Below are 66,328 nucleotides of genomic sequence, written 5' to 3'. Positions count from 1 at the left end.
CCTGAACCCTAAACCCTAAACCCTGAACCCTAAACCCAAACCCTAAACCCTGAACCCTAAACCCTGAACCCTGAACCCTAAACCCTAAACCCTGAACCCTAAACCCTGAACCCTAAACCTTAAGCAATTATTTATTTTACAAAATATTTTATTTTTTTCATTTACAGTTATATAACATTATAATAAATTTCATTTAAATTATTTAAATTTCCAGTACTTTTATATTAAATAAATTTTTAAATTATATTTAAAAATATATTTTTGTAAATTAATTAAAAATTATACTTTTTTTTAATTTTTAATATTATGATTGAATTACATATTTAATTAAAAAATACTTTTTTTTTAAATATTAGCAAATAAAAATTAAAATTATCACAATGATGAACAAATTATAAAATAGAATTTTAAGCATAGTTGAACAGCATTATATAAAAATTAATGTATAAAACTGATATTTTTATAAATTAAGAACTTTATATTATAATGCCTTATGAAATATAAAAGTAATTTATTCCTTTTCATTAACATTCTTATCATTATCCTTTTAATATGGACTTCAAAATATGTCCCCAATGTATGATAATAATAATAATTTTAAAAAAATGTATGTCGTATTCCTGTATATTTATTATAAAATAAAACATTATAAATATTCAAATAATTATATTTGTTTTTATATGATTATATAAATGTTTACCTAAATTTTTAGTCAAATACCTTTGGTAAAAAATGGGAACAGAATATTCATTTAAACAATGTATTAGGATTAAAGAGCAACAGACTGTTAAAGGCCATAACAGAAACCAAGGTTAAACAAAGATATGCACGTACAAAAGAGAAAAAAATAGATTCTTCAGAAAACGATGATGTACTTACAGACCAATTAACAAACTCCGAACGTAATGATAAATATGGAAATGTATATAAAATGTTAATGCATGATGACGATACTGAACAAGAAGACGATGAATTGAAACTGGATGATCCTTTCTCAAAACCATCTAACCTATTTAAATTTGATGCCATAAAACATTTTGACAAATTTAACAAAAGATTTAAAAAATTTTATAACATCGATTATTTAAGAAGACCACTTGATTTATTAAAGTGCAATCGTTATTATAAAGAACTAATTCATTTAATAGAACGGAATGCTGGTTTTAAATTTGGACTGATAAAAAAAAAAATAAAGACATTACCAGAAGCGTTAAAACATAACGATGCGAAAAGTGAACCCTGGATTTTAAAACTAATAAAAAAAATAGACGCTAAGTTTGAGCTAGAATTGTTACTTTTCTTAAAACGAATTACAAGTACTAATGATGATACGAATAAGCCAAAAAATATATGTGAAAAATCATTATACTATACCAAAAAATATAAAATAGTTTTTCCACCTATCATAAATTTCTTAATTTTAATTATAATAATAGCAAATTCTACAAGTTCAGCTCGAATTGTAATGTTATTTAAATTTCTGTGCATATTTGTACTAATGATAATATATTATTACTACAAAATAAAAAAGGTAAAAAAAATTAGAAAATTTTTCAAAACTTTTAAAAACAGTAATACTTTATATAGAAATTTATAATAATAAAAAAAGTTTCATATAAATCTTTAAATATATTGCGCCAACTTGCATGTGTAAAAATTTAACATTTTATGTAACAAAATTTTACATAATTTTTATATTTTTAAAAATATATGAATTAATTGTTTTTTCATTTTTTACAGTAAAAATCGATTTTAATATAATTTCATATTTGTCCTAACATATATATGTGCCTTTTATTTCTTATTTGCCTATTTCATTTTTTAATTTTTTAAATATATGAGATAAAAAAAATTTTTAAGAAAAATCTTTATTTTCATATTACTTTTTTGTAATAGTATTTTCATGAAAATTACCGATGTTAATATGATTTAATTATCTTAATATATATTTAACCCATTTTTAAAATTTATTAATTTCATGTAATTATTGTAAAAATATGTTTTTTTTTAGAGCAAAGTAATCTTTATTTTTTTATATTGTTATTTATTTATATTTGTATTAAAATACTAATAAACTAAAAATTAACACAAAAGAATCTTTACTGTTGTAATTAAAATAACTAACACATTTTTCCTTCAAAAAAGTACAACTTCATTTTATACTTTACACATTAAGATCTTATCACATTTAATAATTAATGTTTATTATTATTTCATTTAAATAGGAATTACTATATATATTATCTACTTTTTATTAAAAACAAACATATTTATTTCTTTTTTTATACATGTCTATGCTTTAGCCCACATTTTTTACCTTCACTGACGAATTCCCAACTATATATGATGTTTTTCTATTTTTTATTTTTAACATGCTTTAGCAAAATATTTTAAACACACCTTGATTAACTGTTATTTCTTCGTTTTTATCATCCTTTAATGCATACATTTACATTTCTATCATAGGATTTACATCTAAATTGTTCTCTTTCTCATAGTTCCATAGCTTCTATATACATGAGTCTCCTTATATTACGTTATTATATTTTTCATTATATATTTTTCTATATTCTTACGATAATAATTCAACGCACTCACATTTTTACCCCTATAAATATAATTCAACTACTTTCTGTCACTTAAGTTTATGATGAAGTTAGAGGTTTTTTTTATCCTTCAACGTTATCCCTCTTACCCCAATTTACTTTATAAACTTTGAAACAATGACCACCAGTCCCTTCGCTCATTATATATGTATAATTTTATATATTATCGTAGTCTTTTATCTAGGATAATATAAGAAGCACCTCAAAAATAGTGGGTTTACTGAAAAAATGAAGAGTTAAAAATATATACGTTATACTTCTATGAAAAAAAATTTTAAATCACAGGTTATCTTCAGAATTAATTTGTAGTATTCATATTCCTAAACGAAATTTTCATTTTTCAATAAATATGAAGAATCAAATGAAAACAAATTCCAAAAGTACAACAAAACTAATGATACAATTTATAAACATGATATAGCAAAAATATAATTCCAATTTCTACAAGATATAAACATAAAATTATAATTCTCCTCATGAACAGTATTTTACATTATTTAAATAAATACACAGCATGATCATATAGCATTCCATATGAATATATTTTTGTATTCATATACATCATAATTATACTGGGGGGACTTTCAATTTTTCTTAGTATGAATTCCAAAAATATTCGATATATGTTCTCTATAAATACATATTAGAAAGAATGAATATCTTATTGAACCCATTGAAAATATCAGATAAAAATATATCTTTACTAATAGATCAATTACTTTCGTTCTTCACATAAATAGATTATTCTAATAAGTTGTAAATGTTTCTTGTTCAAACTATTTTCAACCTAGTGCACATTGGTGCATTTAAATGTTTAATTCATTACTCTCAAATATGTCATGCCCCTATAAATCAGCCTTTTCCATTTTTCTCCTAATATTTTTTGCTTTGCCATTTTAACTCAGTCTATAGTTTTTCAATATAACCTCTCCAATTATAAATTTAATATGTTCCATTATTTCATGTACTATATGATTCTTTATTTTCCATTTTCTACAGTAATTCGCACCTCTTTGATATATTCCATTGTATTCTTTATTATTTATTTTGAAAATAAACTCATAATATGTTAAAATTTGTTTAACATGACTTTTTAACAAAGAAAATTGCGTTATTTTATTTATTCTTGTTTGAATTATATGAATTCAGTGTATCATTAAAGTCATTTGATTTCATTTTAATAATAATTTGTGTATAAAGACAGACAGTTCCCCTTTATATATTTACTAAGAATTTAATAAAATTATGGTATATATATATCTACTTATTTAGAGGACTAATTTTTGTGCTCTATTTAAGGAAGAATATAACATTCAAATTAAATCGTACGAAAAATTATAAAAATATAACCTAAGTATTCTTTTATATTAGCCTTCTTGAGAAATACTTTTATATCTAACGATATACGTGAACTACACAGATTATTAAAAATTTTCATTTTATTCATATTTATACAATATATTTATAGAAACATTTTAGTGCAGAAATTTGCTCAGTTCTTACAGATTATATTTCAAAGGTCCACATATGTATAAATATATTTATATATTAAACACCAAGAAGCACTCCTTAGTTTGATGGAATGCCCTATAAAATATATTTATTATTTTACCTACAAGTACATATATTTAATAAAGAAATATATAATATTAATTTATATTATAACTTCCAAAGACAAATATATAGCATTGTAGATACGAATAAACATTTTCTAACATATTTTTTATCCCATAACCTCAGATTTTTATCTTATAGTTAATTCATTAGAACAAATATATTATATAGAATATACTTCTATGCAAAACATTCCATCTCTCGAAATGTTCACTGTTTTCAATTTCATTTTCTATTTTTTTTTTTTTTTGTTAGAACTTCTTTGTACTTGTTCTTTCAAAATTTTTATTGTATACGTATTTTATTATTATAGAAATTCATATTTATAAAGAAATATACCTGATATTACTAAATCTTATTTAATAAATTTTTGAATATATATTGAATTCTATTTGCTCCCTACATTTTTACATGCAACAAATTAGACTTTCGAAGTTCTAATTTTATAAGAACCATATATTCATAAAGACCAAGATATATTTTCAACATTTTGTAACATTTTTGTGAAGATCACTGATTAAACAAAAAAGATAAGGTTACTATCCTTACTATTAATAATTTAAAAATAGCTAAACAGTTTAAATGTTTACATGCAACAAATTTTCAGTACCTAAAAAAATAACGTAAATACATTTACTTCATCAAATGAATCATACCACTGTGTGAAAATCAAATTTTTATTAATATAATATAAATGTGTGTAAAATCTTCAAATTATTTAGTTATAATTTTTTTTTCTTTTATTAAACCATATAGCTCGTTTAATATATTATATATTACTATCATTTTATCCATATTTCTAAAAAAAAAAAAAAAAATTTTTTAGAATGCATTACTTTTTTTAACACAAATTTATTTATTATACATATATATTTTATCTAAATTTCATAGTATTATTATATTACATATGTTGTTTTATACTTCTATCTCAACTAATATTTATAATAATTTTATTAGCATAATCATTATGTTAAACTATTTTTTCATACTTTATGATAATAAAAAACTTTTACATTTAACTACTTAATTTCTATTACTTGTAGAAGTACAAGATAATTTTAAAATTATGTATTTAATAGTTAATACTTTCTACATTAATCTTACTATACGAAAAATTATAATACTAAAGTTACATTTAATGTGATATGGACTAACAGTATTCAAATATATTTTTAAGATAAACAAATACTACATAATTGTAATATTATTTTATGTTTTATGTATCCTTTATGCATTTTATTAATTTTCTATTCAATATATTTATGAATGGGTCACTATATAACTATTACGCTTTATGTTAACAGATAGGAGCAAAAATGTACTATAATAGCAAGTCATTGCACATAATAAAACAAAAAATTTTACATAACATAATAAATTCATTATATATAATAAAATAAAAAATATCATCGTAAATTCATTTTATTATGTTTATTAGCAAATAACAAAATAAAAATATTGTTTAATGTAAAACAAATATATTATATCATTAATTTTTCAAATAAAATTATATTTTTTTTATCCTATAGTATTTTGAAGATGATACGTATTTAATATTTATAATACTCATCATCTGTTCGTTTATTTTTATTCTCCTATCGAAAAGCGCATATATGATATGAAAGTAAATTAATATATTTTTTGATTTTTTTTTTTTACAAAAAAAATTTCGTAAACATAAAAAGATATTATTGCAATATATGGTGATTTCTAACTTTTTTCTAAGTGTCTTATTTTTATTCTAATAAAAGTAAAAAAAGACATCTTAAATAACTATTTTTCTATATTTTACTACATTTATAGGAGCCATTTTCAACTAGAAATAGCTATATAATAAATAATTTTTTTAAAGAATTGAATTTCTAAATATATTACTTATAATATACTTGAATCTAATATAATTATTATTAATGATTTATAAAATATTATTAAAAAGAACAACCCCCTTATAAATCATGGTATTGTTTTGTCAAATCCGAATAACAAAACTATTCTACTGCAATTTTTCCTCTAATTCTATTGTATAAAAATTTATTTTTTATATTATCATTATATGTTATCTCTATTATCCTGTTCTTAATTAGTTTTTAATGTATTATGTAATATCTAAGAAATTATTCTTTTCCACATAAGTAAATTAATTTTTTTTTACCTATTATTCCTTTTTACCTTACTGCGCATTTTTTCAATATTTGTATATAAACAAACATGCATACCATATCTCTGCCTATAATATTATATTTCCTATTAAAATAAATTTATTATTTCTTTTTAAAAATTATCACTTATTCTCATTCCAAAAAAATAAATTAAAATTTCTTAAAATTACAATACTTATTTTATATTCATAAATATAAAAACCCCTTTTTTTAAAATTTAGACAAGTTATTTACAACAAATAATAATAATTCAAGTAATACAATAATAAAAATATTATAAAAAATAATTCACCCAATATTTTATCCAGTATTCTAAATGTTAAATTCATTTATTATTCCTCCAAAATAGAGAGACATTATTGTTTCCCCCAACAATATTTAATTATTTGTACTTTTATTTTTAAATAGAACATTTATTCATTTAAAAAATAAAGAAATAACCAATAATGTATGAACAATATTTCTTCAAATAACACAGATTATGTTGAAATGAGAGCACTAATAAAAATTTGTTCTACTAATCCTACCTTAAGAAAAAAAATAAATAAATAGCATAATAATCCATAAAAGATTAGCATAATAAAATAAATGATAGACAAAGTAATATAACACAATGAAAGAATAAATTATAATTATATAATATATAAGAAATAAAGTAGTACTAAAAATAACAGAAAAATTTTAACAAATAAAAAAGATTAAAAAATCTCAATAAAAAATATGAAGTTGAAAAATACTATATAAAATAGATAAGAAAAAAAATAATTTTTTTCATCTGTTAAAATTTTTTTTTTTTTTTTTAACCTCATAATATCTCCTTTATATAATTATTATTTAAGTTTATTCTTAGTAAAACTTAAAAGTTTTAAATCTGAATTATTTATTATTTTTTTTCTATAACTTTTTTCATTTGTATAATATAGTCTATTTAATTTAGAAATTTGAACATATGGAAACAACAATATATGCATATAGAAAAGTATATAATATATAAAATTCATAACAATGTAAGGAACATTAATAAAATAATGTTATATATTTATTTTGATGAAAGAATTTTAATTTATATTAATAAAAAATATATAGAACATATTAAAAAATAACGAATAGTTCTACTAATAATGGTAGTGCTCTAAAGTTATTTTTTTTATATATTTAGTTAGTGTTATATTAACCTCTTATTTTTATATTTTAAAAATAAATACTTTAAAAACAAAAAAAGTTTATTATTTATATTATATTAAACTTATTATATGTGATGATTACATAATAAAATATATAATTCCATGTAATGAAATATGAAAAAAATAACTATATAGTAACAATTTCAACGTTTCCAAATGAAAAATTCTAAATGTAATAAAAATTTTAAATCTTGTCTGCCTATATTTTTTCAATTCCAAAACTTTTTTTTATTATTTTTCTTTTAATAATAATTTAAGTATTTTATATAAGAAACTTTTTATTTTTTCGTGCTATCATTTTTATACTTATTCTTTTGTTCTAAATGCTTATTATACAATTGAATATAATTACTTTTATAATAAAATATAAAATAAAATAAAACTACATATTTTTAAAGATGAAACCAATATTCCTTTGTTCATTGGCATCTTTTGCCATGTTTAAATTATCCAGTTCTTGTACACCATGTAATTGCGATGGGGTAAGATAAAATATTTCATATAAATATATTTAAATTTTATAATTCTATTTAAAAATTAAATTAACACAAAAAGTAAATTTTTTTTTTAATATTTAATTTAGATTCTCACTGGAAAAACAGTACCACCACTTTGCAAGTTTTATCAGCATCGTGACGAAATTCCAAAAATATATTTAAAAAAAAAGATAGAAGAATTCCAAGCATCTGAAAATATAGAAAATTATGAATGGAAAAAATGGTTTTCGAAGGAGAAAAAAAACATATTGAATTCCTTTAAAAATAAAGCGAAAGAGTGGAATAAATATATAAATAAGGAATTTGACAATTTTTTGGAAAATTTAGAAAAAAAATGGATGCACTATAATCCTAATATGCATGAAGAATATGGTACTTATGTTCTAGAGGTATCTTCAGACTGGAGCGATGAAAAATGGACAAAATGGTTTAAATTATATGCATCAAATCATTTGAAAGAGCATTATGAAGAATGGTTTAATAAAGTTGTAACCGACTACCATGTAATGATGACGGACAAATTAAATGCATACAGTATGATTAAAAAAAATGAATATGAGTCAAGATATAAAAATTCGAATGAAAGTGCTTATTGGATGCGCTGGTTAGAAAACCAACGAAAATTAGCTGATCCAGATTATTATATAAAGGAGAATAAGTTTAGATTATGGAAACAAAGAAAACAAAAACAATATGAAGAGTGGACCAAATTAATCAACTATGTTAATGGAAAATATGTGTCTTATAATAACCCAGATCTCAAACAATGGTGTGAAGAAAATGACACTTTCTTTAAGGGATGGTTGGTGTCGTTTTTTAAAAGATGGGTAACCAATAAACAATGGACAGTATGGCTTCGTGAAAAGAAAAAATATGAAAAACGTATGAATACTTCTACGTAATTTCTTAAGTACTTAATTTCATACTGAATAAATGAAGACAAAGGAAGACATATCAGTACAATATAAAACACATAAAACATACACTTAATGGCCTTCGTTTACATTACAAAGTGAATTGAATACATAATACAGTTCTTAAACATAAAGGATGCTTATAACAATAAAATAAAAAAATAAGAAGAAATTTATTACTCAAAATTAAAATTGCAATAAATAGTTCCCAAAGTAAAATTCTAATGAACTAAAAATATATAATAGTGATAAAGATAAACTTTTCCCTCCAATATCATAAGTAAGAAATCTCTAATTCTTTGAATTAATATATATTTCGTACATCTGTATTTAAATGGCGTTCCTTCTTTGTATTATTTTATGTCATAGCGTTTAATTAATATTTGAAGAACATGATTTTTTAAGAAGTAATTTTTTTTTTTTTTTTTTGTAGTTTATAAAAATAATTTATTATATATAATTATATTGACCAAAAAATTTCTTTGTTAGAATGTTATTTTTTAGTAAATAGTAATATTTATCTTCATTTATTGTAATAATATTATACTTCCACATGTGGAATGTTTAATATAATTAAACTTTTTTTTTTTAAATTTATGGGGAACCACAAGAACAATTCTTGTCCCAATTTAAATTTCATATAATGTATAAATACCTCATTTGAGTAATTTTTTATTTGTATAATTTTATAAAGTATGTTTAAGTATAAAGTGTACTTTATTTTCACCATAACATTAACAACGTTGTTTTAAGTTATAATAATATAGAAATAAAATTATCCCTAAATGATTTACTTGTTATTTTTCTCATAGTTAATTATTAACCATAATTTTTAACTATAATAAAACTAACATGCTCCCATCTAATAATCTTATATTAAAAAATTTATGTATGTTTGGTATTATTTTATTTGATATAAAATGAGCTTATAATATTCTATATGTTTTACTATTATTGTGATGGATTTAAATTATTAATTCTTTTTTATTTTTTTTTTTATATTAGTTTTATTTTTTATTTCTGCTACTATTACTTTACGTTAAATTGTTTTTTTTCTTAAGAAATTCTACGTAATATATTACATAAAATTTTATTATTCTACTTTTTTTTAATAGTTTTTAGTATTTTTTTTAAAACCTTTTTCATTGTGTTACATTTTTTCATTCAAATTTATATTATTTTAACTTTGTTATTTTTCTTAAATAAAATAAAATATGATAATTTTTTTTATTTTTCCCTATTTTCAATATATATTGTATCATAATACGCCAATTAATGAAAATGAAAAAATATACATTATCATATCTGTAAAGGAATGTATGGGTCGGGATAAAATAAAATTCTAAAACAAACTCATATATATTGGAAATATGAGGAATATAAATAGTATGAAAGCCATCGCCTTATGTGAATAACCGATAATGATACTTCGCATACATTAATACAGGAAAAATTGAAAAAATGAAAAAAAACAATTCTAAAAGAATCGAAACAATGGATTAAAACCATAGAAAACTTACAAAAACCGTACCTAATAAAAAATGTCAACGCGTAAAAAAAATGAAAAACATATGATGAACCCCTTTTATTTTAATGGAAAACCTTCCTTTGTTATAAAAAGGGCAATTACAGTAAACAGTGGAATTTAAGGCTTAAGAAAAACGAAACTGTAAATTAAAGATAAAATAATAATAAAACAAAAAGTTGTTGTAGCTTAAAATAACTATGAAAAGCTTTATAAAATTTTATTTTATTTAAATACTAATGTTAGTAAATTTCACGTTACAGCTGTTGAACAATAATTAAATAGTAGTTATAATAAAAAAAATAACACCGGAAATAGTTAATCCGTTTAGCCTTTAAATAAAATTTAATGAATTAATTTTAAAATTATATGTATTAAGTATATTATTATTTCAATAGTATTTATACTACATATAAGCCTTTTCATAATATGTTTGTTTAACATTTTAAAAATATTTATTCTTTTAAATTTTTATTTTGAAAATTTTTTTTTTATTCCTTAGAGAACATGTACAATTAAAATTATATATTCTTCTATGATCCTTTGTTAACTTGCCATATCATAACTTTTTCAGGTATAGCTATGTTAATATATAGTTGTATTCAGTAAAAGGATATGTTCTACTATAACTACATATTTTTTCCTAGCTTTAATTTTACACGCGAACAATGACAAAAGCACCTCGCTTGGTGAAATTAACTACCAGGTAGATATACTTTATAAGTAACACTTCTGTGTACCTAATTGTTCGTTTTTATTTTTACAAGGTCTGGTATTTTACGATAACAGTTTAATACATATTTCATTCATTTGCATGAGTTGTAACAAATTTTCCATTACATTATTTTTTTCTATCGATATTAAATTCTTAGTTATACACACATTTATAACATCTTCTGACTATTATAATAATTAAGAAGGTTCTATGTCAAATCATTGTTAAACTTTATTCGGTCTTATGTTATTATTTTATTTAATTTTGAATAAATGTACCACATGTTATATGCATATAGTGATGCTATAATGTATTCAATTTTTTTATTTTTTATATTAATTATTGTCCCTCTTCTTATCCCATAGTTACAATTAACATTTTTTTTATTCTGTTATGCTACTTATATATTGCAAGATATTTTACTATTCAAAACTTTTTCACTTTTCTAATCTATATATTATTTTTTTCATATTTTTTCATCGTATTACTGCTGAATGAGAATATGTATAATAATATGTTCTTTATTTCATTTTCCAAAAACTAAAATGTAATTTTGACTTTATTTCTTATTCCCAATACAAAGCATAACATAATATAACACTATTATTTCCATCAGATTGAACTATAAAGATACAATTATAGTTAGTACAATAAACTATTATATATATTTTATTCTAACGTTTAAAATAACTTTTATTATAATGCTATACATATAATTTTAATGGATAAGTTCTTATGTGTTTTTATAAATTTCAACACACGAATTTGTTTTTGTATTATTGTTAAATAATAGATTATTTTAACATGGTTCAATATTTAATATATTTATTAACTAATTTTAATCGTTTATCTTTTTTTACTATGCATTACTTTTTAATGTTTCAGTAATTATTATAATTCCAATAAGACATTATGTAACTACTTTGCATTTTATTTCTTTTTTTCATATTCATCAAACTCGCTTTAGGTCCTAATGGAGCCATCATAATTAAATCAACTTTTATCTTACTTTTTTATACATATGTCTAGAAATTAATATTTAATAGTTATGTAGTTATATTTTTCTTAATATAATTAGATATTAATATTACATTTCTTCTGTGTAATACTAGTTATTATTGCTGTTTTATTTAATTTCACATTTTAATAATAATAATAATAATAATAAAGTAATTATAATGTTCTCTATTTATTGTTATTTATTTAACCTCTTATTTTTATATATATGAGCTTTACTTTAAATTTATGCCTTAGAATTATTATAATTCATGCGTCCAGATTGAATTTTTTCCCATTTAACCAAAATTTTTAATTAATTCGAATTAATTTATAATGTATTACATAATCAAATTGAATTCATATTTAATCTCATTAGACTATTATAATTGTTGTATTATATTTAAACTATTTTGCTGTCAATAAATAAAGGTACTTTAATATTTCTACTTTTAAATATTATCATGATCTTTCCGAATAATATATATTACGAGTTAGTATTTTCTTCCTTACGCAACTAGACCTTAATATGTTGTGATCAAAAAATTTCATCATTTGGGGGAGATAAAGAATTAATTCTATAATTTATTTTAATGTGGTAATATATTTTGTTCATATAAGGAATATATTATACATAATATATATTTTTTATATAATTTGTTTTTTTCTGTTCAGAGTACTTAAACAAATTTATTATTTATCTTTTTTTTATTCTTTTCTTTTTTTTAATGATAGATATAAAATTTACTTCAATACTAAATGATAATGTGAAATATAAAATACGAATGATATTATATCAAAATTATAATACATTTATTTTAAAGTATATTAATCTTTTCTATATTTCCTTCTATACAATATTTCTTAAACTTTTATGAAAAAACGTTTCATATTTTGATATTATTATTATAAAAAGAAAATATACATATAACTTTACTTCTTTTTAAGATAATACATATAAAAGGAATATGCTACCTCCATAGAATATTTATCATCGTATCATAAATTTTTTGGCAATATTTATAACATTTTCTATCTGTTAGGGCAAATATTCGATCAGCTAAAGTATTAGCTATGATTTAAACATTTATATATATATATATATATATATATCAAAAAAAAACGTTTAGTAATCCATTTTTTTTTTTCATAAATATGAAAATTTAATTACAAAATATTATCGTTAGTGCTATATTTATTAGTTAAATTTTTCTATTTTAATGCTTTTTCCTATATTACTACAGAACCGTTCTACATTTTAAAATCTTAAACATTTTTATATAATCTTAACATTATTGCACAATAAAGTATGTAAATTTATGAAAATTTTCTCTTTGAAAACATATAATTAATATCTATACAAATTTTACTTTTTCTACTTTTTAATCGCTAAAAAACAAAATTAATTTTATGATAATTTTACTAAGTATTGTTAAAAAACAAAGTATATAAAAATTACCATATTATTATCTTTGAAATATTCTAAAAAAAAAAGAAAAAAAATATTATGTGTGTTATGGGCTTTACCCACTATGAAAAAATATTCATAACACTTTGTTAACAAGATTTATAATCTATAAAAATTTATTAATTATTAATTGTATATAAAAATGTATATATTTTTATAATACCTATGTATTTATACTTTCTCTTAACTATTTTTTTTTTTTTATTAAAACATTATTTTAAAATTTACATTTTTTTTACTAAATTTAATTTTATTATTCATTTGTTCACGTAATATCATATAGACCTGTAAAGAGTTACGTACTATTTATTATTATTATTTAAACATCTCCTCCATTTAAAGTAATAAAAATTATATAAAAAAGTTATTTATAATTGGTTCTAAACTAATAAATTAATATTTGTTTAATTTATAATTCTTATATAAAATATATGATAAATACGTAAAAAAAAAAATATCCTTTTCAAAACATTTATTTCTAATATAAATTATTAATATAAAAAGAATTATAACAACGAAAAAAAAAATTTATTCTAATGTTATTTTTTGTTATTTATGAATATATACTTTTATATTAATATTCAAGCAAAATTCTGAGGTTGGGGTATTTATAGATAATAATTATTGGGTGCTTCTATTTTCACTTTTACTTTTAAAAACGTATATTAAATAAAAGATAAATTAAAATATAAGAAATGTAAAAAAAATAAAGGAACCATTAAAATATTATTAATATAATATATCTCTTGGAGATTACATTATTTAAAAAAAAAAAAAAAAAAACCAGAATATAAATTTCCTACATACTTAAGCCGGTGAACTAATTATGGGAGATTAATTTTATTCGTAATATTAATTAAAAACATGAAAATAAAAAAAGAAAAAAAAAGACAACAATATAAGAGACTGAGGAGAAAAAAAGAGAACAAATAAATTATATAATTATAAAAGTAAAAGAAATTATTTTCCCCCTTCTTTTTTTATAAGTTTTTATAATAATTTTTTCTTTTTATATATTATTAACATATTTTTATATATTATATTATTTTTAACATATACTACTACTTTTATTATATATTATTCGTTCTTATATCAGTTAACTATAGCCGAACTAAACTGTACATTAAATATTAGAACAATTGTTATTACACATAACAAGTTAAAAAGTTAAAAAAAAGAAGTCTTTGCTTCGAATATAAAAAATGGTACAATATTTTACGTAAAAAATTTTAACTTAAAAGCAAATGAATAAAAATACTATACAGAATAAACTACGAAAACTTAAGAATATATTATTTTTCTAAAACTTTTTTAAATTATAAAAAATTTATAAATTTTTTGGTATAAGGTTTTTTTTATATTTTTACTTTAGAATAAATTTTATTGTTTAAGAAACATTTTTATATAACATATTCTTGTTCTTTTCTCAAAAAATTTTTATTTTTCCTCTTTTAGGGATATAAATTTTTATATTTTTTTGTTTTAAACAAAAAATTTTTTTTTTTTCCATAAAATTAATATTTTTTTCTCTTATAAAATAATTTTTTAATTTTATTATGAAATAATAAAATTTTTATTTTTTCTCTATATCCATAATATACAAATTTGTTTTACTTTATTATATTAAATAATTATATTTTTTCCTAGTTATTAAATTTTTTTTTTTTGTTTTACTTTTTTTAGAATAATTTTTATTTTTCATTTTTAGATTAAAACAATTTTACTTATCTTTTTTAGAATAAATAGTAATTTTATTTTTTCCCGGTTAGAATAATTTTTTTTTAATTTCAATCCTTTTTGTAGAAAATTTCATTATTTCTATCCTTTTACAATTAATTTTTTCTATTTTTTTAGAATAAATTTACTTTTTTAATTCAAAAAACCTCTTATTAATTATATATATTATTAGTGAATTTATATTTTATAATAAAAAATATTAGAGATATTGTAAAAAAAGGGATATAGTTCATAATTATAAAAAAGAATAGCAAAATTACTGCAAAAGATTTAAAATTTTAATGTCGACCTTAAATGAAACTCTGAAAAAAAAAATGTTCTAATCGTTTTAATTTAATCTAATTTTTTAATTATTTTTTATAGTAAATAAATTTTTTTTGTATTGATTTTTTAATGAAAAAATATATGTACAATTAAAATTGTTTTTTATATTTTTATTTTTTTTTATATAATATATATATATATATATATATATATATATATATATATATATATATATATACATATATACATATATATATATATATACATATATAATATATATATATGTATTTATATTATTTGTAATTAACTATGTTTTCTTTTGTTGCAATGAGCATTATTAGAAGTAATGAGATTATCTACAAGAAACTACTTGATCCATTTCTAATTATACCTATATTTGCGCAGAAGAAAGATAAATTACCTTTTAATTTTTAATAAAAAAATTTTTTTTTTATTAAAATAAAGCCAAAGCAGGAAAACATTATTAAGAATATAATATTATTTTAATATTAGAAAGTTAAATAATCTGGAAAATTTAATTATTAAAAATAAAAATCAATTTATTTATAAAATATTAAAACTATGGTTTCATATAAAAATATAAATTTATTTATCTTGTCCTTTGTTTTTCTTATAATTCACGTTTCTTCAGTAAGTACATAAGAATCATTTATAAACAATAAATAAGATTATATGATTTATTTTAAAAATTTATAGTACCATTAACAAAATATATATTGAAATTTTTTTTTCTGTTTGATATAGAATGACTTACAATTAGAGGAAATGCCAAAAAATACTTCCGAATTGAGTGAAGTTCCAAATAATAATGAGAATTCGAAAGATGATGAAAATAATATAAATTTGCAAAATGGTGAAAAATATGAACAGGTTGAAGAAACCCCAAACACTACTTTAAATTCGGTTGTAAATGATGCATTAAATGAATTTTCAGATTTAACAAATAGTCTAACGGAAGATGGCCCAAGCCCAGAAAAATCAAAGGAAGGTTTAAAAGAAAAATTACCTTCAGAAGAAGTTACAGAGGAAAATGCACCTAAACAGATAGCTTTATATGAAGAGTGTGCACCAGAATTTGAAGATTTGATAACTCTTGATAAAAAAGATGAAACAATGTTTAAATTTATTCTAAATAAAAAGCAATCATTTGATAGACTTGCAGAAGAACAACTATTAAAGGGAGATTATGCATTAGAATTAAGACTACCCGAAAATAAAAAAAAGAAATTTGATTATATTTTAAAACCCGATGAAGACAATTTAGATGAACTTCTATCAGATGGAGATTTTAGAACAGAATCAGAAGCATCATTAAGCGAAGCAGAATACGATTCAAAAACTGAAGCTGAAGAAAAAAAAGATAAGAAATCACAAAAAAAAAATTACGATGAATTATTTAGTACGATTTTAGATAAAACGCCTCCTTTAACAGAAGAACAACAAAGAAATTTGAAAAAGTTTGTTATGTCTTCAAAAAAGAAGGAAACTACAGAAATAGATAAACAAGAACTACCTGAAGAATTAGAATCAAAAGAATCTATAACATCTGATAAACAGAAAGATCGTGAAAAAGAACCTGATAAAGATGCAAAAGAAGACGAATCTAAGAAACTGGAAAAAAAAAAATATGATAAATTATTTAATAAAATTGTGGATGGAGGTTTAATATATGAGCATAATAAAGCACTTAATGAGCACTTTGATAATATTGTAAAAACAGAATATGAAGTATTCGATGGTGCATACTCAGATCAAGGACCAAAAAAAACAGAAAAAGTGGTGATAGATGATGATACTTATATGACACCTGAGTATGGTAGAAAGGTAGGTAGTGGATGGTATATTGACAACTGGCATAACTTTATTGTTCAGTTAGAAGGAGAATGGGAAAATTTCATTATTCACTTAAATAATAAAAAAGTTTGGTTCCTTCAAAACAAAGATTCTGAATGGAATCGTCGCTTACACACAATTGAAGGTCAATGGTATAAATATAGTTGTATTATAAACCGTCAGAAAATAAATAATTTGAGATGTTCACCCGAATTCATTGACTCTCAATGGGATCAATGGCTTCAAAATGATATAAACTACCAAATGGAAACATTTTTCAGTATGTGGTTTAATCAAGCAGAATCTCAAATGTATAAATTGTTTGTGAGGGAATTGCTTCAATGGCAAAATGAAAAAACCAAAGATTGGTTAGTGCAACAATGGTTACATTACGAAGGAAGTATTCCTAAAAAATATTTACAGTTACATGTTGACTATTTGACAAAAATAGCAAGAGGTAAAACATGGTTTACTTCCGATAGTTATGCTAATACCCAAAGAAAAGAGTTAATGAAATGGTTCTTGCGTAAGGGAAATGAATATTTATCGAAGCAGTGGGAAACATGGACTCATTGGAAAGAAAGCAAAGCTGAATCTTTTAATGATATGGTAAAACAATATAGTGGAAGATCCATAAATGAAGAACAATGGAATTATCTTCAGCAGATTATGAATATGTAAATTATGAAAAAAAAAATTCTTAAAAAAATAATAATAGGTACTGAAGTAAAATTAAAAAGAAAAATATAATTTTTCTTTTAATTAATTACTAAAGGGAGGAGGAGGGACCAGTTCATATTTTAAGGTAAGAACAAAAAATAAATATAATGTAAAATATATAAAAAAAAAATACCATAATTTTTTTTGTAATATTATTTTAATGCGTTGTATCTTTTTTTTCTAAACAATAGAATAAATATAATAAAAAAAAATAAAAACAAATATAATAGTATAAAAAGATAAAATAATTTTTAAAAACAAAAATTAATAGAAAATATACAGTATGAAAAAGATAATCCATTATATTTTAAAATAGAATTTAACGAATATATTTTAAAATTTATTTGTATTAGTTTTTTGCTGAAAATAGTGTTTGTTCTATTTATTATTTGTTGATATATGTTTGTTTTAATATATTAATATTTTGATTTTTCTAAAAACAATACATTTTCTTTTTTTAATGTATTATAAAATATATTTTTTAAATAATATTATCCCTAATGTTGCAATATTAGAAAGTTATATATATCTTATTTATTATGTGTATGGTTATTTTCTTTATTTTATAGGCAAAATGTTATTCTGACGATAATGTGTTTATCATTATTAATATTTTTTCTCAATTTTTAAATATTATATGCGTGAGCATTAATAAAACCAAGTATGTTCCTTATTAAAATAAATTAACAAATATGTGTACTTTATAAAAATTATTTGTTGTCTTTAGTTTTATAATTATATATATATTATATATATTTATAATCAATATATGTTTACCCTAACTTCTGCTTTATTTCATTTTTAAAAATAGCAGTAAAAAAATTAAACATGAAATTACTGGTTTATGGATATTTAATTTTTTATTATTTATATATACAATATATTTATTGCATCCTTATCAGGTTATAATAATTATTATATCTTCTAATTGAAATATATAATATATATATCATAACATTTCTTTTGTTGTTTTTATTATTTTATTGGTTAACACTTGAAAAAATACAGTATTGGCAGAAGCTTAAATATACCATACGATTATAACTCCTACACTCCTCTATTTCAAAATAATTTTTGTTGCTAATATTATTTTAATCCATATGTAATAAAATACATATATAACTTTTTTTTCTTGCGTATTATTACTTCTTAGCTTCCGATTACCATACATGTCCAATATTTTTTTTTATATCTATGTTCCCAAAAAAAAGATTACATTTTTGATTCATTTTCCTTTTTCAAGTATAACATAGCATAATATTCTATTTTTTCCTTTTGATTAAAATATTAAAATTCTTCCATAGTTACAATGGTAATAATTTTTAAAAATTTTCTTTAAACTTTTAGAATAGTTGCCAATTTAAAATTAATTGTTCTTTTTAGTAAGTTACATTTTATTTTTCTATTATATTATTACTACTAATTTTACAATTTTTTTTTTTCTATTGTTATTGGATAAAAGTTTAACACATTTTGTAATATTATTTTTATTACACTTATAAAGATTTTTTAACTTTACAACATTCAATTAATATATATTTTAATATAATTAATAAAATTTTAGTTTAATTTACATCATTACTGCTTTGCATTAATTTAAATTTTTATTCAATAATTGAACGTTCTTTCATATATTTTTGCACTTTTTATTATTTGATGAATGTGAAAATTCCTTGTCTTTCGCTTTACATAGCTTCGTGTTTAAACAAAAATTGCTTTTACTTTAATTATAATTTGTGTTTATTGAAAATATATTTATACTTTGTTTTACTTTATTTTTGTTTTGTAGATTACTTTATCATATATGTTGCTTGACGCATTTTACTCTGTAAATTTTTTATTATCATATACTTTCACAAATTTTTATTATGGTTTTATTTTATCGTTGTTCATTTTATATACATTCCTTGTAATAATCAACTTAAAGGTGATGTTACATTAATTTTACTAATGTTTTCATGGTTTACATTTATTTTAATGATCATAGTAAATCTTATTAAACTCTATATATTTTTAATAAATATATAGACGAATGGTTATCTCTTCTAAATATTTATTCGTATAATAAAAATATCTAACCCCATATTTTAGATTTAATTAAAATGGTTATATATATAAGTAGTTCTCTTAGTCACATTTAAGACCATTAAACCTAATATTGCAAATTTTGTAATATTTTTATATACCTTATTAAAATCGTTTATCCTTTAGATTCAATTATGGATAAAAATATTAAATTCCTTTAACATAGCAATTATGTTCACAGTCATAAACAATTTTCTTTTTTAGCATAAAAAAAAAAGATAAAATAATGATGTCATATACCCCTGATATACAAATTTACAATAACGCAAATGAGTAAAGATACGGATAGATAATATAGGACAAATAGAAATAATTAGGGGGAAATGAACACATATACACGAAACAAAAATATTATTTATTTAAAAGATTTAAGGAACTACATCAAAGAAAAACTTAAAATATATGAATATTCTAAATAAGAAAAAATTATCCTGTGAAAGTAAAGATTCATTTAAAAAAGAATTAAACACAAAAAAATTATTATATACAAAAATAAAATCTAAAGATAAACAAAAATACTTAAATTAATATTAAAAATGATAAAAGTCAATATATCCAAAAATAGTCGACCTCCCATTCCACATTATTTTCGATAAACTTTAAAGCTTGTATTTATTTTCTAAAACTCATATCACAACACCTACACTTTTTATTCTCAGTCTCTTTCCACAAATTAGTGCAAGGAAAATAACACAAAATCCTTATAATAAATTCTAAAGTGGTATAAAAAGCATACAGCATAAAACAAATTACGGTTGTTCCCCCGCCCTCCAAAAAAAAAAGGATTTCCATTCAATCCTTATATTCTCAAGGATCTTATTATGATATAATGTCATATCTCATAATTGATGCAATAACATTAATTACTTTTATACGTCATATTTTAGCACTAAAATAATTTTTTCAAACCATATGTTTTCAACAATTCTACTTACTCTTTGTTTCTATAACCGACTTAAGTGTTTCGTAATACTTATTCTTATGATAATAGTTCATTTCAAAATACGCTCTCATCAATGTGTCAATTATAATCCCTGATTACCTAATGAATTCTTACCCTTGTGCTTATAATATTCTCAAAATACTACCCTAAAGATTATTCATAATTACACCTTCAATTTAATCGCCTTATCTTTCTTATAAATCTCCTTGGATCTGCATTAATACGTCGAACATCATATAATCGTATGAAATTTCATATATCCTTCAAATCCAAGAATTCCTGTCCTTTTCATACTTTTTTAAAATTCACACCAAAATATACGAGAATTTTCATCGTATATCTTTGAAAGGATAATGCTTTTTACGTTATCATAAAGGAATAGTAGTCTCAAAAAGCCGCTTAATTTCTGAGTAACAACATATAATACATCTCATTCACACAATTTTACTTAAAATGACAATATCTAGCAAAGTCAAATCAAGATATTGCAAAAATTTCAAGAAACAGTAAACGTTATTTGTGACAATTTAAATGGAAGAATACACATTTTACTGCTAACCTTTTTTATATATTCATAATAATTTTCATTAAAATTTAGACCTTTATTAGATGTCCCAAAATGCCCATACGTTATAACTGAATAAACTCATTTTTCAATTCAACCAGTATTACAGGTTCATTCCAATACATTCAAACTAATGTAATACATATACTCATAATAATAAAATATAATTGAAAAAAAAGAAGATAATACAATAGTGAACTTTAACCTTTCCTTCTCATGTTCTTCTCATTCTAACATCATTTAAGTTCGCCTTTCAAAAATTAAACTAACTATTATGATGTAAAACTACTAAAATATTAATCTCCTAAATTTAGCTAAGTTTTTCGTTTGTAAAACACTCAGCTACCCAAAAAAAAAAAAACAATTAAAAAAATATTGAAGATAATAATTTATAGCTAATTTAAAAATGCCTTAAGATATTCCATCTAAATATACTACATTTACATATACTATTCTTTTTAACAAATCAACACAAAAATTCATTTAATTCAAACAGAAAAAATGAAAATATAAAAATAGATGTATAATTAATTAACGTTATTACTTTTTAGTATTCCTAAAACTTTTTTAACACATTTAAAAACGATTAATACATGATAAAAAAATATTCAAGATACATCCATATAAGGACATTTCTTACTTATTAGAAGTTTAATATTCTCCCTAAATTGTTAAGTATATATCATATTGTTCAAATGTTGCAAATACTTCTGTCCAAAGTTTACATTGATCGTGTTAATAAAAGTGGATATTTAGACCTCAAAATTATGCCTATTGTACAATAACGCTTACTTCACATTTGTTCAATTTTCTCATTTTTAATTATATGATCAATAATAATATATTTAAATCCATTATACATAAATTATTAAAACTGCTATTATTATTTTTTCTTTTATTTGTTATAAAGTATCATAACATTCCAAATATAAGTAAATAAACTAGATATAACGGAAATTTGAAAATACATTAAAAAATAATTTTTTCTGAACACTAGTAAATAACAAAAAAAAAAAAAATAATGCCTCTTAATATTGTTTTTTTTTTTTGGCCAATTTTAAATAAATTATATATATATTAGTATAAAATCTGATAATTGTAAATATATAATATTGATACATATTTTCCATTTTATTTTTTTTATTTATTATATACTTACATGATCCATCATTCTGATTTGCGAATGATTTACATTATATATTTTTATTCCTCCATATGTTATTTAGAAAAACAATAGTAAAAAAAATTGGGGGAAAAAATATAAGGTACACAATTCAAATTTTGTAAAAAATCCATTTTCATAAAATAGAAACAAGAACTCTTTACATTGAACCGTCTAATATTTATAACAATGCTCGAGATTACTAATAATACAAAATCAAAAAAAAAAATTTTGTATGCTCTTTTTTTTTTTGGCATAATCAACTATAAAACAAAATATAAAAAATATATTTCATACTTAAATATTTTTTGCTGCGAACTTCATAACATTTTAAAGTATATTATAATTCTTTAAAACAAATTACAAAAACCTCAATACATTCAAATATATTTCTGTAAATATGAATGGAAAAAATGAAAAGAGTTTAATTAATTTAGGCAATTTATAGCTTGAATCTTTTGACAGTTGAACCATTGGACCAAGTACTCAATAATTAAATATTTTAATGTACTTTTGTTGCTTATGTAGACAAGGAAAAAACAATTAACACAAATTTTCAGAATAATAAAATGATCATTTTAAAAATATTTTTATTGTTTTTATCTCATTAATTATAAACATATTTATTTTTTAAAAAGGTATAAAATTTAAAGGATTAAAAAAAAAAAAAATTAAAAAAAAAAAATTTCAAATAGTGTAATGATTTTAAACATAGAAAAATGACTTTTAACTTCCCTTTGAAAAAAGATATCATTCAAAACATGTATGCTCAAATAAGTTCATAAATTCGTACATTTATAATAGAGCAATATTTTTTAACCCTTATAAATTTTTTCTATAATATAAAAATATTTCTTTTTATAATTGATTTTAAAAAGATTAATTCATGGATCAGAAGATGATAATATCCAAGTTATGTAATGTTTCGATCTTTAACATATACATACATATATAATAATAATGATAATAATATTCAATTTATTTTCAGTATTATAACCTACACATCCATATACATTTAATAATATAAAATCTTTTTATTCTAAATTTTTTTTCACAATATTATATGCTACAAAATTCATTGGAATAATTTAATTTTTAAAACATGCAATCTTGTTCATATACTTATACACACAGCTAATTAATACTTTTTTTCATTTTTCAGAAAAAATATGAATGCCCTCCTTTATTCCACTGTAATAACAATTTTTCTTAATTCCCATTTGAATTGGTGATTTTTTATTTTGAAAGTGTAATATTTTATGGTAAAAGCAATTTAAAGAAAAAAAATATTTGATAGTAAATTTTCATTTTTAAAAATAACTATGCGTTTTTTTTTTTTGGAGAGTAACTTCTTGTTATAATTTGTTCCACTTGAAAATTAAATGAATTAACAAAACTCAATTTAAGGAATAAATAAAATGAAAGATGATAAAGAGGATATTCTATCGAAAAATTTCTTAAAACAAAGAATAAAACATGTGAAAAATCTACTAATTAGGGAAAATGAAATGCCTAAAATTGATCAGGTCTTTAAATATGAATTAAAAACAAACATCACAGGAATAAATGATTTACTACATTATATAAATGGAATTATTTATAAAAATATAGATACCTTTCAGAAATTAATCCTGTTGTACTCCTACGATGATAACAATGATTATGATAATTCAAATATTAAACAAAACACTTTTGTTTTCTTATTGAAGCAAAAAACGAAATTCAGAGAGAAATATAAAAATGAAAATTATATAGATTATTTAAAAACAAATCCTATAATTTTTATTGATACTCTTAACAAATTATTAATTATACCAGGTATAAGCTTCGAGTTCAAGACTTATAATTTTGATGAAAAAATCAATAAATTCTTTGTAGAAAAACCAGATATAAAAATAAATAGTCTATATAATCCATGTTTCATTAGACTAAAAAGTAAAAATTTTAAAAACGTCATTAAAATCAGTAAGAAAGTAGAAAAAAATCAAAAGAAAAATGATAAAAAAAAGGATAAAAGAATTGAACACCATATTGAACATTATTTTGTAAAAAGAAACTTCACAAGCATCACAAAAAAGTCGAAAGCGGATTTCATTTCAAAACAAGACAGTAATTATAAAAATGAATTAAATATCAAGACTGAGGAAGTTAACAGCGATGAAATAAAATGTAAAACGGAATATGATGACATAAATAATAACTATAAAGAAAAATACAATTATGAAATTAATGAAAAGAGTAAACTAAATGATGATAATGATAACATTGATAGAAATGATAATTATAATAATGATAAAAATGATAATGATAACAATGGTAGTAATGATGATAATAATAATAATAATAAGGATATTAAACATGAATATAAGAAAGAAAGAAGAAAAAGAAGGAACCATTATATGTGCACCATTTCAGAAGGTTTTAGTAACACTAATTATAACAAAAAACCTAAAAAAAGTAGTAGTAACAATTTGAAAAAGAAGTGTAACAAGTATGCTCATACTAAAGTTTTAAAAGATGAAGAGGAATATGAAAGTAGCGTAAATTATGATAGTACTACACATAGTAAAAGTGTACACTTATTTTATAACTTAATTAGAGAATACGATGTATACATAAACAATGTTAAGTGTTACATTGTTTTTGATTTAAAGAGTTATTATAAAAACTTAGATATAATGAAGAAATTAAAAAAAAATTTAGAAGAGTTAAAAAAACCAAATAACGTTTTCAAAGAATTAATAGACAAAAAATCTTTTAAGTCTTCTCGGGATAAAATTGAATTTATAAAAAGGTTTAAAAAAATGATTATTCCAAGTTTTAGAATAGAAAAGATAAGAAAACAAAGGAATCATTTAATTATTGTTGAATTAATGTCTAAGATACAAAATAGTTTAATAATAAAAAGATTATATCAAGAATTAACTGACAAAGTCAATTTAAATGATTTAATAAATGATATATTGCACATGTTTTCTAAATCAGTAGAAAATATGAAAGATGAAAATGTTAAGAAATTTTATATAGAAATGATGAACACACATTTTCGTAATAAAAATTTATCTGTAATAGATTTTAAAAATCTAGTGCAATTATTTAAGAAAAAAGAAGAACATCGTAAAAATCAGGAATTTTTAAATCTATTTCTGAAAGATTTGAACTATTTAGAAAAAAATAAAAAACAATGTGATGAAATAGATGAAAAAATTCACTCCTTAAAATATTTAATATTAGAATCAATATTAAAAGAAAAGCAATTAGAAAGATCAGTAAATAGATTATTGCTTAATCATGAACAATCAAAATATGGTTACTTTTATAAAATTGAACAGAGCGATGATAATACTTTAGACACCACCGAATATGGTAAGTTACTAGAAAATTTTTCCAAAGAACCCATAAATTTTTATTCCATTTTAAATAAAAGAAATCTAGACAAACATGCATATCATGATATAAGAAATTTCAACTATAAAAAGAAAAATTGTGAAACATTAAAAGCAGATATCACCTCTTCAAGTCATGATCAAGTAAATGATGTAAAAAGTTCTTGTGATAATAGTAAGCCTAAGTATCAAGGAAACGAAGAAAACCAAACATCTGATAATAGTATAAAAAAAGAAAATATAAGTTCCATTGTTAATCAAGAAAATAACAATGATAGTAATGATAATGATAACAATGGTAGTAATGATAATTATAATAATAATAAAAATGATAATGATAACAATGATAGAAATGATAATTATAATATTGATAAAAATGATAATGATAACAATGATAGAAATGATAATTATAATAATGATAAAAATGATAATGATAGAAATGATAATTATAATAATGATAAAAATGATAATGATAACAATGGTAGTAATGATAATTATAATAATAATAAAAATGATAATGATAACAATGACAGAAATGATAATTATAATAATGATAAAAATGATAATGATAGTAATGATAATGATAACAATGGTAGTAATGATAATTATAATAATGATAGTAATGATAATGATAACAATGATAAAAATGATAATGATAACAATGATAGAAATGATAATTATAATAATGATAAAAATGATAATGATAACAATGGTAGTAATAATAATGATAACAATGATAAAAATGATAATGATAACAATGGTAGTAATAACAATGATAAAAATGATAATGATAACAATGATAGAAATAATAATAATAATAATAATGATGATGATGATGATGACAATAATAATAATAATAGTAGTACATCGTATAATATAAATACTTCTTTAAAACAATTAAGTGCAAACAAAAACAAAGAAAGTAACAACGGATGTGCAGAATATTTCCAGAATAACATAATTAACCTAAAAGATGGGGAAGAAGAACCGGATAATTACAAAAATAAAATAGGTAGTTATAATAAATGTAAAATTAAAAAAATATATTATAATGGTGATGATAAAAAACAAGAAAAGAAGAAAGAAGATAATGATGATATGTTTGAAAAACAAGAAGATCAAAATGATACAAAAATGAATTATTGCAAAATCATTGAAAACGATAATGCATTAAATTCGTGTACAAAAAATAATATCGAAAAAAAAAAAGAATCATATAAGGAAGAGGACAGCAAACAAAAAAAAAAAGATTCTATCAAGTGTTACATAAATAAATACACAAAAGAATCAACATTCAGAAAATCGAATGGTTCGGAAGGTACAAGACAAATGAACTGTAAAGAAAAAGATAAATTTGACGAAGAAGAAATTTTAAGTGAATGGGAATGTGAACATGAAAGAGACATAATTAGATCTATATGTGAAAAAAAAAATTTTTCTTTTGCTAATGAAAAACAGGAAAAAATAAATAATGAAATATTTTATAAAGTGTTTGAACAATATCCATATAGCTTTTTTTCTAAATCAGTTAAAAATTACAATATAATTTTAAATGAAAATGAGGAAGAATCTGAATTATCATGGTTAACAATGTTAAAAAAAAAAGGTCATAACAGATCTATTTTACCTCCAAGCAGAGATACATTTAGAGACGGTACACATTTTTCTAATTGCCGTGCCACTGAACACACTTTGAAATTTTTTTTGTCTCTTTTATCATTATTAACAAAAGGTCAAGTTGACATAAATTTAAAAGAATACCTGAAGAAAAATATTCAATTTTTAAACACAGAATTATTTAGTATGAAACTCAATTTAGATAAAAAAAGAGCTATACTTGAAAAGAGATTAGATCATTTTAACTTTCAAGAAAACTCAGAATTTTCTTTTTATAATCCATTAAAAATGAATATACGTATGATGAATTTAATAGGAAGAGGAGGTTTTGCTGAAGTGTGGGAAGTTTTTGATTCCATAAATTTAGAAATGTATGCAGCGAAAATACATAAAATTGAACCGAGCATGACAAATGAAATTAAAAATAAAATAATTCAAAGAGCAGAAAATGAAATAAATATTCATATACACTGTCATAGACACATTTTTATTGTAAAATTAGAATTTTTTTTCGTTTTTGGTTCAGCAACAAATTTATTAGTTGGAATGGAATTATGTGATATAGATTTAGATAAGTACATAAAATATCATGGTCCAATTAATGAACATTTGGCCTTATGCTGGATTAAACAAGTATTACTTGGTTTACTATATATGAAAAATTTACCTACAGGAAAAGTACATCACTGTGATTTAAAACCAGCTAATCTATTAATAAAAGATGGCATAATAAAAATATCTGACTTTGGTTTGGCCAAATTGATTTTACCGGACACATATCAATACTATAATGGAGGTGGAACATTATATTATCAACCTCCTGAGTGTTTAAAAAATAAGAAGAATTTGATTATCACAGATAAAATTGATATATGGTCTTTAGGATGTATTTTTTATGAAATGCTTTTCTGTGAAAGACCTTTTCAATTTAATTATCTTGAAAAATGTTCAAAAGAATTATTAGTTAATAAAATGAAAAGAGGTTTAAGCTATCCAAAAATTAATCAACACATTTCAGACGTGACCTTAAGTTATATACAGTACCTACTAAATTTTGATCATGAATTTAGACCATCCATAGAAGAAGCTTTAAGCTATCCAATTTTTAATTATTTTAATATACCTTAAAATGTTCATACGAAAAAACAATAATTAAAACCTTATGACTTTTTTTAATTTTTTAAACAATTTTTTTCAGTTTAGGTTTTACGTACATATATAAAATTCCCTTTTTACTCCAATGAGAACATTTTATTATTATTAACAAAGTGACATATGTATGCACATATATAAGCATGAACATAAATATTCTATGCACTTTAAAGTAAACACATATCATGTAACTCACATTTTGAACTTCTTTTAATTTTAATCTCAATTTTTTATTTTTGTATTATAATTTAAAGCTAATTATTGAACCTTACACAACATATTACTAATGTTGGTACGATAAAACACTTTATCTAAAATGATATTTTGCTTTACAGCTCAATCATTTTTATATATTTTATATAATTTTTTTATTTTGTATGTTACCCCTTTACCATTTTTGCTATTTTTAATGCTTACAAAAAATGAGCCGTATTAATTAAAATGTTATGAAGCGCAAAAAAAGGTAGTACTCTTTTTTTCAGTAAAAAATGTAAAATAAATGAATAAATAAATTAATAAAAATGTATTTTGTATACGATTTTTAAAATACTTTCATGTATATTTTCTATCGAAAATGTATATTTACTTGTGTATGGTATTAATATACCTTTAATAAAATTTAATGGAATTTTGCGAATAAATGTCACTATACATTAAATTATCCATATAACAGAAATAAATTGAAATTATTTTTAACTTTTTTTGAAGTTTCATTTTTTGTAAAAAGTGTAAAAAGAACACAAAATAAAACAAATAAAATTTTTAAATAAATTTCTAAGCGCTAAAATAACAACCCTAAAATGTGTATTTACTGCTTTTTACAATTTAACATTATATATATATACGTTATAAATATATGTGTATGTAATATATTATATATATTTGTTTACACTATTAATGAACGTCATTCAGGGAAAATGAATTTATAAACAATATATGTACATACGTTTATTATCATATGATAAAACAATAAAAAGAAAAATGAAAAAATTAAAGAAAATATGGATTATCAAAAAGAACGTAAATGATTCGTTCGAAAAAAATTAAAGAATTTTCTATGTTTTCATTTACGTATGTATTTACATATATGTACACGTACACGTATTGCTGATACTTGGAATATTTAGTTTAAAAAACATTATAATATAATTCATTCATTTTTTTATGATTTTATGTAATCCATGGATGTATATAAAAAAATATGTAAAAAAAAAAGAATTTTTAGGAGAATTTTTTATTTTACATAAAAGTAACCAACCATATACTCTTTGTTTTATTAAATATATATATATATCCATATATATGCGCACATTATTTTTTTATTTTTAAATATATATTTAAAAAAAAAAACATATATAAATATATATATATTTATATATTTAACAGTTTAGTAAAAATCTTCCAAATATTTATTTTTTTTTCCTTTTTAGTATCCAAAAACTTTACAATATTTATATATACCCAATCTGTATATGTTTTTTCTAGAGTAAAACCTATTAAAATGCCTAGAACGTGTAAAAATGGGCAAGATTGTAGAAAATATAAATCATATGAAAATGTTGAAGATAAAAACATTTCAATTTTTCAGCCAATACTATTAGTTGGTATGCTATTTATGCTTTATATTTTTTACTTTCGTATTTTTAAAAGAAGATATGATGTAAATAATGAAAATTATAGAAGCAAATTAAATAATAAAAATACAAGCAGTAAACCCATTATATCCTTGTGCTTAAATGACATAGTTTTAAAGATTATTGGTAACAATGTACACATAATTGAAAGTTCCATAGAACCATTTAATAAATTATGTTCAATTTCAGAGCTCTTTGTAATTGCACAAATTTCAAATGATGTCCAAGAAAAAAACACAGTTGATCTTCTTAAAAAATTGGGTTTGTTTGATAAAGGTTTAAAAGAACATCGTCTTATGTTTTGTACTACTTCAAATGGAAGAGCATCAATGATACGTCAATTATGTCCGCTTACTCATGTCGACAGTGATGAAACTGTAATAAAAACCTTAACAGGAAAAATTCCAAATCTTGTTCAAATATATGGAAATTTAAATACTAGTGATCATTCTAATTTTTTTACGTCTTTACAAGCTTTTACTCAAGTCATATGTGCAGTTGCAACTGTTGAAGGTATAAACTAACCTTAATTAATTGTGTATATTCCTGTTATAATTTATTTAGAAATATTTAAAAAAATATTTAAAGGAGATCACTTTTAATTATTAGTTCTATATATATGCCATGTATATGCGTCTTATTCTATTATATAAGAAGGCAATTTTTTCTTTTTTTTTTATAAAACTTCATAGGAATCCGCAAAAACTATGAGTATGTGTATGCATATATATATATCGTTTTTAACTTTTTTTTTTTTTTTTTTTTTTTTTAAGTTGTTATTTCCACTGTGAATTATATGTTTTTGTATTCTTAATTTTTCTTTCATTAAAAAAACTTGATAAAAGTAAATATAATAAAAAAGCAAAACAAGACGAATGGCTGCAAATAAGATCTTAGAACAAAGAAAAAATGTTAATTTATTGTTTTATTTCATATTTTATTTTATATTAAGTGTTATGTTATTTGTTTAATTTTCACTATACCTCTTTTTTTTTTTTTTTTTTGTGTATTATTTGACACGATTTTTTTATTTTTAACTTTATTTTTGTGTAAAAATACAGTTTTTTTCACTTCTCTAATGGAATATTGCATTTAAATAAATATAATTTCATTGCATTTTATAAGAATTAAGAAATTAAAACTAATTAGATAGTATGAATAAAAAGAAAAAACTTTGGCATTTGAGTCTAAGTTAATATCGTAAAGTATATAGAACAAAACAAAATTATCCTTTATGTGTTAATTTACTTATTTCATAAAGAGGGTAAGTAATTTCTTATTCTGCAGAGGTTACCTCCATATATACTTAATATTGTTAATATTGCATTTTATTGAATATAAATGGTGGAAATTTGCAAAAGATTTATTAGAAATTGAAAACTTTTTTTTCTTATAATTACAGATTAATTTCTTTTCATTATTGATATATGTTCCTAATAATTAGTATTTTTATAAGTTATTTGATTTACCTATTTTTCACTCCAGAGACAATTTATTTTCAAATCTTTTCTATAAGCTATATTCAAGATCATGTTAATAACGAAGTTACATATATTTAATGCATTAAGAAAAAAAAAAAATTCAAATAAAATTTTTGTATTTAAAAATTAAATAAATACCAGTCGTTAATTTCGCAATTCATTTGAACAAAAATTTATTCTAAAAACAAATTAATATATTTTATTTTGAAATTAAGTATTGTGTAAGATTATAGAACTGGTACAATTTTCATAACTTCCTCAAATATCTATAAAAAGATGCATATATTTATGTATATATGTATATTATGGAAAATAAACTGTTTTAAAATGAACAAATACTACCATCAAAATGCGAGTTATTTGTCAGACACACATTCAGAATAATCCAAAGGATTTGATTCCTGTATTTGCTCCTTAGCTAAAAAAGGTGAAAAAATTAAAAAAAAATTAAAAAAAATTATTAAAATTATTTGATATGTTTTTGTATAATTTTTTAAATTAATAATATATTATTATATTTTGAAGGAATATTACATATCATTGCTAATGTGTAGACTTTATCATAGTTTCCTTCAAATTCATCAAAGGTAGCTTCTTCAAACCTGCATAAATACATAAGCATATATTTATACATATGCCTATGCATATACATATGTAAACATAAACACATATGTAACTACATATATATGTACTAGTGTTATTTATGCATTCAAGTAGTTTTTATCCATATAAATATTGTATTTTAAAAAATAGAGATAAATTATAAATTAGGAGCATATTCCTTTTATCCCTTTTAACCATTTTCCTAGTATTATTTTTGAACCAATGACAAACAGGAGCATCAATATTATTCCTGCTCCAGCAAAATAAGCCATGTCTATAAAAAAAAGTAACTTCATAAAAAATTTATAGTATGGTTAGCACAATAATTGAATTAAATCACATTTTTATTTTATTTTTATTTTTTTTCTTTTCATTGTCACTATTACATACTTGAAAAATCACCCTTTTTAAAACATTTGTATGATGGATCATCAAACTCTTTTTTTGTACAATCATAATATTTATTCGAATTATAATCAAAGAACTTTAAACAATAATCTGATATTGAACAACATAAATATTTTCTTTCTTCATTAGAACAAGTTCCTGATGATATACTGTCCTTCATAAAATCACAATACTTCGAAGAAACTACGTTACTACACGTATTATTTTTTGATGAATTTATTATTTCCTCCCTTGTTTTGATAACGTCTCTAAATTTATATTCATCTACACTTGATTTCTCATAATTATTGTTATTATTACTTGGTAGATAACTTTTATTTGTAGTTTCTATACCAAAACCATTATCCTCTATTTCTGTTCTTATTTTATCTTCCTTTACTCCTTCCTCAAAATGTTCTTTATTGTAGATCTCCGAATTCGAATTATTTTGAGAATTCTCTTCATAATTAGACCTATTAATGCTATTGAAATTATGTTTTTTAAAATCTTTTGATTCACTAGAACTGGTACTAGATGAATCCACATCACCTTTTATTTGAGAATCTAAATTTTTTTTATCATCCTTTAAAATTAAATTTTCATTTTGTCCTAGCGCGTTCCTTATAATCCCATCATCAAACATAATTTTTTTCTTTATATCATCATTTCTTTCAATTTCTCCTTTTTTAAGTTCAATAATTTTTCTTGCCTCTTCATCCTTTCTCTCTTCTTCTTTTTTCTTTGCCTCTGCAGCTTTTCTCTCTTCTTCTTTTTTCTTTGCCTCTGCAGCTTTTCTCTCTTCTTCTTTTTTTCTTGCCTCAGCAGCCTTTCTCTCTTCTTCTTTTTCTTTGCCTCTGCAGCTTTTCTCTCTTCTTCTTTTTTTCTTGCCTCAGCAGCCTTTCTCTCTTCTTCTTTTTTCTTTGCCTCTGCAGCTTTTCTCTCTTCTTTTTTCTTTGCCTCTGTAGCCTCTCTCTCCTCTTCTTTTTTCTTTGCCTCTGCAGCCTTTCTTGCTTCTTCTTTTTTCTTTAACTCCGCTGCCTTTCTCTCTTCTTCTTTTTTTCTTGCCTCAGCAACCTTTCTCTCTTCTTCTTTTTTCTTTGCCTCAGAAGCCTTTCTTGCTTCTTCTTTTTTCTTTGCCTCAGCAGCCTTTCTTGCTTCTTCTTTTTTTTTTACCTCTGCAGCCTTTCTCTCCTCTTCTTTTTTCTTTGCCTCTGCAGCCTTTCTTGCTTCTTCTTTTTCTTTAACTCTGCAGCCTTTCTCTCCTCTTCTTTTTTCTTTGCCTCTGCAGCTTTTTCTATCAGCTCTTCTTTTCTTTACTCTGCAGCCTTTCTCTCCTCTTCTTTTTCTTTGCCTCTGCAGCTTTTCTATCCTCTTCTTTTTTCTTTGCCTCAGCAGCCTTTCTTGCCTCTTCTTTTTCTTTAACTCTGCAGCCTTTCTCTCCTCTTCTTTTTTCTTTGCCTCTGCAGCTTTTCTATCCTCTTCTTTTTTCTTTGCCTCAGCAGCCTTTCTTGCCTCTTCTTTTTTCTTTAACTCTGCAGCCTTTCTCTCCTCTTCTTTTTTCTTTGCCTCTGCAGCTTTTCTATCCTCTTCTTTTTTCTTTGCCTCAGCAGCCTTTCTTGCCTCTTCTTTTTTCTTTAACTCTGCAGCCTTTCTCTCCTCTTCTTTTTTCTTTGCCTCTGCAGCTTTTCTATCCTCTTCTTTTTTCTTTGCCTCAGCAGCCTTTCTTGCCTCTTCTTTTTTCTTTAACTCTGCAGCCTTTCTCTCCTCTTCTTTTTCTTTGCCTCTGAAGCCTTTCTTGCTTCTTCTTTTTTCTTTGCCTCTGCAGCTTTTCTATCCTCTTCTTTTTTCTTTGCCTCAGCAGCCTTTCTTGCCTCTTCTTTTTTCTTTAACTCTGCAGCCTTTCTCTCCTCTTCTTTTTTCTTTGCCTCTGAAGCCTTTCTTGCTTCTTCTTTTTTCTTTGCCTCTGCAGCTTTTCTCTGTTCTTCTTTTTTTCTTGCCTCAGCAGCCTTTCTTGCTTCTTCTTTTTCTTTACCTCAGCAGCCTTTCTCTCCTCTTCTTTTTTCTTTACCTCAGCAGCCTTTCTCTCCTCTTCTTTTTTCTTTGCCTCTGCAGCCTTTCTTGATTCTTCTTTTTTCTTTGCCTCTGCAGCCTTTCTCTCTTCTTCTTTTTTCTTTACCTCAGCAGCCTTTCTCTCCTCTTCTTTTTTCTTTGCCTCTGCAGCCTTTCTTGATTCTTCTTTTTTCTTTGCCTCTGCAGCCTTTCTCTCTTCTTCTTTTTTTCTTTCATCTTCAGCCTTTCTTGCTTCTTCTTTTTTCCTTACTTCATCAGCTTTTCGCTCTTCTTTTATTTTCTTTGCATCCTGTACTTTTTTTATCTCTTCATTAATCATGGCTTCTTCTTCCTTTCTTTTTTCTTCATTCGCTCTTAATTTTTTTTCTCCCTGAAATTGTGTTTCATAGTTGCTAGATTTAGCATTAAAGGAATTACTGCCATCATCTGCTTGTTTAACTTCATTTAAATTATTTTCTTGATTAATTAATTCTTCTGATTCATGCTTTATAATTAATTCATCAACATTTACTATGTTAAAATTTTGATCAAAATCAATGGTGTTCGCTGTTAGTGCAGTAAATGAAAAATGGTGCTCTCTATGAATAACGCAAGTTGGCTTTACAGGTATGTGATAACATGTGCCACTAGTATACCTATAATTATCTGTATTAATGGGTATATTTGAAACCCAAATTCCCCAAAAATCTTTCTTCCTGTTACTATATTCATTTTTTGGAGAACTGATAAATAAGTATTCTAAGCATGAGGGAAAGGCTTTAATATTAACCTTATAATATTCTTTCATAAGACTTTCACATTTTCCTGTTTTTTCATCATAGATTCCAAAAATTTTTGATTTTAAGGGGAACCTTGGGGGACATTTTTCTTCATAGTCAGGTCTAACGAACGATGAAACATACGTCCAATCTTTGGAATGGATTGTCTTTCTAAGTTTTTGGCAATTGGGCCTACTTAAATCCTCTTTATCTTTTCTACAGTTTTCAGTTCTTTCTTGTTCATGAGTACCTAATATAACACATTCGTTTGTAGTATGATTATAATAAGCAGGTAAATTACGAAAACATTTATTTTTGTATGTGTCTTCAATACAAGGACCTACACAATAAGAATATAGAGAGCAGTCAAACAAATTCCTAATTAATGATGGATTTTTCATTGGAAGCGATATATTATCTTCATAAAATTTATGCTTCTGTCTAAGTCTTGGAATATTAGACACTAATCGTCCACCTAAACCATAAAGGCCATAATATGTATATAAGTTCCTATCCATATCATAGTCCTTCATAATTATAGTTGATGAAAGCGTTTTGGACTTGCACATATTATAATTATAATCTGTCTTTTTTTCATAGAACCTTCCATCTAAATGATTCAATGGACATGATGTAGAAAAACCATGGTGCATAGCTATCCCACTTTTATTGTATGGAAGTTCAACATTAGACCTAGCTTTTCTATTAAGATATCCTGTATGAATTTCATTTAAAAAGTTCAAATTGAAATTGATATCTTCTTCTTCATTTACAAGTGTTTGAACAATAATAGCTTTACCATAGTTAGGGCAACTTCCATGTGCTCTACCTGGAACAACATGATTTGGACAGATATCCGCAAAATCATTAATTAATAATGATTCCGAAGTACCAGCAGTATCATCTGATATTATGTCATATTTGAAATCACCTTTTCCATATTTTCCATCCTTTTTCCAATCTATATATACATGATTTTTTAATATATCAAACCTTTCCATAAATTTGGCTTGAGGATTTTTCATTAATAATACGTTCGTGTGTGATTTATACAGAAAATTTGTTTTGTCACTATCCCTAAGGTTATGTGCATATTTATATTCAGATTTCACTCCACTGTGAGCACGTTTATTGAACAACAAATTGCTCTGCGTTTCAGTCGGCTCACGCACTTTGTGTAATGGTTTATACATGTTATCAGAAAAAATGTTAAATTTATTTTGATATAGCGGTGTATACATTTTTTGAAGATATGATATTGTATTACCATTATTTATATATATTCCTGAGGTACCATTTATATTTTCTTGTACATCTTTACGGGGTTGATGATTTGTAGTTCGTTTTAGTTCCATACTTATATTTTTTTCTGTTTCCCTTTCTTTTTTATTATCCCTTTCACTTATACTTGTTCCTTTTTCAATATTATCTGTTACAGTTTCTCTAGATAGGATAATGCCTTCTTCATTCTTTTGTGAACGTTTTACATCTGGGTAATTTATAATTTGACTGTGATCAAAAGAGTTTGCTGTTAAGTTAGTAAAAGAATAATTATTTTTTCTCTTTATAACACATGTTGGCCTTTCCTTTAAAATAAAGCATAATCCAAAATCGTCCATTGAAGTTACCGTTTTTGCTCCATCTTCCAATCTCCAAACACCCCATAAAAATTTAGTTTTACGCGTATTATCATTACCTTCAGAATAGTGGAATAGTTCCTCAATACAACCTTTAAAAGTAATCCTATTATTATCATGATATTTTGTAGAAGATTCACATTCCCCAGTACTGTCTTTAAAATAACCGAATTCTGTATCATTTAAGGGATATCTTGGAGGACACTTTGTGTGATAATCTGGCCGCAAAAAGGAGGATGCATAGGTCCACTCTTTTCCTTCTTCCTTTTTTATTGGCAAAAAACATTTCTCATAACCATCTGAATTATTACTTATACAATTTCTCTTCCTATATTCTTCATGGGTTCCTAATATAACGCATTCTTTTGTTTTATGATTAAAAACAACAGGTAAATTAAGAAAGCATTTGTTATCAAAATCTTTGTCCAGACACGGACCAATACAATGTGAATAAATAGAACAATCAGATAAATTCTTAATTAAGTTTGGATATCTCATCCTTTTAGTTACATAATTTTCTTCTGGGTCGTAATTATGAAAAGGATATTCTGTATTAGAACCAAATCGTCCCCCTAAACCATGAGAACTAAAATATACATAATTATTTCTTAAAGTTCGTTTTTTAACTCTCGTAGAGATATACTTATTATCGTAAAACTTGCTAAAACACATGTTATATTCATTTTCCTTTCTTATAATTAAACTATGACTTCTATCATAAGGGCAACTCTTAAAGAGTCCTTGATACATTGCCATTCCACTTTTCTCAACTGGAATTTCCACTGCGATCTTAAATTTTTTGTTCAAAAAACCAAAACTGATCTCATTTAAAAAATCTTCGTTATATTCATCTGTTTGTAAATCCATTACAAAGGTTTTTCCATAATCAGGGCAACTACCTTTAGATATTCCTGACTTTTCGTGATTTGGACAAGTTCCCAAATTTTCTGGTGTACTAAGGTTAGAAGTTCCATTATATTCATCATCTAAAAAGTACAGAAAAAAAATTTAAATAAAATAAAACAATTTTTTATTGCCTTTTTCTAAACATACAACCCAAGTGATCTATAAAAAAAATACTGCAGTATTTAAATAATAGAACATGTGTATACTCTTTTACCAAACATTACTTCAGCAAATATTTTCGTACGTAAAAAGATTAATATATACGAAGATGTTATTAATATGGAAGTTATAATCTCTTTTTTATATATTTTTTCTTTTTTTTTCCTTACCTATTTCATATTTTAAATCTCCATCTCCTAAGGAACCCGAACTAGTCCACCTTATATTTACGTGATTCTTAACTATATCAAACCTATCCATGAAATCATTTTGTGGATTATTTATAGCCCCTGCAATGTGTATGCACAGGTATACTAGAAGCGCTATAATTTGAAACACCCTCATTTTTGATATTATTTAATAATTATTTATATACATATATAAATATATAATAAAATTTATATAAACTCAAGAATCATAATACTTTTAGATTTGAGAACTAAAGGATTATATTAACCTATAATGTTCAATTCTCAAATAATAAAAAACAATAAGTAAAAGAAAATTGCGCAGAATACTTTAATAACTTCTTTCTCTTTTCTAAAAATAATTCATATAAAAAACTACAAAATTAGAGAGACACCCATATCCATATATTCATCAGACGGATTTGGTTGCTCCCTAATTATGTATAAGAAAAAATAAAATTTTGTTTGAAAATAATTTATGAGGAACTTGACAAAAATGGCGACTCTATACAATATAAAAATTTGGATATTTTAGAAATTTCATTTACCCATATATAAGTAAATGCATATATATATATATATATTAACATAAAAAAAAATTATAACAGATAATTCTGTATAACATATAAACATATGCTACCATACATTAAAAAATTTATGCGCATTTACAAGCGAATAGTACATATATATATAAATAGTTAGTATATAAGACAACATCAAAAAAAAAAAAAAAAAAAAGGAAATCCTTAAATTTCTAATTACTATATAAATAGTAAGAAAATATTTTAAGGAAGGTAAAACTACAAATTAAAAAATTAATTATTTCAATTATTTGTAATTAATTCTTATTGATCACTCAAATATTAAAAAAAAAAAAAAAAAAAAAAGGAGCATTTTACACACTTTAATATAAACCTTTAAGCTAACTATTACAAATGATTCTATTAAAAAGCTTTCTTTATTTTTAGATCCTTTTTCTTTTTAAAAAAATCATAATTGAGCTCATAATAAAAACAACTAGTTTCACATAATAGCACATGCACAATTTTATTTTTTTCTTCTCAACTTGTTCTCACTCATAACTTGTTTTTTGGTTCAAATATTCTGCTTATTTGTAACAAATGGTTCACAAATTATATACATTATTTATCAAAAAAAACTGAACTTGATTAAAAGACAAAGAAAAAAAGGCAACAAAAAATATAATGCTTTATTCTAAAGTTTCCTTTTTGAAGTTGTGTTACTTTTATGCGAAAAGTAATAAGAACAAGACAAATTATAAACATATATATATGTACATAAGATGTATGTAATTACGTTTTTCCCTTCATATACTTTCATTTTAAAAATAAAATTTGCTAAAATTTATATATACAAAGGTTTTAATGCAAATTTTATAAAAAAATTATAATAATAAATGAGCATGCTAAGCTCTTTTATGCTCTTTTGGAAATGAAAATGTACGTTTATTATATATACATGTGGTTCCTTTTTTTATGTTCATGAGGCAATTCGAAGTATTGAAGAACACAACTCCTTCCTATAAAAAGAAAAAAAAAAAATTAAATATTTTACATATAAATAAGCACAATATATACATATAATTGCCCAAAGGCACACACACACAAATATATATATATATATAACCCTAGCATGGTTTTTATTTGTCTCCATTTATCATCCGTCGCGTCATTTATTGCACACATCTGCTGTAACACCTTGACTGTTTTGTTTTTGTCTAAATATTCTAATGGTACTATTTCAACACCCACAATTTCAGCATTAAAGCCGTTGTTACTGTCATTACTTTTTTTATAAATAAATATTCCATCTGATATAAAAAACTGTTTTTTCTCTTTCTCATCAAACTCAACAGTTATTATTCCATTTCTTAATAAAGTAACTAATGGACTGTGATTATTTGTTATAGTGAAATATCCTTCAATTCCTACAGAAAAAAAAAATTTACAAAACATTAATTAGCTATTAATGCTTCTATTTTAAAATTTCTACTTTTTATCAACAAACCTGGAAATGAAGCCCTTTTAATTACTTGATTTCTAAATATTGATTCGCTGGACGAAGATATAGTTAAATATAAGTTGCTATTTTTTGCTGTACTAAAGAAAATTCTTCTTGCCTTGTTCAACATTTTTCTTTATTTTAATGTTTTCTTAGATGCACTTATGCCTCTTTTATCTTGATCTTACTTTATCTTATATTTTATTATTTTATTTTTTGTTTCTGCAATTTTCTCTTTTTTAATTTCTTTTTTACTTCTTTTTTGCTTCTCTTTTTTTTTTGCTTTTCTTTATACTTTTAAGTTCTTTTTTAATTGCATTTTGCGTAAAAAATTATTGTCACACAGCATGCTCGATATTCAATAAATTAAAAATCTATCCATAAAATATAAATTGAGAACTTATATTTTTTCTTTTGTGAAAATATGTTTGACCAAACAAAATTTGTAATATGCTTTTATGATATATAAAATCGAAGAAATGTTCAAAGCTATTCTTAGATTGTGTTATTTTTATTTTATTTCTTAAATTTTCGTACTTTTACATATATACATTTTATAATAAAAAAAAATTCTTGCTTTCTTTTTTCGTAGTACTACTGTTATTCACTTTGCCTGCGTTTTCAATTTCTCAAAAATTTCCGACTTCATAAAAAAAATTAAAGCTTGAAGATCAACATGAACAAACTTAAATATTTTAAATTATACTATTATTAAGGTATTTTATGAATCTGAATATCAAAAGTCCTTATATATATTTTTTTTAAAAAAGGCCTATTTATGCACACAAATAAACATATGAAAAGTAAAAATATAAATACACATATTTATTATGTATACGCTTAAAAAAGTAAAATTTGTTCTTTTATATTAATGCAAACGCCTGCTCTCATTTTTACATACTTAAATTAAAACAAAATATAATACTATAATGTTTACGTGAATAGTGGATATAATAATTAAGTATGCAAAAATGTGATTTCAATAATTAAATAATCATTAAAAAAAAGGTTAAGAAAAGTGCGCCCTAAAAAGATTTCACTTAAATAAGATGTCCCTTCAAAATATATACCTATTTACACCATTTTCAGATGTAATTACAAATTATTAAATGAAGGTTATGTAAACTCAACTTTTAAAAATTTGTTTATGTTTATATATTTACCATAATTGATATATATATATATTTTTTTTTTTTTTATGTCACTGCATTATACTCTCTTCACCTTTGAATTTTATCAAATTTCATGAAGTTTCTTGTGATCCGTATTATATTTTATTCCTATATTTTTTTATAATTACAATAATAGCAATTCAAAAAGCTTAATACCTTTGAGTATACTTTTTATATGCACCTCTTCAAAGCACTGAAGAGGAACTTTTTTTAATAGAATCATATTAAAATCTCCACACACCTATGTATAATATATAACTAGGAATATATGGCGAATTAGCATTAAAATAAAAAAAGTAAAGAATAAGCAGAAACAAAAATATTTTACAATAATGAAAGATAACAAAAAGAAAAAAAATAATAAAAATAGACAAACTAAATGTGATAAAACAATCAACATTTGTAATGAAAATGATGATGAAAGTACCAACAAAGCCAAAAAAGAAAATAGATCAAATGTAAATAATATTGGGAAAAACCAGAATAACGAGAAAAACATAAACCAAAAGAATTATTTAGAAAACTGTAGTATCCGAAGTGTAGGTACTTATGAAGATGAAAACGATAAGAGAAATGTATATTATATATTTGAAGAATTAATTCTGAATAAACATGTTAACAGTAGTATATACTATTATACATGGTTTTATTATTTTGAAAATATGATATTAAAACTGGATAGTTTTCTGAACTTAATATTGAATTATTCCTATTATCTGCTCAATAATTCTAGTACTAATATTAAAGGCAGTAAAAATAATAAACGTACTATATTGTTAACTCAGTCATCTCCTATATCCAAGCTAATAAATAGCAGCAACAACAAAAACAAATTCAAACTAGGTTTTAATAATAATTCATTTAAAAGTATCGAACAAATAATTATTCATAAAAAGGAAATTACGGCAAATAATAAAATAGATGAAAAGGAGATGAATATTATTAATTATTTAAAAAAGAAAAATATTAAAAGTATGATTTATATTAATGATATTTTTGAACCACAACGTTTATCTATGATGTTTTTGATTTATTCAACAGATGAAAAACAATGTGATGTATTTTTCAGTGAGGAACAACGTATTACAGAACAGCTAACTAATAGTACTCCTAAAAAATTAGACTATAATGAATGTGGTATACTAAATAGATATGATATTATCCTTATAAGGCATTCCCTCGAAATTATTTATTTATATAAAAACAAAAATATAAATACAATTTGTGATAATCACACATGTAATAGCACTGATCTGATAAGTAGTACAAAACCTATTTTAAAAAAAAATAATCCTAATAATGGTAAGTCTAATAAAGTGGAAGTAGATAGTACTTTTCAAGAGAATGGTACAATAGAAAAAACCAAATATCATAGTATGGTTACTTGGAGGCCCTATTTGAATAATTCTTATTTATTAAAATATAATATCGTGCTAGATGCATTAAGTGTATGTTCAGGAATGGACGGATATATTGATGATAAAAATTTTAATTTCGATGTTTTGATAAATGATGAATATTCTTATTTAATTCAATATAAAACAAAGCTATCAATTTGCAGATTAGTATATGCCGTTACATCTTTATTGAAAAAAAAAATGAAGCCAATTGTACTTTCATAAAAATAAAAAATAAGAAAATATCTGTCATTTCCCATATGTATATATGCATACATATAAATATATATATTTATATGTAAATTTATTCAACTAAAAAACAAAACTTATTTATTTTTATGCCCTATCAATGTAATCGAAGTGCTAATCTGTAATCATAATGGCATATATATACATATTTAAAGGCATATAAAAATATGTACATTTTTAATCCTTTTGTTAACTCAGATATATATTCCATACTGGTGGTACCACGATATACAATTCTGTAAAAACAACATCGTTGAGTCGACAGAATTCCATTTATACATTTTCAATGTAACACATACATTATATATGTGTATGAATATATATACAGATACATAATTAATACATCGCATTTCCATTATTTTATAATATTTAATCATCTTAACGTATCTATATCCTTAGGATTTTGGTCGATTTTTCTCCTTTATTTAGGAATTAAAAAAAGACATGTTGCTAAAAATAGGTTATAAAAAAGTAGACCCATTAATGTTAAGCATGGATGAAAAAGGTAAAAATATATAATAAATAAAAAAAAAAAATAAACTTTTGTTTTTGGTTTTTTCTTTTACATGATATTCGTCTTTTTTAATTGCAAAAAACTATATTTTATATCTATAATTATTAATTTTTTCCTTTTTTTCATTAGATATTGATATCTTCATCGATCAAGCTATACAGAATGATGCCACACTATGTACAAACAATAGCGACATAATTAAATATTACCTCAATGTAAACAATAAAAAAAAAAAAAAGTTAACTACTTTTTTTATATCATACTATACTTATACAGATTATCCTATCTTTTTTTTTTAATTTATAAATTTATATATAACACAGATTAATGAAAGGGCCAAGGTTTCCAAATTCATTTCAAAAGGAACATTTTTTGTGCTTACTAATCATCTTTAAAGCATACGACTTAAAAAGAAATTTTTTTTTTTTTAAATCTAAAAATTATTTTGAATTGATGTTTTTTTCTTTATTGTTTTGTTCTATATTACACACAGTTAAAAAAAAAAAAAATTATTCTGGCTTACACCAGAACATACTTTAAAAATTACGTATATATAAATTGATTTTTTAAAATTCGTTAGAATTTTTTTATGCAAACATTATTTTATATATATATATTTATTCCTCCTTTTTAATATAATCATTGTTTTCGCTTTAATTATTTAAATTTAAATTAATACTCTAATATTAACCTTCCTTCCTACTAGCAATTATTAATACACTCCATTTTTCTATATATTTTTATTATTATACCTTTGTATATAATTTATACATGCATTATTTGTTCATTTATTTAAACATTTTTCCATAAAGGTTTATTTTTATTCCTTTTCTTACTCTACATTTACTTAGAAAAAATAAAAAAATAATAATGATGTTAACTAAATAAAAAAAAAATGTACAAGGTACCATTACAAGCGTGTTCATTTCTGATATGCATACGAAGTCGTGCACAAATTTTATTTTATTTTTATTCTTATATTTGTTAAGTTGTTCTCAACATTAAAAACATGAATGATACTTCCTATTCTTTTTAAAATAGTTCCAATTAAGAAAAAAATAAAAAAAAGCTAGAATAAAAACAACAATAAAAACGAAAATGGATAAGTATAACACCTATATGTTAAGATATAATAAAAAAAAAATATGTGTAGAATTACTGTTTGAGTTAATTAAATATGAAAAAAGTAAAAATATTTCTAAGGTGGACTTTGAAAATGATGAGTTTTATAATTATCTAGAGAGCATTATTAAGTTGTTATTTAACTATGTATTTAACATAAATAAAGAAAATGATATTTATGACACAGAAAATAAATGTAGAACCAACTTCTATTCGAGCTCCTCTGAGAGCTTAAGTGATATACTTATAAATTCAAGTGAAGAGGATAATGGACCATCTGAATTTTTCTCTTTTCCTAAAATTAATACGAAAGAAGAAAAAGTAATATTCCTTCATGATAATTATGAAAATAACAATGAATTCGAATGTTTCCAAAAAAATACAGGAGATAATAATAAAGATCTAAAAGAAAACAATTTAAATACAAATATTTATGAAAATAATGATGCAAATGCTAATGTGAACTATTTCAGCAAGATACACGACCAAAAAGACAATGAAAATGAAAGAAAGCTTGAAAAAAAAACACAAGAAGAATTATTTTACAGAAAAAATGATAATTATATGTCTTACTTTTTTTTCTTCAACTTTCATTTAAATTGTAACAAAAATACTCAAACTATAAAAGAAAAAAAAAAAGTTGAAAAACAAATATTGAGCATTTACTACAAATCCTTTTCTTCAACAATCATTGATATTCTTTTAAATAACTCGAAAGTTGGCATTTCAGATATTATTTTATTCTTTATTTTTGATAACGTTGGTAACCTTGATGATATTAGCGTCTTTTTTTCAGAAGGATTTTATACTTTTGAAAGGATATATGCATATATTCATAATCATGTTTCTTGTAATCATAACATATCCTTAAATAAAGGTGAAAATGAATTCATTTTTACTCGTCCTTTTTTAAATTTTGAAAAATTTCATCAAAATGAATATGAAAACGAGAACCCAAAAGTTTACTGTAAGGATTATGAGGGGGCATCAAAAAAGGTTAAACACCACATAAAGGATCAACAGGCTGAAGCTCAAAAGGATATGGCCCCATTCAATAACGAAATGCATGGTATAATTAAGGAGTCGGGAACATATTATGATACATTAAAAGGAAAAAACGAAAAGAACGGTATCAATGATGATGAAAAGAAGAGAATCAATAAAAAATTCACAACCAGTTCAAAATATGAAAATGAAGAGGACAATATTTCCATATATGTGAACGAAATATTAAAAGAAAAAATCATAGATTCATACTTTTCGTTAGGAGATATGGAAAATAATGACATTTCTAAACTGAATAGTGCTCAGATTATAGACGATATACTAATCATAGAAAATTTTAAATTTCTCTTAAATAAATCATCAATTTTGCTTAATAAATTTATCAGTATATTAAATATAGAATTAGAAAAGCAAAAGCACTTCAAATTTTGTCTTGATATATTTTTTTTAAAAAACTTAAAGTTAAATTTTTTAGAAGCATCCAAACCTTGGATTTTTTATTGGTGTATTCATGCCATTTATATCCTATACAACGACTTGGAAATTGAGCAAAAATTAAGTAAAGGCACATTTAGTTACATAAAGAAATGTGTGTTCCTTTATTTAAATAAAATAAAAAATGAAAAAGACGCTTTTGGTGGTGGCTTAAATCAGTATACTCATATAGCAACAACATATGCTACTGTGTGTGTGTTCATATATTTACATGATGAAGAAAATAATTTTTTAAGTTTTCTAGATAAAAAAAAATTACATACCTATATACTTAAATTGAAATGTAAAGATGGCTCATTTAGAGTACACAAAAACGGTGAGATAGATATGCGAGGAACATATTGTGCTATATCCATATGTTCCATGTGTCACATACTAACTAATGAAGTAAAAAAAAATGTTGAAAAATATATCATGTCATGCCAGAATTATGAAGGAGGATTTACTAGTGAAAAGTTTCAAGAAAGCCATGGAGGTTATACTTATTGTGCATTAGCTACTTTATGCATACTTGGAAAAATTAAAAAAATAAATTTAAATAATTTAATGATTTGGTTAATTAACAAACAAGGAAACCTAGAAGGTGCATTTATGGGAAGAACAAACAAGTTAGTTGATGCTTGTTACTCATTTTGGATAGGATCCATTTTTTTTTTAATTAATGAGATTTATATATTAAAGAATTTCTTTCAAAAATATAAAAAGGAAAAAAGTCTTATTCATGAAAAATTTAAAATTGTTCGCAAAACTGGTTGCACCCATTTGAATGAGTTAAAAACTTTTGGAGTAACAGATTTACAGAAAAAGGATTCAAACAGTGAGAAAAACGAACAAACCGTACTATATTCAACAAAACAAAACAAAACATGTAACACCACTTCTTATAATACAAGTACATATAATAATAACAATGGTAACAGTAATAGTAATAATAATGACAACTACTGTAATAAAAATGAATCACTTACTTTTTTAACTGAAAAGAAGCTTATAGAACTGGAGATTATGGGTAAGAATAAAAATTTCTCATTTATTACTTCAAGCATTCTCAACGAACAGTTCCATTTTAAAAATTATAAAAATAAATTTATGGAAAATAAAGTTCTGTTTAATGTGAATTATCTAAAGCTTTATCTGCTTTTATGTTCTCAAGGTAATAATGGTGGAATGAAAGATAAACCAAACGAAAAGGTTGATTATTATCACACGTGTTATGCTTTAAGTGGCTTATCCCTAATAGAGAACTACATATTATCAAATATGCACTATAGTGAAGACACATACAATAATAAGGACAACATAAACAAATTAAACAAAATACATATTTTATACAATATAACTGTTTCAAAGGTTTTAAAAAGTTATATCTATTTTTCCCCCAATTTCCCACTAAGTGAAAACAAGATTAATCACAAAGTTGGGAAGGGTGCTTACTTGTACTTGAAAAGGCTAATTTATTAATATCACGCCTGCATATACATGCACACATATGTACGGGGATATATGGGTACTTTATATACATATAGATAGATACCATAAATAAAAAAAAATTGAAAGTTATCGATAATTCAGTTTCCCTTTCCATTGGAAATTTTTTTTTTTCTTTTCTTTTAATATTTAAATCGTTATACATTTGTTTAATATGATTTTCAAGCGGCTTACCAACAAATAAACTTTTAGTAATTTGTCATTAAAGTTAAAATTTTTTGTATTATATTTAATAAAAAAAACAGAATAGTAAAAACAGTTTTGCATACATATATATTCTAGTAAATATATCCTTTAATTCGTTTTTTTTTTAAGTTAAAATTTATTAAAGTCATTTCATTATTTTGAAGAACCAATAAAAATTTTAACTATAAAATTATTTAAAATATATTTAGAAATTTAAAAAAAATGATCTTTAAAAATAAAAAAGAAAATTTATAATAACAAAAGAGTAATTTATTTCATATAAAGGTTTAATAACTGAAAACTCTATTTTTCATTTTAAAATTTTCCGTTTATATCAGGTGGTCATAAACGTAAATAGTTTCACCTTTTTATTTATTTTTCCTTTAATGAATTTTTTTTTTTTTCATTATTCTTATAGCCTCTTGTTTTAACTCAAATATTTGTATTCACATATATATATCTATTTATATGTATGTATGTAATATATTATGAATATTTTCTTTTAAAGGAAAAGTTTTAAATATGAATTTTCCTTGAAAATATTAAGTTTTTAGAAGGGATAAAATTTTTTTTTTCAGTAATAATAGTACCAATAAACAGAGTAATACACTTTTATTTATTTTAAAAACTAATTTTTTACCATGAAAAAAGAAACGAAACGTGAGTTTTTATCCAAGTGTTTTAATGTGTTTAAAAATAATTTAATACCAAATTTTCGTGTAGCAAGGTATATATAAATTTTTATATTTTTTTTTATTTTTCATTTACCTTGATGTGTTAAAACATAAAACTGTTTTCGACAACGTACTTTTTACAATTTATGGATATACACAAATTTATGTATATATATAAATAAATGTTTACGTAGTGTTAATGGTTCCATTTGTCCATGAATTATTTTCCGTCTACTTAATACTTAAACAGTGAATTGATATTCAACCATCTCCCATATTTGTACATATTTACATCGTTTATATGTCTACAATATGATATAATGAAATATATTATTTTTTTCCTTTTTCCTTTTAGATGCGATGCACCAAAAATGTGGAGAGTTGCAATGGGAGGCGTCGATCCAGCTACGCCTCAAGCAGAGTCTTTTATTAATTTCCACAACCATACAGTAACATATATGGTTTTTATTATGTTTACAGTCCTTTTATCATTAAAGAGATAAATATTCACGAAAAAAAAAAAGGAAATACGAAGAAGAAAAATAATTAATGAGCTAAAAGAAAAAGAAATAACCTCAAGAAATTAAAAAAATTACTCTTTTTTTCGATTAATACTAAAATTGCGCACGCATAGATTACGCAGTTTTTATGTTTATATTTCTTTTATATATATATATATATATATATTTATTTTTTTATTTTTACTTTGATTCATATCAGTTTTATCATCTTTTTTTTTTTTCCTGCAACAAAATATATATACATTAACTACAGTGTGTAACTTTGCACATATTTAAAACATATATAAAAATAGGAGACACTATCTAGAAATTGAAATAAAAAACTTATAAATTATATGTATGGGCTAAACTTAAAAAAAAATATATATATACCCAAAAGGCAAAAAATAAAGTAAGATTAAACACAACAAACATTTAATTCCTACTCTTAATAATGCTACTGATATTTTGCAGAATCATCAAAATTTAAAGAAAAGGAAAAATAAAAAATTATACTAACTGCATATTACACAAAAATAGGATATCCATATAAAACTCCCTTAAAAAATATAAGTCAATGGAATGTGCTGGGCAAAAAAATATAAAAAAATGGAACTAATTGCTCTAATCAAAAATGGAATAATGCAATATCTCATTAAATAAAAAAAAAAAATGTTCCATGGGCATAGATACAACTCACATCACTTTTATGATAAAAAAAAGTAAAAACTAATATTTTTAAAATAATCATTTCAACCAATATTAAAGCTTTATTGGTATACGTTATTTACAAATTTATTCACATTGTTTTCTTTTCTATTATATATATCATCTTTTTTATATATAACCGTTGCTTGTTCGTCGTAATCAATAATTACAGGTTCATAAAAAGACAACATTTTATACTTCATGTTTTTATAAACTATAATTTTATCTTTTAAGTTTTCATAATAAAATTTCGAATTTAAATTATAATTATTAGTAATATCTGATATATCATTTTCGTATTCTTCCCTACTTTTGGAGGACATGTTCTTATTTTTATTTTCACTTTTTTGCGTTTCTTTCTTTTTTTTCTCATTCACAAAACTTCTTTTTTTTTTTTTTTTTAATACATTCCCTAAGTTTTTATTTATGTTATTACTACTATTATTATTTTCAAGTTTTACTGAATCTATTTTATCCCCTCTTGTATTTTTACTTTTTTTCCTTTGCTTGTTTATGGTGGAGGCATTATTATTTTTTTCCAACTCTTTATCTTTGCAATAATCCAGTTTGTTACTTAATTTCTTATTTGTACCTCTACTATTTATTAATTCATTTTCGTTCTTTGATGTTCCATTACTCAATTTTGTTTCAACTTTTTTTTCTCTAATATAACTGTTTCCATGTACATCTGCTTCTACATCAGAATATACATATCTGCTAATACAGCTACTGCGTAATGAGTTCTGATCATAATTAGCATATTCACTGCAATCTTCCTCTAACGATTTACCATCAAATTTGGATTGCCCTTCATTGCTGTTTCTAATTTTTTCATATAACATTTTTGATCTATCTCCCGTGAAATCACTCTTCTTTATCTTAATATCATTATCAGGACAACATTCTAAATTATTTAGATTAAGCGAATTATTTATAAGAACCTTTTTATCATTGTGTTTATTTACATCTAATGATAACATTTGTTCATGAAAACTCATTTGATCTAATAATAAAATCGTTGAGTCATCTAAATATATATAATTATCTATATTAGAAAAATCATTTGTTCCACTAAATTTTTTATCATAGTTATAATTAGTTGTATCAGTATCTGAAGAACTTGAAGAATAACTACTTTTAATTAATCTTAAAATATAACCATAAAAGATATATGATGGTCTTGACACTAAAACTGTTTTTCTGTCAATAACATTTTCACTATAATTTAATAAATTGGCATAAGTTTTATTAATTATTAAATCGCTTTTTTCAACATTTATTTCATCTTTTAATAAAACTATATTTGTATACCAACTATCACAAGTCCCATATTTCGTGCCAAAATGCTCCCCCTTACGAATTTCAACATCAATAGTTATTAAAAAACCGCAAAATGGACCATTCTTTTGAATCTTAAATATACGACTTCTTTTTTGTATAACTTGATTAATTACATTTTGTTCTAAATATAAATATTCCAATTTACCGAAATTGCTACTTTCATTCTCTTCTTCAGTTAACGTCAAATTAGACCATTCTAACATAACAGATTGCAATAATTTATTTTGTGGACTAATAATTGTTCTCTCAGGATAGTTATCACTCTTATATATTATGTTATCAGAATGCGGAAATTTTACTGGGCAATAATATGTTGTAACACTATATGGAATACTTTTAATATTCATACTGTAAAATTCTTCCGTATTGTATAATTCTTCGTCAGCTGCAAATTCTCTATAAGAGATCTTTTTCCCCATTTTAAGGCTCTTTTCATTATTTTCGCTTATTTTTACCCTCTCATTATTTCCACATTTTTCGTTATTTTTCGATTTCACCAGATTGTCCATTACTAACATGTTGTTACTTCCGCAGTTTTTTCCGTTATTATTCCCATTATATACACCCCAATTATTCAAATATTCCTGATATTTTCTGTAAGAAAATATTTTTTTATGTAAATCCAAATATATATCCGCTACTCCCTCCTGAGAAGCAAAATCACCGATTACTTCACTTATTATTAAATCGTAATTAAAATTATTACTGTATTGTTCATCAATATCATAATCAAAAAAATTATAAAAAGAATGCCTCTTTTTTAACCGTTTTTGACTGTCTTCCTCTCTATATACATACAACTTAGAATAACAATTTATAATTTTAATAAAATCTTCTAAATTATACCCCTCTATTAATTTTTTAGCCATATCAGAAGCATCCTTATTAACTTCCAAAGCATCTACGTGTTTAGCACCATTTAAAATAGCATTAATAGACAACAAGGATAATGGTCCTGTTCCTATTTCAATTATGTTTTTATTATATACATAACATTCCTTATTACTTTCAAAAAAAATACATGGTTCATTTATTTTGTTAACACTGTTTACATTACTTGAGCTATGTTCTCTGATACTTGGTATATTTATCGTTTTACCTATATTGTTTATGTTTTCCTTGTTAACTACGCTAACCGTATTTTCTCCACAGTTTCTGTTGTTCATTTTTGTTGAGTTCTTCATTTTTGATGTATAACTCATGCTGTTAACATAGTAAGAATTCCTATTACTATTTTCTTGACTCAACATGGCATTATTATACGATTCGCATAAATCTTTGTGTCCTGTCCATCTCATCGCCGCTCTATAATAGTGCAATCTGTTAAAATCATTTAACATTGTTAAATGATTATATAAATTAAATTGATTACATATGGATAAAGTGTTTGGTTTCTTCCCATATTTGTATTCCGTTCTTGTAGCAATTTTATTCTTTATAAAATAATTAATTTTTTGCTGTAAAGTTATTTTATCTCCCCAAGTCTTAATTCTTTTTTCGCCTTCTTGTTCTATAACTTTACTTGATAAATTAGTTTTCAAATTTTTTAAAAGTCTTGCGTACTTTTTCTTTACATGACCATCATCATTTTCATTAGTTATTATTGATATATTCTTATTACCAGGCAATTCCCTTGAGCTAGCGCTATCCTTTTTCTTATATAAATTTTTCTTTTTCATCACCATTTCTTCCCCTTTTAATTTATTATTCATATTATCAACCTCGTTCATTTTTTTATCATCCTTTAGCACTTGCTCTTTTGAACGTGTTTCATAATAACTTCTCCCACTACTTCCATTTTTGTTTGTTTCACATCCATTTTTTGGAACAAGATTATCATTGTACTTTTTATTTTTTGTACACACTTTTTTGTCATTTACTTTGTTACTACTTTTTTGCGCATTCTCCACATTTTCATCATCCAGGGAATTATGATTTTTTTTTTTTTTTTTCCTGTTTATATTTTCGTATTGATCGACGTCATATTTATTTTTAACATTTTCAGTAAATTTTTTTCTCTTGTTTTTCTTATTTTTATATTTACCTTCTTCATTAATTATTTGGTTCAAACAATTTTCTTCTTTTTCAACTCCTAACTTTTCCTCAATTATCTTTTCATTTACTTTACTCTTATGCTTTTTGCTATATAATTTTCCCCTATTAATTATCTTGTTCGCACTTGTTTTTAAATTATCATCATTTAATTTTACATCATGCGCCGTTGGCATATTGCTGTTCATTATTAAATTTTTATTGTTATTAACTGACATAAGAGTTGTCTCTTTTATAATTTCATTTGTTGAATTTTTCTTATTTTTCTTGGAATATTTCATTTTCTTTCCTATCTTACTGTCATTTTTATTTGAGGTATCATCACCATTCTCCAATTCATTACAAGGTGCGTGATCCTTTTGTTGTCCTTGTGACTGTTTTTCTTCCTGATATTCGCTTGACTTATTACCAACACCTAATTTAGGATTTGTAGAGTTTCCTTTTCCATTACATTTATTATTAATATTTTCATAACCTGTACTATTCATGGCACAACTTACATTTTTTTTTATTATTTTATATTCTATATTGACATTGTCATTATCATGATCATTATTATTGCTTTTTCCCTCACCATAACTAGAGCAACTTGTTTCATCTTTAGTTCTATTAAATAAAAATTTTTTTTTTGCATTATCTGATGTCAATTTATCCGATTTATTAATATATAAAGGTTTGCATGTTTCTTCAGATTTTTCAACCATTTCAACATTCTTTAAATTTGTGCTTATGCTTTTAATATTCGTTTCCTCACTATTCTTATTAATATTTTCAACATAAACATTATTTATTTCTTTATATATTATTTCATTTGTATCATTATTATGCAGTATTCTCCCATTTACATCCTCAAAGAAACTTTTTTCTTTTGATCTATTTTGTGTGCGATTTAAATTTTTATATGCCTTTCCCAGACTTATATTATGTAATTCATCCATCGTTATATAATTTGTACACTTTAATAATTTATTTTTAAAAGGTTTTTTCTTTTTTTAATATTCTTAAATTATTTTCAAATAAATAATATAATTCCGTAAATTATGTGTTTACAGTTGTCAAAATTGAAGATAACAATTTCGTGTAACAAAAAAAAAAAAAAAAAAAAAAGTTGTCATAATCAATAATAAAATTTTAAAGCCTTTATTTAGTTTATTATCATTTTCTTTTCTTAAAAAATTAATATAAGGAATTATAACATAAAAAATTGCGTTTAAATTAAGAATTCACAAAACGTTCAGATCTATTTGCAGTAAAATTGCCTATATACAATAATTAAGTGCGTGTATGCATTTTTTTAGCAATTCCATTATTCGAAAGTATCCTTTTATTCTGATAAAAAAAAAAAAAAAAAGAAACCATTAACGAATGTACAAACGCATTTAAATTTACATATATAAATATATATATTTTTTTTAAATCGGTTATTAAAAAAGTGCAAGAGAATATTTTGATCTATTCTTAAGTGTACATGTTCAAAATGGGAAAATAAAAACTTCTTTCATGTTCTTTATTCTTTAAAAATTTTTTATTTTTTACTGTTACATAAACTGAACATAAGTTTCCTGTACAGTGTAATTTTAATATAATATTAATGGGGAAAAAATATAATACATTTGCAATATATATTACACTTCTTTTGTTTTATAAATTTGTTAACGTTACTTGTTAATTTCGACAATATTGCGACCATAAAACCGAATTAGTACTTTTTACTTATTATTATTATTTTTTTATTAATTTCACCAATTTCCTTTTATAGCATAATTTAAAAACACGGACATTTATTCCCTTTTTTTTTTTTTACGTAAGTATTATTTTATTCGTTTTCTCTGTTGCTTTCTTTTGAGGTGTGTTTGAACAATTTAGGATTCTTTTCCTTTTTGTTCTTATTATATGCCTGATATTATGCGGGAAATACCTTTTTAACAAATTAAAACAAGAAAAAAAAATATATGTATTCAATACATGTATGCTTATATATATATATATAACTAAAAGTACAAAGAACTTTAAAATTACACAAACAAAAATTCACCCCCAGTAATATATTGAAAGTACCTTAATGGGGAGTTGACAAATTAAGCTTATATTTTTAGTTAATTTAATAAATTTTGCAAAAATTTAACAGAATAACATCAAATAAACCATTTTAATAAAACAAAAAAATATAAAAATGAATATATAAACTAATAGTAATGTAAAAAAAAAATTAGGTTAAAAAATTTTATCTAACTTGAAATATATAAAAAACAAAAATTCCATTTAGCTCTCACAATATTATTTTTTAAAAACTAGGCTTTATACCAATTTTAAAATACATAAGGTAAATAACAAATAATGAATACCAAAAAACAAACTACTAAAACATGAAACAACAAACAAACTACTAAAACATGAAACAACAAACAAAATACTAAAACATGAAACAACAAACAAAATACTAAAACATGAAACAACAAACAAACTATTAAAACATGAAACAACAAACTAACTATTAAAACAAAAAACAACTAAAAATCATTAGTAACCAAAAATAAAAGCACAGGGGAAAGAGAAAAAAAAAAAATAAGGTAAAAGGTGAAAAAAAAAATAAAAAGAATAAACATAAAAATTTATATGATAGCAAAGGAAAAGGAAAAATACACAAAAACAAGATGCAAACGAATAAAAAATAAAAGATAAAAACTCATCAAAAATAAATGGAAGACAAGGATCAAACCTTGTAAAAATACAAAGCATTTAGAAATACTATTGCAGAAAAGTTTATAATTTTATATAAAAAAAATAAAAAAAAGGAAAAAGAAAAACTAAAAAAAGTATCACCTTTAAATACCGAATGAATAGAAAACATAATATATATATCACACGTATATGTTACCCTTTCTCAGCTAAGAAGAATGAGTTATTCCATACTTATTAAAAATAAAATTTAAAAAAGTTTCCAAGCAAATATTTTTTACGGTAGGATTAATACTTATTTGAATATATTCATACAAGTTATAAATGTTACTACAAATATTTTTATGCCATAAATAATTATTCCTTTTTTTCGAATATTCACTGTGAATCCCATTATTGCTATAATTTAAATTATTAATTTCTGAATTCAAAGGATTTTGCAACTCTCCTCTTTTCTCAGAAACAATTGAATTATCTTTTTTTATTGAATTAATCACATTAGTTTTATTTTCTTTTTTCAAGCCAAGGTTATTATCTACATCCTTTTCTTTATTTATTTTATTCGTGATATATTTCTTTTCATTATTAATTCCCTTATTATTAGTTTTATTTGTATATGTATTATTTTCTTGATTGCTTAGCTCTTCAAATATTACGCTATTATAAGGGTATAAAACATTGTAAGCACTTAAGTGGTTAATGTATGGAAATATTAAAAGAGCCACTTGCTGCATTAATAAAAAGAAATCAATAATCGTTAAACCTTGATTTTTGTTAATATATTTACTAAAAAATACTTGTCTTGTAAATAAATATTCTAGATCATAAATGTTCATTTTCTTTTTCCTTTTAATCCTACTGTTCATACTGTTAATTCCTATTGTATTAAAATTCATCAAATTATTCGAAGTCGGAACCAAGGTAAATGGGCTAAACATAGATGAGTAATAAGATTTATTATTTGTTCTGCTTTTATTTAATGAAAAATTGTTTTTCTTATAATTCATTAATTTATAATTTTTTGACAATATTTCATCTTTTTCTAAATGATTTTTTTTAAAACGTAATGAAGAAGATCTATTTATTTTTTCCCCTTTATTTTTGCATTTAAGAATATTATCTTCAGATGAATTATCATTTGATAAATCACTTGTTTTCCAAAAACTTGAATTATTTGAATAGTTTCCATTATTCTTATGTCTTTTTTTTCCCTTTCCATGTGGGCAACTATTAGAGTTCTTATTATTTAATATATCTCTAACAATTTGATACATTTGATTTTCTTGAGGATTTTTATTTATTTCAAATAAACTGTTGTTACTCTTCGTAGAAATGTTTATGTTTTCAATTATTTTATTTATTTTAATATCTGCACACATACATAAGAATGTGTTCTTGTCAATATAATATTCAACCTTTCTGTTATTTTTCTTTAAATTATTATCATATTTGTTTAAAATAAAATAAAACAAAAAGTAACATTCGTTGTATATTTTCATTTCATTATAATATTTGTTTGTTTCTTTTTTTAAATTTATATACACATCTTTTTCTAACACATTATTTTTTAATGGGTGTAAAATATCTTTTCTTATTTTCGTGTAGGTCTTTTTTAAATCAAAGGAAATATTTTTATTGTACAGTTCATCAACATTTTTTATGTCATTATTATTAATATATCTAATACCAAGAACGTTTAAGCAGTTCATATATTTGTATAAATCACTTCTTATCATAATGAAATTTTCAACTTTCTTTTTATAAACACTATCACTAATATTTCTATAAATCTCTTTACACGCTTCTACATCATTATTTAAGAATTTTTCCAAATGAATATCATCTTGATTATCAATTTGCACATATGTTTCTTTATTTAAAATATTTGATTCCATTATTGTATCTTCATTACTAAACAAGTTCTCATAATTAAACCTTTCGTTGTCGCCTTCCTTATACGAATTGCACTCGTTTATATTGGTATTATAATTTTGTGGTTCACTTTTATCCATATTCGCTAACTCAATGTCATCTTTAATATCAAATTTGTTTATAAAATTGCTTCCCATGTGATTCATGGTTCTGTTACTGTTGTAGCTGTCGTATAGGTAATCACTGTTATCATTTGCTTCTCGTGTCTTGTGTACTATTGATTTTTTATATTCACAATTTTCTTCAACATTATCGTAATCGTCAATATACATGTTGATACACGAGCTTTCGCCAATTTCAAAAAAACTATTTATACCTTCATATTTAGCGTTATTATCTTTTGAGAATTTTTTATTAGTATCTATATCATGCTTTCCTTTGCATTCTTCATTTCCGTGATTCCTGCAAAAATTATTCCCAATTTTATTATTTATATAACTAGAGATACCATCTTTATAGCATAATTTGGTGGGGAAGTTATTATTCATTGTATTTTCTTCATTCCATTCGTTTAATTTGTTCATTTCGTTTACTGTCCTCGATTTGTTTATTTCCCTTGATTCGTTGGTTTCATTCCCTTCGTTCTTTCCTTTTTTGACACTGCATAGCAAATTTTCTTTTTCATTTTGGACAATGTTATTGGACAAGCTGAAACTTCCAATATCATTTTCATCAACACAGGTATCAACATTACTCATATTTTCCTTTTTGAGGAATAAATTCTTTCTCATTTTAATTTTTTTTCTCATCAAATTTTTAAAATGAGTATTACTTAAGTTACTATTTTTTAAACCATAACTACTGCAATTATTTGTCGAATCATATCCATTCTTATTAGGAATAGTGGCAGAATATTCGTTTTTTATGTAATTTTTTCCTGCAGTTCTAAATATATGATTTTTTTTTATACCATTATTTAACATGTAAGAATTCGTTTTATTTATTTTATTATTGTAGTCCATGAAATATTGAGGATCCTCTTTATTCAAACAGTTACTTCCGATGCTCTTATTATTATTATTATTATTATTATTATTATTATTATTATTACTATTTTTATCATGAGGTTTTTTATTTTCCGCTAAACCTTTTGTATTTCTACTATTATTTAAATGAATAAAACTATTATTCGAAAAACCGTCCTTCAATTTTATTTTTAGCAATCTTCTTTTATTATTAATTGTACAAATAATATTATGTTTTTCCTTATTTTCAATTTTATCATTAACACTTATGACAACCTTTTTACTCTTTTTTCTCAAATATTTTTTATAAATTTTTTGATAAACTATTAAGAACATTTCACTTATTACTGGCTCCTTTACATATCTATCAAACATACTTTCTAATTGGATCTCAAAATTAGTATAACTTGGGTCTATATAATCTATTCTTAAAGAAGGGTTTGAATTAACTTCGAGCAACCATGCTTTTCCAGTATTATCTAACAATATATCTAATCCAATTAATTGATAAAAATAAAAATTATTATTAAAATTATATTGTATCTTTCCCTTAATATAAGAATATATTGCTAAAGATGTTAAACAAGTTATTTTTTTTATCTGTCCCCATATATCATCTATATCATAACCAATGTTTTTTAAATAAATAAAAACATCACTTAATAATTGTTTATTATTATTTTTATCATGTATATTCTTCTTTCTTATATATTTTTCATTGTCTTTATTAATGCTGTAATTAGTTAAATGTATATACGTATTACAAATATATCTTTTCTTTTTTTTATATTCTTCTGTACACAACCTTGCAAACCCAACTTTCGATAAGTATATTTTAGGATAATTTTTTCCTGGTAATAACAATATATATATTCGAAAATCGAATTTCTTTTTATACATCAATAAAGGATTATCAATATATTTTTGAATTATATAACAATTATATCCATTTAATATATTAATATTAATATCACTGTACTTATTAATTACCTTAACACCAATACCCATACTACCACAATCAGGTTTCATTATATAATATTCCTTATTGTCGCTATTTAAAATATATTTTATGATATTTTTATTTTCAGGTAGTACAAATGTATTTGGATAAAAATCATATAACGCAGGAAAAATAAGTGACAAATGAGAAAGTAAAAATGTAAGTGCCTTTTTTTTTGTATACATGTACATAGACGGAATTCTATTAATTATTTTTTTCTTTTTCATATAATTATAATGATCATAATCGTTAATGTTATATCCTATCCAATAAAATGTCCCTTTATTTATATTCTCAATGCATTTTTTCCAATTCAATTTATTAATACATGTATGTATTAGTACTCTTTCATACCTAGCTAATTTCGTATTTATTGTTATATTTTTTTTTTTCATGGATTTATTTTTTCCGTTTAACTTAACTATATTGTCTTTGTTCCAAGGAAGAACTACTTTTTTCCCTTTTTTGCTTTCTTTTTTAAAATCGAGTCCTGCCGATGCATTATTGTATTTATTTGTTATAACTATCTCGTTTTTATCTCTCAACCTACTTTCACAACTATCGTTATTACTGCTATTATTTCTTTCATTATTTACATCTGTTGTGTAGTTACCAACCCATTTTTTAGTATCACAAAAATTATTCTCTATTTTGATAGCATTATTATCCTTTTTACTCCTATCATTAATCGAATTGTTAGAAAATAATTCTTGTGCATTGCTTAATCTATGTCCTATTAAAAAATTGCACTTTTCTCTATCATTCTTATAAGCACAGGAATTATCCATTTCTCTATTTTTTAACTCACATGTATCAAAGAAACTTATCTTTTCATTACTTACGTCATTTAATTCATTAAAAATTTGATTTTCCTTATCATGAATATTTTCTTCTTCAAGATATGTATTGTCTTTTACAGCTACATCACATTCGTATTTTTTTTTTGTAATATTCATTTTATACCTAGATAATTCATTGCTAATTGGATATCTGCACTCTCCATTTGAACCTATAAAATTTATATCTTCTTTTTTTCCTTCATTTACATTATTTTCTTCTCCAATCTTTTCATTACTTTCATATTTTCCTTCCTTTTCTTTTTTTATGTCCATGTCTGTAATATTTTCAACTGTATATTTTTTCTTTACATCTTCCTTTTCAATGTTACTTGAGCTTAATGTGTGCTTCTCACCTGTTTTATAAGAATTTTTATTAATACCCAATATTCTCTTTTTGTTTTTCAGTTTTGTATTTTTGTTCATATTATTTAAATGATAAGAATATGAATCTGTTAATTGTTCCTTAATACTCTTCTTTTTTTCGTTATACCCTAAGTTACATATATTTTTACTCATAATATATTTGTTTTCATTTTTTTTATCGTATTCTAAATTGTATAAATTAACTCTTCTGTGGTATTCATTATATGTGTAATTATTTACTTCTAAAATGATAGCACTGTCATCATTCTTATTATTATTGTTATTTTCTATAGTTGTGCTCCCCTTTTTCGGTTCTTTTAAAATATCATTTGAAATAGATATTAATACCCTACTTTTTTCATTATTCTCTACATTATTTTTACAAGAACTGTTTTTTATTCTTTTTATATCATTTATGTTTTCATTATACTTATAGAAAGATTCACTCGATTGTTTTTCATTTATGATATTAGATTCATTAATTCCTTCAATTTCCTTTTCATTCTCTGCTTTAACCACCATGCCGCTATCACCGCCTTTCAATATAATATCTTCCCTTTTTTTTTTGTAATTCTCTTCGAATGTATTCTTTTTTTCACTATCATTTTTTTCGTTACTTACATTATTTACTTCTATTATTGTATCATTACTACTTTTACTTTCCTTTTCTCTCTTGATCATATTACAGTATTTCACAGCTTCTCTATTTTTACAACCATTCATTGGTTCTTTTAGAAAAATATTTTCCTTCATTTCTACTTTCCATTTCTCTTCTTCATCTACTTTTTTATTTATTGTTTCTTCTTTTTCTTCCTTTTCTTTTTTTTCTTTTTGTTCGTCTTGATTCTTTTGATTTTTACTTTTATGTATGTTTATGTTATTGTCCAACATGTATGGATTATTACATGTAACTAGTTGTACATGCACTTCTTCTTTCGAATTAACATTCTTCTCCGTTCTATTATAATAATTTTCTCCTTCTAATCCTCTTATAAATCCTCTACCATTTTCATCATAATTATAGAAAATATCTACATTTTCTTTATTAAAGACGCTATTACTATTCTTATATTTTATACTATTATTACTAGCTAAAACTAGGGTGTTACTTCTGTCATCCGCTATTGTTTTCAATATATTAGAATTTCTTGTATAATAATGTTCAGAAGGATCTTTAAATTGTGTTTTGTTGCGATTAGATAAGATAATTTTAGTGTTAATATGATCTGACTGATTTATGTTTCGTTTTTGATTTGAATTCATAGAGGATAATTGTATTACTGTACCTCCCTCATAACCAATTTTATTATGATTACTACTACTACTTCGATTATAAGTAGAACCTACAGCAGCAGTATTTGCCGCGCCTCTTATGACGTTTGTAAGAACTCTTACGTTGCGCATCTTATTTCGATTGTGATTTTTTGTATAATTTTTATAATTTTGCATATAGTATGCAGTTGACTTTTTCTCATTTTTTTCATCCATTTCATTATTGCTAATTATGTAGTTGTGAATATTTAAATAATTTTTCTGTTCACTATAACTGTTATTTATTCTATTTTCCATATTTCCTATATCTGTATATTTATCTACACAATAATTTATTTTTTTATTAGTACCATTCTCTATATTATTACTGTGCTCTTCCACTATTTCACTTTTTTCAACGTAGTTATTGCCTTCCTTATAGTTCTTATTGCTTAAACTACCCGATGTGCAATAAACGTTATCATTCTTCATATTAACTGTGAAATCATTATTCCGGTTTTCTGCATTTTTCAAAATAACAACCTCGTTATTTTTACCTATATTACTATGTCTACGAACACTATATCCATCTTTAATTAATTCAAAATTATTATAGCTATGGTTGTAAATATTATCATTTTTCACGTTGTTAGTATCGTTTGAAGTAATATTACAACTTTTGTGTAAATTTTGGGAACATTGTTTTTTTAATATGTAATTTCTATTAAAGTCATCTTTTCTAAAATATTCGTTGTAATTTCTCATTAAGCTGTAATAATTTTCATCTCCTTTATTTTTAAGGTAACATCTATTTTGATTTATAAAAACGTTACTGTTTTTTTTTAATCTCCCATTTAATAAAAAATCGTCATGACCTATATTAACATTTGTTTTTCCATTATACTTATGTTCCATATCTCTAATTAGGCAGTTCGAATTTTTCTTACTTTTTTTCCACTCTCCTTTTCTATTTTGTTCTTCTTCACATCCTTTATTTGGAACATAAAAAAGAGACGTATTATTTTTTTTATTAGAAGCTTTTTCTTTATCTAATATTTTTATAGTATTGTTGTTAATACAATTACTACTTAATTCTACCATATTTAGAGTTTCATGTAAACTATTTTGACCACTAACGTTTGAATTTTTTAAAATATCACAGAGTAAATTTTCTTCTTTTTTTGATTCATTATATAACAATTTGTAATTATTACAGCTAATATTACACTTGTTAGTATTTCCACTGAAGTTATTTCTGAAGTATCTTTGTCTGTTATCATTCATGCATAAGTTGCTAGTACAACCGCTATTTGACTTATTATTTTCAACAGTATTTATACAAAATTTGCTATTATTTATCAAATATGGGTTATCACATTTATTATTAGGGTATTCATTTTTATTAACATTCATTGCTTTTTTTTCATATAGTCCACTTGATTTTATATTAGATTTCAATATTATGTTGCAGTATTTGCTTGTGCTTGTGTTGTTCATTATGTCGTGATTTTTTATTTCTTTTCGAAGTAATTGTGATTCTTCAACAATATTTTTTGATGAGTTTGTCTTTATGTTTTTCCCTTCTTCCTTATTATTTTCATTAAAAAAAAAAATGGAAGAACTATATACATTTTTCATCATATTTAAATTGCTTACACTTTTATCATTCATGTTATTATATGAAATAGTTCTAATTAGAATATTTTCATCATCATTAATAGGAGTCTTATTCATATTTTTTGGTAAATGATTATATTTCTGGTCCCATTGTTTCATGTCTGTTAAATTATTTCGAACATAACTATTCCACTGTTTTATTCTATTTGTATTTTTATTTTTAATGTCATTATGATCATCAAATTGCATAGTTTTATAACTTTTTTGTAGCCCTTCTAATGAAATTCCATCTGTTTTATTTATTCCACCTTTATGTATCAATTTATTTATACTCATTTCCATTTCTGAATATTCTTTTTTACTTTCATTATTATTATTATTATTATTGATGTGACTTAGTGATCTTCCAACTTTCGTTTTTTGTAATAAGTTGTAATTATGTAAATTATCATTTTTCGCGCTTTTATAAATGGGACGGTAATCTACATATTTCTTTATATTATTATATTCTTTCTCATTATCAATATGTGTTTCAAGCGTTAATTTATTTACTTTATCACGATTTCGAATGTTACTATCAAAATATAAATATTTCTTTTTCTCAAATTTTTTATTTAGATTATCATCAACTTTAGATAAATAATCTATAGAAGTATTAAAGTACTTATGCTCGAAGTCACTTTTTTCATTTTCAGAAGAATTATTTGGATTTTCTTTTTCTCTAGAATATATATAGTTCTTAGAGTTATGCTTCATGTTGACGTTTTGCATATTATGACGATTGTACAAACTCTTCTGATTATTCAAATTACCTGGATTATATAAAAAATTCACATTGTTATAGTTCCCTACGTTTTTCCTATAGGAATCATTTTTTACTGACACATTAACCAAATTAGTTTTTTGAGTATTTATCGTCGAAGCGCATTCAGTAGTAGTACCAACTAAGTAATTCACATTCTTTGATAATAGCATATGTTCATCTCCTTTGAATTTTCTTAGCGACATTTCGTCTATATCAATTTTATTATTTGCTACAATATTTAAAGTACTATATTCCTTTGATAATTTAGACGCATTATTTAATAATGTGTATTTAGGAACAACTTCTGATATATTTCCCTTTTTACACTCACTTATTTCATTCTTATGTTTAATATTGAACGGTTTACTAAAATTATTCATATTTTCGCTCTAATTAAACTTGCATTTATCTATATTTATTAATATAGATTATATATATAAGCATGCATATATATATGGATATGGATAGATATATATACATACATATATATATATTATTTCTCTTTTTATTCCCCTGTGAACTCATGTACAATTTATTTATCTTCTCGTATTTAATGTTTAACTAAGTGTCTTAATTACACTCCTAAAAGAACAAATTAAATGCACGTATGATCATATACGTTATAATTAAAAAAATTAATATCTTTTTAATTATTTTTTTAATTTTGCGTTCTATCTATAAAACGGCAATATACATATGTATTCACATGTATGTGCATATATGTTATATATATAGGCTTAAGGGCAACCTAGCAAAAAAGAAAAAAATTGCATTATTCTTAACAGTTACTAATTTTCCTGCTTAGGAGGAACTAAAGTTAGTTAAAATCATGTTTTTAACATAACACAATATATAACAAGCAAAATTTTAAAAAAAATAAATTTTTTTAAATTTGCAAAAAATTGCCTTCTTAATTTAAAGGTAGCAAAAAATTATATACTTATGTTTGTTTTATTATAAAAACCG

The 66,328-nt window shown here is 22.9% G+C and overlaps 12 protein-coding genes across 12 annotated transcripts; 8 read left to right on the top strand and 4 right to left on the bottom strand.

The window, feature by feature from the left end:
* Positions 1–493: 493 nt before the first annotated feature.
* PmUG01_09057200 (Plasmodium exported protein, unknown function) lies at positions 494–1,597 on the top strand (the record flags this gene model as incomplete). Its single annotated transcript, XM_029005288.1, has 2 exons — positions 494–577; positions 713–1,597. The coding sequence occupies 2 exons, from the start codon at positions 494–496 to the stop codon at positions 1,595–1,597; spliced, it is 969 nt and encodes a 322-aa protein (XP_028861892.1).
* A 6,364-nt stretch (positions 1,598–7,961) lies between these two features.
* Positions 7,962–8,962, top strand: PmUG01_09057100 (tryptophan-rich protein; the record flags this gene model as incomplete). Its single annotated transcript, XM_029005287.1, has 2 exons — positions 7,962–8,045; positions 8,147–8,962. 2 exons carry the CDS (start codon positions 7,962–7,964, stop codon positions 8,960–8,962), a joined length of 900 nt encoding a protein of 299 aa, XP_028861891.1.
* Positions 8,963–16,261: 7,299 nt separating this feature from the next.
* Positions 16,262–18,214, top strand: PmUG01_09057000 (tryptophan-rich protein; the record flags this gene model as incomplete). Its single annotated transcript, XM_029005286.1, has 2 exons — positions 16,262–16,330; positions 16,445–18,214. 2 exons carry the CDS (start codon positions 16,262–16,264, stop codon positions 18,212–18,214), a joined length of 1,839 nt encoding a protein of 612 aa, XP_028861890.1.
* Positions 18,215–24,426: 6,212 nt separating this feature from the next.
* On the top strand, positions 24,427–29,139 carry PmUG01_09056900 (serine/threonine protein kinase, putative; the record flags this gene model as incomplete). The annotated part of the gene is made up of 1 exon (XM_029005285.1): positions 24,427–29,139. One exon carries the CDS (start codon positions 24,427–24,429, stop codon positions 29,137–29,139), a length of 4,713 nt encoding a protein of 1,570 aa, XP_028861889.1.
* A 1,525-nt stretch (positions 29,140–30,664) lies between these two features.
* Positions 30,665–31,321, top strand: PmUG01_09056800 (conserved Plasmodium protein, unknown function; the record flags this gene model as incomplete). The annotated part of the gene is made up of 1 exon (XM_029005284.1): positions 30,665–31,321. The coding sequence occupies one exon, from the start codon at positions 30,665–30,667 to the stop codon at positions 31,319–31,321; it is 657 nt and encodes a 218-aa protein (XP_028861888.1).
* A 1,313-nt stretch (positions 31,322–32,634) lies between these two features.
* On the bottom strand, positions 32,635–39,143 carry MAEBL (merozoite adhesive erythrocytic binding protein, putative; the record flags this gene model as incomplete). Its single annotated transcript, XM_029005283.1, has 7 exons — positions 32,635–32,696; positions 32,813–32,880; positions 33,077–33,155; positions 33,272–34,122; positions 34,299–35,016; positions 35,159–38,719; positions 38,969–39,143. The coding sequence occupies 7 exons, from the start codon at positions 39,141–39,143 to the stop codon at positions 32,635–32,637; spliced, it is 5,514 nt and encodes a 1,837-aa protein (XP_028861887.1).
* Positions 39,144–40,486: 1,343 nt separating this feature from the next.
* PmUG01_09056600 (mitochondrial ATP synthase delta subunit, putative) lies at positions 40,487–41,138 on the bottom strand (the record flags this gene model as incomplete). Its single annotated transcript, XM_029005282.1, has 3 exons — positions 40,487–40,526; positions 40,634–40,934; positions 41,015–41,138. 3 exons carry the CDS (start codon positions 41,136–41,138, stop codon positions 40,487–40,489), a joined length of 465 nt encoding a protein of 154 aa, XP_028861886.1.
* A 1,374-nt stretch (positions 41,139–42,512) lies between these two features.
* Positions 42,513–44,735, top strand: PmUG01_09056500 (conserved Plasmodium protein, unknown function; the record flags this gene model as incomplete). The annotated part of the gene is made up of 5 exons (XM_029005281.1): positions 42,513–43,790; positions 44,025–44,114; positions 44,256–44,331; positions 44,470–44,555; positions 44,664–44,735. The coding sequence occupies 5 exons, from the start codon at positions 42,513–42,515 to the stop codon at positions 44,733–44,735; spliced, it is 1,602 nt and encodes a 533-aa protein (XP_028861885.1).
* A 703-nt stretch (positions 44,736–45,438) lies between these two features.
* PmUG01_09056400 (protein farnesyltransferase subunit beta, putative) lies at positions 45,439–48,423 on the top strand (the record flags this gene model as incomplete). The annotated part of the gene is made up of 1 exon (XM_029005280.1): positions 45,439–48,423. The coding sequence occupies one exon, from the start codon at positions 45,439–45,441 to the stop codon at positions 48,421–48,423; it is 2,985 nt and encodes a 994-aa protein (XP_028861884.1).
* Positions 48,424–49,277: 854 nt separating this feature from the next.
* PmUG01_09056300 (conserved Plasmodium protein, unknown function) lies at positions 49,278–49,813 on the top strand (the record flags this gene model as incomplete). The annotated part of the gene is made up of 2 exons (XM_029005279.1): positions 49,278–49,363; positions 49,666–49,813. 2 exons carry the CDS (start codon positions 49,278–49,280, stop codon positions 49,811–49,813), a joined length of 234 nt encoding a protein of 77 aa, XP_028861883.1.
* Positions 49,814–50,580: 767 nt separating this feature from the next.
* PmUG01_09056200 (conserved Plasmodium protein, unknown function) lies at positions 50,581–54,849 on the bottom strand (the record flags this gene model as incomplete). Its single annotated transcript, XM_029005277.1, has 1 exon — positions 50,581–54,849. One exon carries the CDS (start codon positions 54,847–54,849, stop codon positions 50,581–50,583), a length of 4,269 nt encoding a protein of 1,422 aa, XP_028861882.1.
* Positions 54,850–56,799: 1,950 nt separating this feature from the next.
* PmUG01_09056100 (tubulin--tyrosine ligase, putative) lies at positions 56,800–65,742 on the bottom strand (the record flags this gene model as incomplete). Its single annotated transcript, XM_029005276.1, has 1 exon — positions 56,800–65,742. The coding sequence occupies one exon, from the start codon at positions 65,740–65,742 to the stop codon at positions 56,800–56,802; it is 8,943 nt and encodes a 2,980-aa protein (XP_028861881.1).
* Between the last annotated feature and the right edge of the window lie 586 nt (positions 65,743–66,328).

The sequence above is a fragment of the Plasmodium malariae genome (assembly GCF_900090045.1).
Source record: "Plasmodium malariae genome assembly, chromosome: 9".
Classification (NCBI taxonomy): Eukaryota; Apicomplexa; class Aconoidasida; order Haemosporida; family Plasmodiidae; genus Plasmodium; species Plasmodium malariae.
The sequence above is the reverse complement of the archived record's forward strand: the minus strand, read 5'-3'. Positions and strand labels throughout refer to the sequence as shown.